General features: G+C 38.7%; 2 protein-coding genes and 1 long non-coding RNA gene across 5 annotated transcripts; 1 reads left to right on the top strand and 2 right to left on the bottom strand.

Annotated features, from left to right (window-relative positions):
* The first annotated feature begins 39,690 nt into the window (after positions 1 to 39,690).
* On the top strand, positions 39,691 to 43,364 carry LOC113079449 (uncharacterized). The gene is made up of 7 exons (XM_026251717.1): positions 39,691 to 39,721; positions 40,170 to 40,834; positions 40,934 to 40,979; positions 41,490 to 41,581; positions 41,707 to 41,817; positions 41,951 to 42,227; positions 42,560 to 43,364. The coding sequence occupies exons 2-7, from the start codon at positions 40,356 to 40,358 to the stop codon at positions 42,782 to 42,784; spliced, it is 1,230 nt and encodes a 409-aa protein (XP_026107502.1). The 5' UTR covers positions 39,691 to 39,721; positions 40,170 to 40,355; the 3' UTR covers positions 42,785 to 43,364.
* A 1,150-nt stretch (positions 43,365 to 44,514) lies between these two features.
* LOC113079450 (G2/M phase-specific E3 ubiquitin-protein ligase-like) lies at positions 44,515 to 46,820 on the bottom strand. 3 transcript variants are annotated; one of them, XM_026251718.1, is made up of 8 exons: positions 46,713 to 46,820; positions 46,537 to 46,599; positions 46,179 to 46,255; positions 45,980 to 46,033; positions 45,415 to 45,620; positions 45,165 to 45,267; positions 44,905 to 45,067; positions 44,515 to 44,762 (listed from the first exon to the last, which is right to left on the bottom strand). In XM_026251718.1, the coding sequence occupies exons 1-8, from the start codon at positions 46,791 to 46,793 to the stop codon at positions 44,601 to 44,603; spliced, it is 909 nt and encodes a 302-aa protein (XP_026107503.1). In that variant the 5' UTR covers positions 46,794 to 46,820; the 3' UTR covers positions 44,515 to 44,600. The 3 variants fall into 3 exon arrangements, with proteins under 3 accessions (XP_026107503.1, XP_026107504.1, XP_026107505.1); XM_026251719.1 differs by having other exon boundaries at positions 44,516 to 44,762; positions 45,165 to 45,228; XM_026251720.1 differs by having other exon boundaries at positions 44,674 to 44,814.
* Positions 46,821 to 51,160: 4,340 nt separating this feature from the next.
* Positions 51,161 to 52,081, bottom strand: LOC113079456 (uncharacterized). The gene is made up of 2 exons (XR_003281709.1): positions 51,733 to 52,081; positions 51,161 to 51,255 (listed from the first exon to the last, which is right to left on the bottom strand). It is a non-coding gene; the product is annotated as an uncharacterized LOC113079456 (long non-coding RNA).
* Between the last annotated feature and the right edge of the window lie 20,008 nt (positions 52,082 to 72,089).

Raw genomic sequence — 72,089 nt, 5'->3', positions numbered from 1 at the left:
AATGTCAGAAATGAGTGAACTACGGGAAATGCTCAGAAAGCAGCAACAACAATTGAATCAGTTAACCCAAAGTATGGCCCAGCTGCAAAATCCCCAGTCACATTCGCGACCATTTAAGGCTAATTTAATTTGCAGAAGGTGTCAGCAACCTGGCCATTTTGCCAGGAATTGTGATGGGGAGCGGATATCCGTTCCACCATCAGCCCGTTTGAATTCTGCTTTAATGAGAGGTGGACAGCCATCATCCCTGCAGCCGTCGGAAAACTAGTTCCCACCGAGTTGCAGGGCCACAACTTGGTTGGGAAAACGATAGGCTCCAAAAATGTATCTGGTTCTGATTTTATGTCACGCTTTATGTCTTCTTGCCCACAGCTAGTTGTATTGATGGGTGGGGTTCAGGTACCTTGCCTGGTGGACACCGGTTCCATGGTGTCCACCATTACTGAAGGTTGGTTTGTGGCTAATTTTGGGTTGTGGGGTCAGGAACAGCTTAAAGCGTGTCATTGGTTACAGCTTTGAGCGGCCAATGGCCTTTCAATTCCTTATGTTGGTTATTTGGAACTAGACGTGGAGCTCTGTGGTCAAGTAGTTTTAGGTTTCGGTGTGCTGGTGGTCCGAGATCCCCCTGGTGGCGTGTGTGTAGATGTCCCTGGGGTGTTGGGCATGAACATCCTGGGCCGCTGCTACCAGGAGCTCTTTGGCCAGCATGGCACAGCTCTCTTCGACCTACCAATCGTGTCTCAGGCCCTTCATTCTGTTTTTCAGGCTTTACAACATTGCCATCAGTTTGGCGGTCAGTCGGTTTCGGACTGTGGGGGGCGAGTCAAAGTGCGGGGACGTCGGGCGTGTCGCATCTCGGGTCGCACCATGAAATTTGTTGCTGCAACCTGTTCAGTGACATATTCGAGCGTTACAGTACTGTTTGAACCACCAGCATCTGGTCTACCCTCAGGTTTGCTGGCATCTCCTTCTCTAAGGGTGGATGGTGGTACAGTCTATGTGCCCATAGTTAATGTTGGTACTGTGGATGTGTTGCTGTACGCTAGCACTGTCATTGGCACAGTGAATAAGGTTGATGTGATTAGTTTGCCCCCAGAGGTCACAGAAGTTAAGATGGTTACCGCCAAGGTGAGGACACAAGGTTGTGCACGTTTCCCCCACTGTACAGGAACAGGTAGCTATGCTGGATCTATCGGTGCTGCCAGAAGAAGAACAGGGTAAGGTCAGGGCATTACTGGAGAAGTATGTGTCTGTGTTCGCTAAGGACGATGGGGATTTGGGATGTACTAATCTGATATCCCATGAGATTCCCTTGTTGGATGACACCCCTGTTAGGCAGCGGTTTCGGCGTATTCCTCCATCCGAGTATGAGGTGGTAAAGGCACATATTAATCAATTGTTGGAAAATCGGGTAATTAGAGAGAGCTGCAGTCCTTCTGCTTCGCCTATTGTCTTGGTCAAAAAGAAGGATGGTAGTTTACGCATGTGCGTGGACTACCGTCGCTTAAATTCAAAGACTAGGAAGGATGCATTCCCTCTACCACGTATTGAGGAGACTTTGGACTCGCTGGCCGGGGCCCGTTGGTTTTCTACCATGGACCTGGCCAGCGGGTACAATCAGGTACCTGTAGCTGAGGGGGACAAATTTAAAACTGCTTTTTGCACCCCGTTCGGCTTATTTGAGTGGAACAGGATGCCTTTTGGGTTGTGCAATGCCCCAAGCACCTTCCAACGATTGATGGAGCGGTTGTTTGGTGATCAGCAATGCCAGTCCCTTCTCTTATATCTTGATGATATTGTTGTCTTTTCCTCCTCAGTGGATCAACATCTTGCTCGGATGGAGGTCGTCCTGAGCCACTTGCAGACTGAAGGGTTGAAGGCCAAACTATCTAAGTATGCCTTTTTCAAAAAGGAAGTACACTATTTGGGGCATGTCATTTCTTCAGAAGGAGTTTCTACTGACCCGGGGAAGGTAGAGGCAGTTGCACAATGGCCTTGTCCCACCAGTGTTGCAGAGTTGCGCTCATTTTTGGGATTCGCTAGCTAGTATCGACGGTTTGTTGGCAGTCCTTTCACAGGAGCAACAAGGCAAGGTATGCCGTATAGCTTATGGCAGTCGCAGTCTTAGGCCCACTGAGCGCAATACATCGAACTACAGCTCAATGAAACTGGAGTTTTTGGCGCTCAAGTGGGCCATGACTGAAAAGTTTAGGGAGTACTTGTTGGGCCAGAAATGCGTGGTGTTTACGGACAACAACCCCCTTAGCTACCTGACTTCTGCAAAGTTGGGTGCCATGGAGCAGCGCTGGGCTGCCCAATTGGCATTGTTGATTTTGAGATCAAATATAGGTCAGGGAGAAGCAATCGCAATGCTGATGCCTTGTCTCGTCAAAATCTTCCGGGTACGGAAGTGCACCAGTTGTGTTCAGGTATGGCCGTTCCAGTGGCGTTGCAGCAAGCTGCCCAAGGTGGATTGGTGACTTTGGTCAACCAGATGACCGCATTTCCCTGTACTTCACATAGCGACCTGGTTGCTCAGCAGGTAGCAGACCCAGTCATAGGAGAGTTGTTGCAGTTTTGGAGGCGTAAGTTGCCCCCGACTCCTGATGAGCGCAAGACACTCTCCAGGTTGGCAATTATTCTGCTTCGGCAATGGGACCGCCTAGTGGAGACTGATGGAGTGCTCTACCGGCGTGTGTTCCGCTCAGACAGGGGAGAGGAAATCTTCCAGGTGTTATTGCCGGCAGTTATGAAACACTATGTCTTGACCCAGCTTCACCAACAGCATGGGCACCAGGGGGTAGAGCGTACATTTCAGCTAGTGCGCCAGCGATGCTACTGGCCTGGTATGTCGGCGGATATTGACCGCTGGTGTCATGGGTGTGAGCGGTGCCAGTGTGCTAAAGGCGTCCCCATTCCCCCGTCTAGTTTTATGGGGCACCTGTTGGCTGCTCGGCCGAACGATATTGTGGCCTTGGATTTTACAGTGTTGGAGCCTTCGAGGTCTGGCCTTGAGAATGTGTTGGTCATGACTGATATTTTCACAAAATACACCTTGGCAGTACCCACTAGAGACCAACGGGCAGAGACTGTAGCTCAGGTTCTTGTAGTGGAGTGGTTTTGTAAATTGGGCGTGCCAGGGCGTATCCACTAACTCTTTGCGTACAACACTACTCCTCATCAGGCAACCGGGGAATCTCCGTTTTTCCTAATGTTTGGACAGGAACCTAGACTTCCTGTTGATTTCTTACTGGGCAGAGTCCAAGAGCCATTGGCAGGCGGGGTTAATAGGTGGATTCTGGAGCAGCAGGATCGTTGCAAGTTGCGTTTGAGGGTGCTCGTGAACGGTTGGGTGCTGCAGCCGATCGGCGAAAGGCCCGGCATGACCGGCAGGTGACGGAAGCACCACTGAAGGAGGGTCAGCTGGTATACCTCCGTGATCATAGTGTGAGGGGTAGATGTAAAATCCAGGATCTGTGGAGCTCAGTGGTGTACCAGGTCATGAGGGCACCTAAGGAAGGTGGGGCGGTATATACCATTGCTCCCATTACAGATCTGGGAAAAACAAAGCAGGTGCACCGATCTTTGCTGAAGGCTCAGATCTGTCGGGATCTGCCGATTGGGTTGCCTGATAGCCCGGTGACTGAACCTGTGCAGCCCTTGTAAGAGGGGTGTGATGAGGATTTGTTTGTCTTGGTGCCAGAGACACCACAAGTTAGAAGTAGGTCGAGGCCACAGGACATTGTTCCTTCTCCCCCTCAGACATCTGGTGACCTGCAAGCTGTGGAGATCTGCAGGGTAACAGAGGGTACTGCGGTTAAGGTGGGCTTACCATCAGTTGTAGTGCCTTCCAATTCACTAAAGGTAGGTGAGGTTATGACGAGAAGGACTGGGAGGACAACTGCAGGCCAGCACTCAAATAGGCACCATCTCCCTCGACCAGTGTATACGGGTTCCGTGTCTAACATTGTGAGTAGTACAGTTGGTACCTTGTTTCGGCCTTGGAACTGAGTTCCTAGGTGGGATTTTGTGTTGTTCACCGTCGGGGCGAAGTTGCAGAAACTGGTGGTGGAATGTAACGGTATCAGGTGATTGACAGCAGTGTCATCCTATCAGCAAGTAGTACCTTGCATTTAAGTCTGATTGGCTGTTACCTGGGATGCGTCACGTCCGATTTCCCCGTTTTGTTTTGCTAGCGTCGACGGTGGTTGTAGTGCAGCTTTAGTGCTTTAGTTCTCACATAATTTTTATTTTTATTTTAAATGCTTTCACTCTATTTTAATGTGAAATATTGCATTTATTTAATAGTAAATAAATAAAGAGATAAAAAATATATATTAATTCTAATGGAGAAAATAGTTTTCCTGAAGAAAATAAAAGGTACATTTCAAGGCTTTGGTCACTTTTGACTGTGAAGAAGGCAAGTGTGACTCCTAAACGAAGAGGGCCAGAGGGTTAAAACACTTTAGTAGTTACTGCAAATTTATTTATTCACTATTGTGAAGACCCTTGGCATTAATTATACTGTTTTATTAATGTCTCTCTCCCTTCATTTTAATGGGAAAAAAAATCACTGAAATTATGACATTAATGAAATATAAAAGGTTTGTGGATATTGGCCCATGTGTTAGAGAATACTGCCATCTGCAGCTTTGAGAAAAAACTTTATGAGATATAGCTGAAGAAATAAAGTGCAATGATCACATATATCCAGCAGAGGTCCACAGGGACGCATTCATTTTCAGATCAGTTTCAGGTTAATTTTTCTTCATGTTTCAACTTCTCATAACTTTGATATATGTTTTTTGAACATGTATTTAATCATTTTAAAAATATAAAAAATCAATATTTTTGTCAAAGGTTAGAGTTTGCTGTTGTCTGATATCTTTTGAATTGTCTGCTTTTATAAATTATGTAACATACATTTGCTTCTCTCTCTCTCTCTGTGTGTGTGTGTGTGTGTCATGTCTACCCCTTCACATTGCTGTGCATTTATGTTTACTGCTTGAATTTGCATTGGACAGAAAAAATACTCATCGGGTCAGCACAGTCCGAAAAAAACAGGTGAAGAAGACTTTGTTTGGATAAAGAATTATATAAAATTACCCGGACTTAAAAACACTGTAGTGTCCCTCATTGCAAAAATAATAAGCAGCGTCAACCATATTTGAGTTTTCAAACGGTTTTCCTGGAGATAAATGTCTGAGGAAGAAGTGGATACATGCTATTAGACGAGTAGAAGGACAAAAGTTTACGATCATTAGAGGCAGCACATTTGTCTGTGGCTGGCACTTTATCAGTGATGATTACACTGCCACTACTGGTCATAAACGCCTCAGAAAAGGGACGGTTAACTCTTTGATTAAAAACATTCTTCAAAATATTTTCCGTTGTGTTCAGTAGAAGAAAGAAATTCATACAGGTTTAATACAACTTGAGACTGAGTATATGATGACAGATTTTGCATTTTAAAGTGAACTATACCATAAAGAGTGACTTATAAAATGTATTATATCTTAATGTTCCACCTCTTGTATTATATTTTTTCACATCGTATAGTTTGATAGACGATTAGTATCAGCTGTGCATTGCTGAAATAAAGTAACAATTGTAGTTTCATAAACATTTATTGAAAATCATATCTCAGTGTTAAAACATACATTTATACAAATATAAAATCATCAGAACAATTACATCATAATAGCCTTTGAGACTGCTGAACTCCTTTTCAAACATGTGTTTCTGAACTTTGGGATCCCATAAGACATTGTGTCTGACCGTGGACCACAGTTCATTTCCCGGGTATGGCGAGCTTTCTTCTCATTACTCAATGTCACTGTCAGTCACTTCTGGTTATCATCCCCAGACAAATGGACAAACTGAGCACAAAATTCAGGATATCAGTCGCTTCTTATGAACTTTCTGCCATCAAAACCAAAACCTGTGGAACCATTACCTCATCTGGGCTGAATACGCCCAAAACTCACTCCGTCACTCATCCACTAACCGTACCCCATTTCAATGTGTCCTAGGTTATCAGCCTCCGCTGTTTCCCTGGTCAGGTGAGCCTTCGGAAGTCCTTGCTGTCAATACCTTGTTCGAAAACAGTGAGAGGGTTTGGGACCAGGCCCATCAGCATCTCCAACAAGTCGTGAATCGTCAACAACTCTTTGCTGATACGCATCGAAGGCCGAACCCCATGTACCAACCTGGTCAACTGGTATGGCTATCTACCAGAGATATCTGTCTAAAACAACCCTGCAAAAAGCTCAGCCCTAAGTACATTGAACCTTTCCTCGTGGAACAACAAATGAACCGTCACATATCGTCCACGCCTCCCTGCACAATATTGGATACACCCCACGTTTCACGTTTCTCTGCTAAAACCCCTTCACGCTCCCGTCTCTGTTCCCCCCACAGACCCAGTCCCTGACGCCACCCATTGACGCCGAACCCATCTATACGGTACGAGAGATACTGGACTCCCGACGTTGTGGTGGGCGACTGGAGTATCTTGTAGACTGGGAGGACTATGGACCAGAGGAAAGATGTTGGGTACCTCGTCAAGATATCCTCCACCCCAACCTGCTCACAGACTTTCATACTCAGAATCCCGAAAAACCCACTCCCCGACCCAGAGGTAGACCCCCGTCGGAGAGTTATCATACTCAGAATCCCGAAAAACCCACTCCACGACCCAGAGGTAGACCCCCGTCGGAGAGTTAGGAAGCTGGAGGAAGGAGTATTGTCAGGGATCTGGTAAGCCCGGTCCCCACCAATCATCAGCGCTCACAGTCACCTGATTACTGACCAGTCACACCTGCCACGCATCACAGAACCAATCAAGGACACTATAAAAGCACTCACCCGCACCTCAGTTCCCCGTCAAGCCTCCAACAGGAACGACCTCCTCAAAGTTGTCTCCAAGCTCCTGCAAGTCAGACGTAACGTATACTCACCTTAGTGTTACACTAACCTTTGCTCTTGTTCTGCTGTTCCCAGGACCGTGGATCACTGTGCAACATCAAGTGATTCGGCGGTCGCTGTAGTCTCCTGTGATTACCCCGAGCTGGTTCTGTCTCTGGCTAATAAGAAGGAAGAGAACTTTACTGAGCAATCTTTGACTGTGGCTTTGACATCTGTGTTCCTGTCAAACTCACCTGTGTGATTCCCCGCTCCATGTGAATTACATACAAGCCTGCACTAGAAGATCGAAGCTTCACCGTGCACTGAGGAACTGAAAACACTGAGCACATGAAACCTTATTCTGATAAACACAGTTCTGAATTCACCTTTACACCTGTGTCCCGAGTCATACCTGACAAATATAGATTTATCTCTATCACACAAACTTTAATTACTAAAAGTCTCCCTCAGTAATTCAAATAAATGCTATAATGTAAAAAAGTGTAAACCTCCATGTTGTACATTAAAATAGTTTTATACGCAGCTTGATTATTGTGGTATGTAAAATATACATTTGCACCTCAAGTTTCTTAATTTGTGATTTGTAGAATAGGATTTGTGCACCTGCAATGAAGAATTTGAGAAGGTGAAACTGTTGTGTTGTGTTTGTGGGAGAGAAAGAAAGTCTACAGGTTTGCAACTCTTAAAACATTTCTCTCTGACTTCAAACTTACTGATACACATGTGTGGCTTTTCTCTACAACTACAAACACACTGTCACAGGTGTTCAGTCATTTTGACTCAAAAATACCTTCAGAAAATCCTCCCCTTCACACACACACACACACACACACACACACACACACAGACTTACTTACACAAAACCTGAAGGTCATGAATACACTGAAACTAATGAGATAATGAGCTAAATAACAGGTGAACAGAATGAGTAACTAAACAGACTGAGGTCAAACGGCAACTAAAACACAATGAATAAAAAATGTACACAAGTGTTACAATAACGTCAATATTTGCAAAGCCCTTTTTCCATTTTCTCTCTGCATTGATCTTCAGCAATGCTTGGTGTGGTAAACAAGGTTCAAATGAATATATTATATCACAATAACTCCTTCCCTTCTCTCAGGTATTCCTCAAAAACACAATGACCATTAATAAACATGTGAAAACACAATCATTAGCACAGTTTGTCTGTTTGTGTGTAAAGACGTCAGGGGCTTGTTCATCTGGTGTTGAAACCCTTCGATGTTTGATGAGCTTCAGGTCGTTTCATCAGAAGTTCAGACGGATGAACAGTTTTTAGCAGCGACTGCATCTGATGCTCTTCCTTCAGTCCATTATTCACTCACTTTAACGAGGCTGGACTTTAAAGGAACTGTCAGTCATTTTGGGGTAAAATCTGGGCTTGCTGTGTAAGCAATTGTTTCTTTCACTAGCATAAAACAAACAGTCATAAAGATGTTATAAATAAATAACATGTAATTGTTTCATATAGTGATATCGAATGACTCTATTTGGTGATGCACCGATCATACTGATGCTAGAAAGTGTTTATAAAGAAGATTATCCACTTAAAGCACTGGTGATGCTAGAAAGTGCTTCAGCAGCATGTGTTTATAAAGAAGATGTACTTGTTATACCATATCCTGATTTCTACAGTCAGACTATTGTTCATATTCTCAGTCAAACATTAGAAGCTGTTTATGCAACTTTCCATTTATATTCATCTTCACGTGGTTCAGGAAATAAACCAGTTTTTGAAAACAAGTAAATCATCCTCAAGTAGGTTTATTGTCATACTGTAATTACAAAAAAGCTGCAAGAGTCACATTTCACATCAAACTTTACTGATGTACTGAGTAATACTCCTAAAATCATGATCATTTTGGTTAACAATATTGGATCAATGCTGTTTTTATGAATATTTCTATTATATCAGTGTATTAATGATATTTTTTCAGTCTGTAGAAACATCGCTGTTGTTTTTCACATTCAGATTTTAGTTCAGATCTAAAAATTCAAAACAAAATGATTTTGAAAAGTTAAATATGAAAATTTTATTATTACAATGTTTTTTTCTATTTATTTAGTATTTGTTTTTACAGAATAACCTAATTAATGTGCCATTCAAAAAAATAAACAGGTAAAATTACCGACATATTTATTTGTTCATGATGCATATACGTACATTTTTTATTATAATGTATCATTTATTTAAGGATACTCTTCTCACAGATCCATTTAACACTACTATCACATTGAACATCAAACCATCCTGATGAACGAGTGTTAGCACAGTCTTCGTTTCCCTGATAGTCGTTTGGTTCTCCAGACGCCCAGAACCTGCATCAACAGATCAGCGTTAGATCAGAGCTGCTTTCTGTGTGATATGATACTGACTGAGACAATCATTTATTTGATAATAATCAGTTCAGTTCAGTGATTTCTCACCCAGAGGTCAGTGTGCTGCCATCAACCCATTTCCATCTGTCCTCCTCTTCAACATCAGTCAAACCAATCCAGAAATGATCAGAACCACAAATATTCTTCACAAAATCCTGAGAAGTCCAGCAGTAAGATGATTATAACATGAGCAGACACATTTCAGCACATCTTTGATTTAAAAACTAAACACCACTCACACACACACACACACACTCTCTCTCTCACACACACACACACACACACACACTCTCTCTCTCTCACACACACACACTCTCTCTCTCTCTCTCTCACACACACACACACACTCACTTGTTCTTCTCTGTTGTTGATGATGATCAGATCTGTTCCTCTCTCTCTACAGTATCTTCTGCTCTCAGTCCAGCTCTTCGTCTCAGAGGAAAAGAAGTAAAGACTGGATTGATGACACTTCCATCCATCTATAAACACAGATAAGACATCCCTAGTGAAATAGAAATACACTAAAATGATAAGTATACTACAAATACATTTACATATTTATGCACTTACTAAAAATACACTGCAATTGCACTTGGTATATTAAACTGGTAAACTTAAAGTCTGCCAAACTGATACAACTAACTTTGTACTGAATGCATTTGAATTGTGCAGAAGTAGTGCTGAAATGTAACTAAAGATACACTGAAGTTTATTTGATTGTGTTAAAGTGGGACTATAGCAATTATACTTCAGCTACACTTGAAATATCGTGCATTTAAAGACATTAAATATTATTCAGAGATCAATCAATCAATCAATCACCTTTATTTATATAGTGCTTTAAACAAAATACATTGCGTCAAAGCACTGAACAACATTCATTTGGAAAACAGTGTCTCAATAATGCAAAATGACAGTTAAAGGCAGTTCATCATTGAATTCAGTTATGTCATCTCTGTTCAGTTGAAATAGTGTCTGTTTTTATTTGCAATCAAGTCAATGATATCGCTGTAGATGAAGTGACCCCAACTAAGCAAGCCAGAGGCGACAGCGGCAAGGAACCGAAACTCCATCGGTGACAGAATGGAGAAAAAAACCTTGGGAGAAACCAGGCTCAGTTGGGGGGTCAGTTCTCCTCTGACCAGACGAAACCAGTAGTTCAATTCCAGGCTGCAGCAAAGTCAGATTGTGCAGAAGAATCATCTGTTTCCTGTGGTCTTGTCCTGGTGCTCCTCTGAGACAAGGTCTTTACAGGGGATCTGTATCTGGGGCTCTAGTTGTCCTGGTCTCCGCTGTCTTTCAGGGCAGTAGCGGTCCTTTCTAGGTGCTGATCCACCCTCTGATCTGGACACAGACTGGATCTGGTGGCCACGGTGACCTCGGAACAAGAGAGAAACAGACAAATATTAGTGTAGATGCCATTCTTCTAATGATGTAGCAAGTACATAGGGTGTTATGTGAAGTGTTTCCGGTTCACCTAATTAATGCAGCCTAAAAATCCTTTAACGGATTTGGATATTAAAAGCATATTAGTATGTTATGTGTATGCCAGGTTAAAGAAGAGTGTGTCTGCCTCCCGAACAATGTTAGGTAGGTTATTCCAGAGTTTAGGCGCCAAATAGGAAAAGGATCTGCCGCCCGCAGTTGATTTTGATATTCTAGGTATTATCAAATTGCCTGAGTTTTGAGAACGTAGCGGACGTAGAGGAGTATAATGTAAAAGGAGCTCAATCAAATACTGAGCTGCTAAACCATTCAGGGCTTTATAAGTAATAAGCAATATTTTAAAATCTATACGATGTTTGATAGGGAGTCAGTGCAGTGTGGACAGGACCGGGCTAATATGGTCATACTTCCTGGTTCTAGTAAGAACTCTTGCTGCTGCATTTTGGACTAGCTGTAGTTTGTTTACTAAGCATGCAGAACAACCACCCAATAAAGCATTACAATAATCTAACTTTGAAGTCATAAATGCATGGATTAACATTTCTGCATTTGACATTGAGAGCATAGGCCGTAATTTAGATATATTTTTGAGATGGAAAAATGCAGTTTTACAAATGCTAGAAACGTGGCTTTCTAAGGAAAGATTGCGATCAAGTAGCACACCTAGGTTCCTAACTGATGACGAAGAATTGACAGAGCAACCATCAAGTCTTAGACAGTGTTCTAGGTTATTACACGCAGAGTTTTTAGGCCCTATGATTAACACCTCTGTTTTTTCTGAATTTAGCAGTAAGAAATTACTCGTCATCCAATTTTTTATATCGACTATGCATTCCATTAGTTTTTCAAATTGGTGTGTTTCACCGGGCTGCGAGGAAATATAGAGCTGCGTATCATCAGCATAACAGTGAAAGCTAACACCATGTTTCCTGATGATATCTCCCAAGGGTAACATATAAAGCGTGAAGAGTAGCGGCCCTAGTACTGAGCCTTGAGGTACTCCATACTGCACTTGTGATCGATATGATTCATCTTCATTCTCTGCTACGAACTGATGGCGGTCATATAAGTACGATTTAAACCATGCTAATGCACTTCCACTGATGCCAACAAAGTGTTCAAGTCTATGCAAAAGAATGTTGTGGTCAATTGTGTCAAACGCAGCACTAAGATCCAATAAAACTAATAGAGAGATACACCCACAATCAGATGATAAGAGCAGGTCATTTGTAACTCTAAGGAGAGCAGTCTCAGTACTATGATACGGTCTAAATCCTGACTGGAAATCCTCACATATACCATTTATCTCTAAGAAGGAATATAACTGTGAGGATACCACCTTTTCTAGTATCTTGGACAGAAAAGGGAGATTTGAGATTGGTCTATAATTAACAAGTTCTCTGGGGTCAAGTTGTGGCTTTTTTATGAGAGGCTTAATAACAGCCAGTTTGAAGGTTTTGGGGACATATCCTAATGACAATGAGGACCTATGACTTCTGGAAGCACCTCTTTTAAGAGCTTAGATGGTATAGGGTCTAACATACATGTTGTTGGTTTAGATGATTTAACAAGTTTATACAATTCTTCCTCTCCTATAGTAGAGAATGAGTGGAACTGTTCCTCAGGGGGTCTATAGTGCACTGTCTGATGCGATACTGTAGCTGACGGCTGAATGGTTGCAATTTTATCTCTAATAGTATCGATTTTAGAAGTAAAGTAGTTCATAAAGTCATTACTGTTGTGGTGTTGGGAAATGTCAACACTTGTTGAGGCTTTATTTTTTGTTAATTTAGCCACTGTATTGAATAAATACCTGGGGTTATGTTTGTTTTCTTCTAAAAGAGAAGAAAAGTAATCAGATCTAGCAGTTTTTAATGCTTTTCTATAGGATATGCTACTTTCCCGCCAAGCAATACGAAATACCTCTAGTTTTGTTTTCCTCCAGCTGCGCTCCATTTTTCGGGCTGCTCTCTTTAGGGTGCGAGTATGCTCATTATACCATGGTGTCAAACTGTTTTCCTTAACCTTCCTTAAGCGTAAAGGAGCAACTGTATTTAAAGTGCTAGAAAAGAGAGAGTCCATAGTTTCTGTTACATCATCAAGTTGTTCTGAGGTTTTGGATATGCTAAGGAATTTGGATACATCAGGAAGATAACTTAAAAAGCAGTCTTTTGTGGTTTAAGTGATGGTTCTTCGATACTTGTAACAAGAAGTAGAATTTACAATTTTGGCTATATGAAGTTTACACAGAACTAAATAATGATCTGAGATATCATCACTTGGCTGAATAATTTCAACACTATCAACATCAATTCCATGTGACAGTATTAAATCTAGAGTATGATTTCGACAATTAGTAGGTCCTGAAACATGTTGTCTAACACCAATAGAGTTCAGAATGTCTATAAATGCTGATCCCAATGCATCTTTTTCATTATCGACATGGATATTAAAATCACCAACTATTAAGACTTTATCTGCAGCCAGAACTAACTCGGATGTAAAATCACCAAACTCTTTAATAAAGTCTGTATGGTGCCCTGGTGGCCTGTATACAGTAGCCAGTACAAACATAACAGGGGATTTATCATTAACATTGGTTTCTCTGGATAATGTTATATGAAGCACCATTACTTCAAACGAGTTATACTTGACTTGGTTTGACTTAGCCTTAACTTGGTTTGGACGTTTTTTGTATTTTCTAGTTCGGGGAACAGACACAGTCTCTATAGTGTGATATCTAGGTGAAAGAGTCTCTATGTGCTGAGAATTAACTGACCTCTGTGACGGGAGGCAGCTAGCAGACGGTCGGTTTAGCCAGTCTGTCTGCTGAGATCATATAATCCTCATCAACAGTGACATTTAAACACACTGTAGGCTTCATATTGAGAGATGTGCATTGTGCACAAGTAGCACTACAAATAAAGCTGAAATATAAATGTTATATCAGTAAGTTTAGAGCGATGTATCAGTAAATATATAAATAGATAACTATTCTTAATATGAAATAAATATACTTTTAATAAATTGTTTTTTTTACTAGGGCTTGGGATACTTGAACTAAATTTTAATCTAAACCCAATTAAAAAGGTTATGTATATTACTTGTACTAGTAGTGTATATTTTATTGTAGTTGTTTATAGTATTATTACTGTACAATAACTGACAGTATACTGTATTGAATATTCAATTTTCAGGTCTTTTCTTTTTGAGTGCAAGATCTCTTTACAGTTTATCTCTTAATTTCACTGTATCTGTACGCTCTGTGTATGTTGTATACTGCAACAGACAATGACTTTCAGAAGGAAACCTGTTTCTCAAAGGAAGGTTTCTGTAACAGTGTTTTAAACTGATCTCATTAGTGCTCTCTAGACACTGAAGTACTCTGTGTATTTGACAGGTTTGTGTCTCATCTGAGGCCAAAGATTGATTATCACAAAAGATAATGTTTTTTCTCTAAATTATCATTAATCATTATAACCATAAAGAGCTAAAGAAAGGTCAATTACAAGCATAAGCTACACAACAGATCCAGGACAGTCCACTTTAAAATCTGAGTCTGCTTTAGATCAAGTCAACAGTTAGACTGAAGAAACTAACCCGCCAACTTCTTCTGAAGATCAGTTCTTTCTGATTTCAGCTGGTCTCTCTCTTCCTTGAGGTTCCTATTGTTTGTTAGCAGCTGTTGTCTCTCTTCTGTGAGGTTCATATTGTTGGTTAGCAGGTTGGTGATCTTAGTCAGCAGCTGTTGTCTCTCTTGAGTGAAGATGACACACAGTATAATGCGTGCAGTCAGCAGAAGAACACACAGCAGCACAAACACTACTGCAGCTGCTCTGGAGCTTCTGATCATCACACCATCACTTCCTGAAGAGGATTGATATGATGTTAGTCTCTTCACTTCCTCATATCATACGACTCACATCTTCTGAAACATGTGAACTGTAGACTAACTTTAACGCTTGTCAGACGTTTATTAGTGTGGTTTTTGTTCTTGTGTTTTGTGAGTAAATGCAGAGGAACAGTTCACTCAAAAATGGTTTCCTGATTATTTACTTATCTGAGTTTCACTGTATATGATTTTCTTTTTTCAGCCGATGATACATTTTTGGTTTTGGAGGAAAACGTGAACAGGTCTCAAAATAAACCTTTTCTAAAGGTCAAAAATCCATATTTAGGAAGCTTTAAATTAATCCACATGACCCTGGTTGATAAATAAGTGTCTTCTCTAGCAAAACGATCAGTCACTTTCAGGAAAAAAATAAAGCATTAACCACCATCAACAAATGGAGCATGTCAGATCATACTGGAGGACCTGGAAGAGAGAGAATAATCAGAAAATGTCCTTTAATCTCAGTTACCTGTGTGTCGAGGTGTTTGGGGTTCTTCTGTGTTGAAGTCTTCTGTGTGTCGAGGTGTTTGGGGATCTTCTGTGTTGAAGTCTTCTGTCTCTTTCTTATGTTTCATGTCTCTTACAGCCTCTGCACTGACGTAGATATCAACAATCCTTTCTGTTCGGTCTTCTGAGTCTCTTATTGAATCTTTATCCGTGCTATATGACTGGATTCTCGTTGCGTTGAATCTTTGATATCTGTTCTGACTTTACCTCGTACGACGTTCACATATTTTTAGACATCAACTATCTTCTTCTCTGAGTTTTACCCTTTTCTATATTTTCATTTCCACATTCAGTAAACTAACACTAGTTTCTCTCTCTGTGGTGGACTGTGTTGTGTTCCTCATCTGTTTGTGTGGCCAGTATTTATGCAGAAAGGAAGTGTTTTTACAGAAATACTTCAAGTATTTATGTCAAAGGGAACTTCAACTCACTGCAGAAGGACATTGAAAATAAGTGTTTCAACCATGTGGATTGTGTTCATGTAAATGAGGTTGAAACACATTCATTAATTTTACAGTAACAGATGATGTTGTAAAGTTTCTGAAATGTTCAGGTTGTTGCTGGTACATCAAAAGTCCAGACAGCTCGAGAGCATCTGAAGATTTTGTTCTGAGATGCTCAGCGTGTTTTTTGGTTGTTGTTCTCTCTCTCTCTCTTTTTTTTTTAAAGGTGTCAGAAAACATGAAACCTCTTGAATCGCTACAAGAGTCACCACAGACAGACCGAATCTCTCTGTTTGCTGTGTTACAAATCAGCTCAAAGGGGAAATATGAATAATCAATCATAACTAGTTATGATAAGTTTTAAATATTTAGATCCGCTGTAAGTTTTTACTTGACCTCTCAGTGTCAACTGTCTGTTAATTCTAAGAACGTTAATTTCCTGGTTAAATAAAAAACATTTCTTACTGTACAATACTACACAGAGCATGTAGCTAAAATCTGCATGATTAGGGAGTTCAGTTATGAGCAAACAATGAACAACCTCAAGTGTGATACAACTAAGATATTATTTACTACATAAACACTTAAACTAGTCTAACACACACATGCATACAGTGGGCATAGGGAAAAAAACTTAAGCAGTAAAAAGAAAAGAAACAAAGACATGAAGCTATTGTACAATTTGATATTCAGCAGATCTACAGTCTGAAGGAAAACATCAGTTTCTTATTTCAAACATATGTTTGTAAAAGATGCATATGATACTTAATGTATCAGTTAATAAGACTAAATTTGATACTAGCAAGTCTCTCCTGTTTGGTAAAGAGTCCTGATGCACTTTGGGGCTCCAGTTGGTCTTTGCTGACGTGAATTGATGAGACCAGTTTGAATCTGAGGATCTTGATGAATGAATAGTCAAGGCCGAAGCCTGGCACAAGCTTAGCGTGGTTTTGAAGGCTCTTAGCTCAGCATCTTCCTGAATTCCTGAATCTAGAAGAACCGCCCTTATCTGGTGATCAGTGATCTATATAGAGGGATGATAAAACACCCTCAGGATTTGAGTGAGCCAATGAGGAATGGTACCTTTATTATTTTTATTTATTTATTTGCGCAGTAACCATTGTGGAACAACACAAGGAAACAAACAAAAAAAAAACAATATAAATAATAATAATAATAATGGATTATATACACTTACAATAACTTATCATGTTAGAAATACCCCTAGTGACAAATCATTTCTTCTTTATACTTTTCAAAAAAAAAAAAAAAAAAAAATTTGTTTATATTTATATTTGAACAGGATGATATTTGGACATAGTTTCATCTCCATCTCCATCTCCAAATTATTCCACAATTGTACCCCATTAACTTTAGGGCTAAAACTTTTCAAAGTTGTACTGTGTTTCTGCTTCCTAAAGTTTAATTCATCACATAATTCATAACAACCAGTAAGTTCATGGAACCTTCTTTGTATTTGACTTGGTAACAATTTGTGTCTTGCTTTATATAGCATTTGTATTTATTGGAACTCAACAATGTCATAAAACTTCATGATCTTAGATTTTAAAAATAATGAGTTTGTGTGATCCAAAAACCCAACTTTATTAATAAATTGGATAATTATTTTTGCAGATTTACTATAGGTTTTATAAGTACTACCCCATACCACAGAACAATAATGTAAATGGGGCAAGATCAAAGAACAGTATAAAATATGGAAGCTTTGATGTTAAAATATGCTTTACTTTTGCAATTACTGAAATATTTATTGATATTAAGTGATTAAATATTTAATATTGAAAGTTCCAAGTAATTCTATCATCTATAATAACTCCAAGGAATTTAATTTCATGCACCCGCTCTATAACAACACCCTCTATCTGAATTGATTCCTGAACATTGAAATTACCATTGCCAAATATCATCATTTTGCTTTTACTCAGATTTAGTGATAATTTATTTTGTTTGATTTTATTGTTGAACTTATTAACACGTTTGAGTTCCAAAGTAACAATTTGACACAGTGCAGAAATATTAATGTCTGCAAACAAAATGAATCTCAATATTTTAGATGTTTTACAAATACATTTTATAAACGTGTTTGGGCACAGAATGGAACCTTGTGGGGAAACCACACACAATTTCTTGATAACTTGACTGATAATCTCCTATGATCCCACATAGTTTTCAATTTTTTTGGTAACTAGTAACCCACTGTAGTGCTACCCCTCTAATCCCATACTGTTCTAGCTTATTAATTAAAATATCATAATTTAAAGGTACGATTTGTAAGATATTTGCAGTAAAATATCCAAAAACCACTAGGCTAGTGTTATATATTTTGTCCAGCTGATTACTAACAATATCTCTAATGTTTTAAACTACTTGTAAATCATGAGAAAATTCCCCTTCTAAACAGTGATGCGGGGCAGTGCAGTCGCCTGTCAATGGTATTAGCTCCCCTTTGTAACCGCCTTTACTGACGTAGAAACCACATGACAACAGTGTCGTGGACAAATGCGGAAGTAGTGTCTAGCGTATAGCAAACCACTAGCTTGCTTCAAGCAGTTCCTTATTTACTTCTTCTTGCACGTTTTATGGTGGATTGTGTTAATTATTTTTGGAACATAATTACTGTTTACCGTCTGCTGCTGGTTCTGTCGACAAGGACAGCTCATGTAAACATAAACATACGGGTCAACCAAACGACCCAAGAAGAGTTTGGGACAAGAGCATTTTCTAGATGGAGAGAGCTTCACGACAAACTACAACATGCTGATGGGGCAGATACACGTCAAATGCAGGGCAACACATCTCTAGACCCGCGCGAGGTCGCGTCGGATCCATTGTCTGATCGCATCTTTGCATTAATTTTGTATGTAATCTACTCGTGCAAATCGATGAACCCAAATTTGAAAATTATGACATCAAACACAACATTTTTAAAACTTTACCTCATCCGTTAAATCCATGATTTATCTTTCCGTCTGATTGATGGCCGTCAGCGGTTGTGTAGAAGACAACAAATCCCATCATTCAACGCACCTTCTTAGCGTCATCAAACCACGCGATTGTTATTGTTTTGGTAGTGCGCCCTCTAGTGGCAGGTCCTACAACCTGTACCTTTAATGTGTAGAATGCTTTACTCAGGTCAATAAATAACCCTATTGCATATTCATTGTTGTGTACAGCATTAGTTACTTCCTCAATTATATCAAAGAGTGCATGCGAAGTTGAACAATTATTCCTAAAACCAAACTGATTATCTGAGAGTAATTTCTTTCTTTCAATAAAACTATCAAGTCTTGAATTGAAAACCTTCTCTAAGAATTTTGAGAATTGCGGTGAAAGTGAAACAGGAATCAGGGTATCTTCCATCCATTCCAAATCCATTCTCATTTAAAAAACAGAAAACGAAAGACTCAAGAGGATTCAAGTGAGAGAACATGAATTCAATAACGAGAAATGGAAAAATGGCTAATTTATTCGTTATTCCATCTAGGTTAACAAACGGAAAATGAGTTTTTGACATGATTTCTCAATTTGTCGTTTGGGGTTTAAAAAACGGTTTATGGCTTCAATATTTCATTCACACTTGTGGGCGGAGCTGAAACGCTCCTTTCATCTGATTGGTCGAATCGCTCCGCCTTCAACTCGATCTTAAATTCTTTCAGAATAACAGTCTTATAAGAGTAATGTCTGAAACTACGCTCACTGTTAATTAACATAATATTTGAGTCAGATGTTGCTGCGCACATAATTCGTGCTGCTGTGATTTGCAAGTCATCCCTTTAAATTATTTCTAGGTTATAGTATTGTATGAATATTGTCCCACTGTAAATACAGTGCAAATAGTTCTATCTCCTGGGATAAAAGTGAAGTGGAAATAAAAATCAATAATAGACTGAACATTTCCATGATAATATGTCTGTAACATTTACCACTCTCGTCTTTTAAGTCTAAAGGCACTAGGTAGGTGTGTGTGACATTAATAATTAATTGTGGAAATTAATATAGTTAAGTGTTTCAGAGTGTGCTGAAGAGGAATTGAGGATTGAATATCTCCCACGGGAGTGTAACGAATGGATTGAGGCCTCTGATCAGCCTTACTGTGTGAGTGAATTTCAGGGCTTTTGCCTTATTGTACACATGGATTCATTGCTGTGGATTTGTGGTGAACACGAGTGTGGTGTTTTTGCTGAGAAGCGGTCCTCAACCCTTGTTTATACGTTTGTGAAAAGTTATGATACCTACTCACCGTCGGAATCCCAGAATGATACAGCTGAGCTGGGAGGAACATATTGCTGTGGAGAAAATCCCTTACCTGTCTACTTACCGTTTGAGTCCTGGAAGCATACAGCATTGCTGTCTGGAAGTACGCAATATCACTGAAGAAGTAAGCTTTTAAATCACTCTTTCTCTAATGTGCCCCGACGAAAGTATTCTGTACTGTGAAGAATTCTTACCAGTCTACTCACCGTCTGGGTCGTGGAAGTATGCAGCATCGCTGGCAAATTAAGCTTTTAAGCCACTGTCTCACTCACGTGTACTGACACCAGTATTATGTACTGAGAAGGCTTCTTACCCCACCACCCCACCCCACCACCTACTTACCGTCTGAGTCTGGAAGTACGCAGCATCGCTGAAGAAGTAAGCTTTTAAATCATTCTTCTCCATTGTGCCCTGATGCAAGTATTCTGTATTGCGAAGGATCCTGAACTGTCTACTCACTGTCGTAGTCCTGGAAGAATGCAGCATTGCTAGTGGAGTAAGCTTTTTAAACCATTGTTTTACTGCGTATCGACGCAAGTATCCCTGACGGAGAGGCATCCTTCCCTGTATACTCTCTGCCTGAGTCCTGAAGTGAGCCGCCCCATTGGTGAGTCACCGTCAAGGCGAAACCGTGACGTGTGATCAGTATCTACCCGTAGCTGAAGACCTAGAGGACACTGAAGTCTATCACACATGTGCTCATTGATATACTGTGTTCAATAAAGATTGTTATTCCTTTGACGTTACCTCTTGTCTGCGTTGTCCATCTGTTGCGGACCTGTGGTGTCGGCTCCTCACGGTAGGGTTGGAGTTAGGGGTGGCCGGTCGCCCGAGGGTCCACCCCGGTGACATTCATCACTAATGCTCAATCAGCACTTCATTAAGTCATTAACTTCTTTAAACTCAAGTACAGACTTCTATAAACAACAAGAATTTTGCAGAGTATGAAGCAACAGTCTGTCTTATCACTTCTTCAGCACACTTCCTCTTATCAGTTACTGAATACATAACACTCTTCGCACATCATGTTTGACCTTAGCTAAATTTGCAGCATCTAGATACAGTTAACTTAGTGCATGAGGAAGAGTGACCGTAGAATAATACTGTTATCTTGAGCTGCATTCCTAATATTAATGTGTAAATTTCATTTTGTAACCTGTAAAGTGTGCATATGTTAATATCTATATGATGATATTTTGTAGTGTATATGGGTTAAAATGTAACAAACTTTTCCTTTTGATAGCGATAGAAACACCAAACGTCAACTTTTTGATTGACTTCCTGTTTGACCTCTTAAAATAACTCCAACTGGATTCGTCTGAAAAGAGGAAGTCATATACGCCTAGGATAGCTTGAGGGTGAGAAAATCAACTTCTGTTGAAAAAAGTCAGATCTTAACTGCAAGTCAGCGGTCATTTTTTCAAAAATATATATCTATTTGAGTCTCTTTTGCTCTATCGTACCCCCGTGCAATGCGATGCAAGGCGCAGCACAAGTGTGTTTGCTAGTTTCAGTTCGGCACCGTTTGCATTTTCCCGTCCAGCACAACATCGTTTAATTAGCAAATTCATTTGTGCCCATTTGTGCGCCCATGGGCATGCTGGTCTAAAAAAAGAGGTGTATTCAGGCACATTGCTGGTACATTGCTAATATTCATGAGCTGTAAATTTAAAGAGCGCTTTGGTAGAAGATGCGCCTCTGGGTGGATCCACAGTGGGTGTTGACTTTAGTCATATAGTTCTATACCATTCCACGAAAAACTGTATGTTTTATTAATTAACTACATAAAGACACTGAATGTGTTGAATAATCCATTTTTCCCTTTGTAAAGTAATTAAATATTTGCAGAAATAAATTAAATCTGTTCAAAATAGAGTTTGTAAGACAATAATAGTTTTTTCTCTTGAATATTAAATGTCCCTGTTTAGTGAAAGATTATTATGCAGCAATAAACTATCCAGTATTTCTTAATGCATGTTTTTGTCCTTTGATAACTGAAAACGTAATCAAAACAAATGTGTTTTAATGCTTAAATTTCAAATAAGTGAGCAAATGAAAAAAATCTGTATCAGGCAAAAATTGGTATTGGTGTTTCCCTAGTGCAGGGGTTCTCAACTTTTGTAAGCTGGCCCCCTCAAAGCTGGTTCATTGAGCATGAATCCAAACAAAGATCACAACATAGCGCATCTCACAGCAACACTCAATCGTGTATTAAATGATTCAGTGTTTTGATCAAATAGTTTGAGTCAAAGATTAAATGACCCATTCACAAACATCTGTCTCATTCTTGATGAATTGGCCGTTTGAACGAATCGTTTGAATGAACGACTCCTTTCTCATGTGCTTATCTTTTTGATATACACACCATTGTGTCTAATTTTGAATGCTTTTAATGTTTTTAAATGTGATGCCTACTTAAAATCCATAAAAACTTCTTTGCTCATACTCCCACTGACAGGCTGCAGAATAAAGGATAATTTTGTACAGAAGAAGCTGAAAGAATGGATCTTGGAAGTCCTGATACCAAGCTTTAAAGGTAAACTTTATTTAGGTCAAATTAAAATGCACCTCTCTATGTTCATTATAACCTAGTGTGTAACCTAGTGTGTTCTGAGTAAGACAGTTTTCTTACCTTCTTCTATTCTTGTCTTTTTTCTTCTCTTTCTCTTTACAGATTAACAAATTGATGAAGAAACCCTCCTGCTGCTAGATGAAAAATCACTAGTTCAAATTAATTTATTTATATATCACATTTAAACAGCCGCTAGACAGACCAAAGTGCTTTACAGAACATGCATATAAAAATAAAAGCAGCAAAACACACATAAGCACATAGAAAACAACTAAGCTTAGATTAATTATAAATCAAAGAAACAAATGTAAAATAATAAGAACAGTCTAAGAAAAGTAATCAATATGCTAACGAGAATAGATAAGTTTTGACCAGAGACTTAAAAACAGAGGTTGGGTGCCGTTCTGATCTCTAGAGGCATGGTATTCCACAGACAAGGCCCTGCCACCGCAAAAGCACGCTCCCCTCTACACTTAAGTCTGACACGAGGGACTACCAGCAGCGCCTGGTCGTGGGATCTGAGACTTCTGGACGGAATGTACGGATGAATAAGTTCAGAGAGATAAACCAGTGCTAGGTTGTGTAAAGATTTGAGGACAAAGAGAAGAATTTTAAAATCTATTCTCTGCCGAACTGGTAACCAATGTAAAGATCTGAGGATGGGAGAGATATGATCATATTTGCGACAATTATGGATGAGTCTGGCCGCAGAATTTTGGACTAACTGTAGTTGGGAGATTTGAGTCTTTGATATACGGCAGTATAGTGATTTGCAATAATCCAGCCCACACGTGATGAAAGCATGAACCGCCATTTCCAGAGTTATTGGAGAGAGAAAGCCTTTGATTTTAGATAGTAAGCAAAGTTGGTAGAAACCAGAACTGACTACAGATGAGATGTGTTTATCAAACTTTAAAGACTGGTCAACAAGAACACCTAAGTTCCGCACTCCTGTAGATTTAAAGGGAGATAGACTCTCCAAATCTGGGCATGTGCACTGGGACCTTTCACTCGGGTTGAAAACAATGACCTCGGTCTTATCATCATAAGAGATAGGAAATTTTGAGCTAGCCATGCCTTCACCTCCTCTAAGCATAGATGAAGAGAGTTTAGTGCTGCAGGATTATTGCGCTTGATTGGAATGTAAATTTTGGTGTCATCTGCATAAAAGTGAAAAGATACACAGTGTTTCCTAAAAATTGTGCCCAGCGGTAGCATGTAAAGAGAAAATAGAGAGGGAGCCAAAATAGAGCCCTGTGGAAGACCACATCTCAGGGGTGCCATGGAGCTGGAAATGTTTCCCATCTTTACTAAAAACTTTCTGTCAGTAAGGTAAGACTGGAACCATGACAGGACAGATCCTTTTATGCCCACCCACGTCTCCAGTCTAGCTAACAGATTAGGGTGGTCAACAGTGTAAAAAGCCACCGACAGTTCTAGGAGAACTAGAACCACAGTGTCTCCACAGTCAGTGGAGAGATAAATGTCGTTTAGCACTCGCAGGAGAGCGGACTCAGTGCTGTGGGCAGTCCTAAACCCAGAATGAAAGACCTCATATATACAGTTATTTGACAAAAAGTGTTGGAACTGATCCAACACAATTTTCTCTAATAACTTGGAAATGAAAGGTAGGACAGAGATGGGCCGGTAATAAAAAAAAAAGAAGGATCCAGTGAAGGCTTCTTGAGCAAAGGAGTGACCGTAGCCACTTTAAGATTGGCCGGAACAGAGCCAGTGCTTAGACACTTGTTAATAAGGGATACCATACCTGGACCCACCGAGTTGGTGATTAATTAAAAAAATCTTGGGTGAATGGTATCATTTGGGCAGAATGAATGTTTGACCTTGGCGCTCACATCCTTCAGTGTCTGGAGGTTAATGGTAACAAAAGCCTCCTAAACACAGGAGGTACGCGGCATAATAGGGGGGAGAGTTAATTTAGGGCAGATACTGATCCTTAATTTAGTGATTTTGTTAATAAAAAATCTCTGGAAGTCTTCACATAGAGCATCTGAGGCAACAGACAATTTAGCAGATGGGTTTAAAACCGAATGAATGACAGAAAACAAGACCTTAGGGTTAGAGTGATTGGATTCAATTAAGTTTGAGAAGTATGCGGCTTTAGCTGATTTAGCAGTGATCTGGTGTGCTGTTAGAGAGTCTTCGAACATGCGGAAGGAGACACTTAGCCTGTCCCATTTCCATTTGCGTTCGGCCTTTCTACATATTTGTCACTAGAAGCTATGATACCAAAAATAGGCCTGCGATTGAAATTTAAAAAGCACCTGAGAGAGCTGCTTGTGATTGAAGAAATGCTGTGTGGTCAAGCCAGGTGTCAAAGGACATTTAATTACAGCAGATCATTTGAGAGGCATCTGCTATAGCACCGTGTAGAGTCTGAGGCAGAAGTATCCAGCCAGTCAACACACTTGCCTTAGACAATGACACTGAGGTCTGACAGTAGACTGACGGCTTCTCAGAGTGAGCCTTTAGAGGAGAAGATAATGCTGCTGAAGATCATGCTGCTGATGATAATGCTGCTGAAGATAATGCTGCTGAAGATAACGCTGCTGAAGATAACGCTGCTGATGATAACGCTGCTGATGATAACGCTGCTGAAGATAACGCTGCTGATGATAACGCTGCTGAAGATAACGCTGCTGAAGATAACGCTGCTGATGATAACGCTGATGAAGATAACGCTGCTGATGATAACGCTGCAGAAGATAACGCTGCTGAAGATAATGCTGCTGATGATAACGCTGGTGATGATAATGCTGCTGAAGATAATGCTGCTGAAGATAACGCTGCTGAAGATAACGCTGATGAAGATCATGCTGCTGATGATAACGCTGATGAAGATCATGCTGCTGATGATAATGCTGCTGAAGATAACGCTGATGAAGATAACGCTGCTGAAGATAACGCTGCTGAAGATAACGCTGCTGATGATAACGCTGCTGATGATAACGCTGGTGATGATAATGCTGCTGATGATAACGCTGATGAAGATAACGCTGCTGAAGATAACGCTGCTGATGATAACGCTGATGAAGATAACGCTGCTGAAGATAACGCTGCTGAAGATAACGCTGCTGATGATAACGCTGCTGAAGATAACGCTGCTGAAGATAACGCTGCTGAAGATAACGCTGCTGAAGACATGGATTTCTACTTTGTAGTTCAGCAAACATCTAGTTTGGTCTTTGATATTGTTGGTGCTTTACAAAGACAGACAATGTCATTGTTACAAAGGATTGGCCAAAGTGAGACTCCTGAAGGTCAACAGCTGAATCTGCAATTCACAAATGCAGCCAAAGCTTTCAGTGCTTGGATACTGAACACAAGCAGATGAAATACTTTGTTCAAGCTGGGTACCTAGTTGAGCCAGTGGAGGAGTCTCTCCCTGGTGTCTTATACACCCAGCAGAGGGACTCACAGACAGACACTGTAAAACAGGTGGCAGTGCAGGATACTCGTCAAAGGATTCCCTTACGTCCACTACTGAAACTCATTCTTGAGAGTCCAGGGACAATCGAGAAGATAATGGAGAGGAAAAGAAGCTAAGTGACAATCTGGATGACACCACTGTGTTCAAAACAAGTTATATTTTCCTCACTGAGCCCTCTGTTCCTCTTCTGTTGTATAATGATGACTGTGAAAGGGTTAATCCACTAGGCTCTAAGACCTCAATCCACAAATTGGGATTCATCTATTTTACTCTACAGTTTTTTACAATCGCTTTGACAGTTTTTTCAATACATTTAACAAGTTTCCTAATCTCTTAACGCACAAACACACCTAAAACACACAATTGGCAAAACAGTTGATTTCATGCTCAAAACCACACATTGTAAACTAAACCCCAAAACTAATTTTCAAAATACAATAATAAACTAACACAATACACTATGTCTAACAAAACACAGCAAACATGTTTCAAAATCAAATAATTATTCAAAACACTAACACACGTTCTCTTTCAACAGGAACATTTAGTCAATCATAACACAATGACAAAAAACACGATCATCAGTTGAAATGACGGAAACTGCATTGTTTTATGTGTCAGGTCTGCCCTTATACAATAGACAGTATTTTGTATTGATCTTAGATTGTGTTTTGCACTGTAGTTTCTTTTGAAGCCTCTCTACATTTTTGTTTTGTTGGGTTTAGTAAATGCATGCACTTTGTCTCTTTTGCTGCAGAAATTCAGTACAAAAAATTAATAACCATCTCAGAGTAGCTTTATAAAATGTAAAGTGTATGTACATTTGACCAAAATCTAGAAAAGATGATGCTGTATTGGCTTTGACTAATCGCAACCAGTTATTGACTAACGTTAGATCTCTATTTTTTCCTTTTCTGTTTGAGTAAAGAAAATACTGTAATTTATTTTTATATTACTGTTATTGTAGAGAGTGAAATGTAAGGTTAAAATTAATGTTCTATAACTTTAAATAAGATCTGAAGGTAATATCCTGAGAACAGAGACCTGCGATTAGAATCGCGGGGGAGAGAAAAGTCTGCGCGCAGTTGTGAGAGGTAGAGAGGGTAATCAGTAGAGGTGGGCAGATCAATACTAATATCGATAATATCGATACCAACGTTGGTATCGGTATTGATCGATACCAACGGGAAAATGTCGATACTTAAGTTTCAGTTTCTCTCGTTTTGCGACCTGGCCGTGTTTGTCAAAATGCTGCTGCTGTCACAGAGCAGAGCAAGCTCTTAAGAGTGCTGCTCGTGCTCGACACTGCTCTCCGCCCCCTCTCCTGTGTTGTACCGTCACGTGACTCACCACTAGCGCTACCACCAGCAGTCAGGCGCGCGCACCGCTCAGCCGCGCATTTCTAACAGCAGTCAGTCAGAGGCGGAGAGAAAGAGGAGCGTTGTATGGCTGTATTTTCAGGCCGATCTACCCTTTTTGTGTTAGCTGTGAAAGGGATACTAGTTTCTATATTTAAACTTCACCTAGATGTGCACCAGACTTAATTATTATTTTATCTCCAAGAGCAGTGGATATTACAAGGCGCCTATCAGAAATGATTGTGAAGGACCTGCAGCCTCTTTCCATAGTGGAAGATGTCGGCTTCAGGAATTTTGTATAAGGAGAATTTGTTTTACATTGTGAAGTAAAACGTTGTGACTTTAAGAAAAAAGTGCACTAAAGAGGAGAAACATTTTTTTTATTAACATGCTACTTGAAAAGAGAATTAGTTTTTACATTTTTTATATTTGTGAAGTAATCATTTTGTAACTTTGTTTATTTAAATAAATCAGAAGTAACCAAAAGTTGTTTCTGAACAAAAGCTTTTGTGGTACTGATTAATAACCCAAAATGCAAATCACAAAAACAAATTAAAAGTCATGAAAATTCATTTAGATTTAGGTAGAAGACGCATCCACCTTAATTATTAAAAAGTATCGGTATTGGTATCGGTATCGGCGATACTGGCCCTGTATTTACTTGGTATCAGATCGATACCAAATCTAGCGGTATCGCACACCTCTAGTAATCAGAGACTTTGGTGTAATCAGATGTGGCTAATTCCTGATGTTCACCTCTTCATGTTTAATAAATCAAGTGTTATGATCCAACAAAGCCAAGAACCCACGAGCTAGCACGGTAAGAACTGTAAAGCCTGCATATAGAAAACAATGTGGATTACATTATTATTAGGCAAATTATAGGCAAAGAATATTGTTTTTAAAAAATAACGTTATTAACCGGCATTTTTTCCACACGAACTGGTTTCAGAAAGGTAATAATATCAGAGGAATGCAGGAACAGAAACGTTCAAATATAGATTCTGCTCGGAGTGAACGGAGTTAATTTTTTTTTAAGATTTTGTAACAAATCATACACAGAAGACTTGATCAAAACTCTCAAAACAGCACAAAGAACCAAAACAACCAAGAAGGCCCTGCACTCATAACCCGGATAAATAGAATCTACTCAAAAAAACTGAGGTAACTCATTGTCTTAAAAAATTTTTTACACTGATCAAATGTCATGATGTCATTTTTTTAGCAACAAAAGAAACAAAGTCATGGCCTAATAAGCTTCTAGTTTGTAGTATCCTCAGTGATGACATGAAAAGAAAAAAAATCTCTTCCTCTTTACCGCCAATCATTACAATATTGTACTGCACCTCTTCAAATTTGGTTGACAAACTGGCAAGATAAAACTCAGCCCTGCTAAACACAGGTATCTTAACATTTATACTTCAACACTTAAAGGGATACTCCACTTTTTTTGGAAATAGGCTCATCTTACTACTTCCCCAGAGCTAAACAGTTGAGTTTTACCGTTTTCAAATCCATTCAGCCGATCTGCAGGTCTGGCGATACCACAAGAACCTTTGCTGCCGTACCATGAGTCCCAACAGGCGTAATGATATGACGCAGCACCTGAAAATAGTCTATCCTACAGTCTACCAAGCTGGGGACTATTTTCAGGTGCTGCGTCATATCATTACGCCTGCTGGACTCATGGTACAGCAGCAAAGTTTCTTGATTATTATTACGCAGGAATGAGAGTATAATTCCTAGCCACATCAGCCTAGAAACTCACAACTTTTCATTTTCTGTCGGTTTTAGTACACGATGTAACTACAGAAGAGTCAAGTTTTAAATAAGAAAAATATCAAAACTCTTTGATCATTTTTTTGAGACAGATGCTAATGGTCTTGTTTGATTCAATGATCTATGCTAAGCTATGCTAACAGTGGTACCGCCGAAACCGGAAATCGGCTGAATGGATTCAAAAACGGTAAAACTCAACTGTTTAACTCTGGGGAGATGTTAAATGAGTTTATTCAAAAAAAAAAAAAAGTGAAATATGACTTAACATTTACTCATTTACATTTGGTTGACAAACTGGCAAGATAAAACTCAGCTCTGCAAAACACTGGCAGCTTAACATTTGCAAATAACAAATGTGTCCATGGAAAAACAAAATAAGCGTGTGAGAATGAAAGAAGAGAGAACGGGAGTAAAAAAAATAACAGAGCAGTATAAGGGAAACAGGTCAATTTAGCTCAAAGGGAAACATTTAAGATTTTAAAGGGAATTTGAACAGAATCACTGTTTCACGGCTGGTCACTGAGATGCCCTGCGATTCACTGAACGAGCCGTTTAACATCAAATCTGCGCTGGATATTAATATCCAAACTATAGTGAAAACAATATCAATTAGCACAGTAACAAGATCGGCAGTTTAAGACATTAACTTGTAAGCACAAAACACAAGATACTTCTCTTTTCAATAAACATAAACTCACAAACTCACACATCCACACAAGTTGCAGGAAGATCGAAAGTTAGGGAAAGATGAGTTTAAGAGAATGGAAATGTGGAATCCCAAGTTTACAGCAATATGTTAAATTGCATAGACATGAACAACCATCAATCACTTATTTAACGCTCGCATTGAGTTCCTCAATGAGGTTAAAATTATATTAGATACACCAGTACAAATGTCTGAAAGTACATTGCCTGTGTAAAAATGTCGTTGAAATGGGGTTCCCCTGATGTCGCTGATTGGCTGGAAGTTCAGTAATCGCTGAAGTGACGTCTTGGGAAGCCCGTGGTTGGGCGTTGGCTGAAGATGCAGAGTTGTGTGGCTGGTTGAAGTTGAACGGACAGTCGAGGTCAGACACAGCGTTACAAAACTTAACTCAGAACACAAAACTCTCAAACGGAAAAGAAAAGAAGTAAGGTTTGACGAGACTAGGTGGTGTTTCTTTTCATTGTGGCTAAGTAGCAGCAGACGTGCAGGCCGAAGCACGCTGGAACCGCGCTCAAAGAACAGTGATGACAAACATCATGGCTAAAAGCTAGAGCTAAGAAGCAAAAGCTAAAAGCAAACTAAAAGCAGGCATGACTAATAGCAGAAGCTAAACGCATAGCTTAAAACAAAAAAGCAAGATTTTATGGTGTCCCAAGCATTTAAACTGGCTTGTTGGCCACACCTCAAATGTTGTCTTGACCAGTTAGATATTGTCTTTCTCCAGTTATCATAAATCATGTTATCTTATCAAGCATGTGGTCCAAATTTTCCCACTCTTGCAGGGTATAATTTTGGACATGATTCCTATAACAAGAATATGATACATTTGACAAATAACTGATGGTCATGACTGTTTCAAGCAAGCAGATTCGATTACATAGATACTAAACATGAATATGTATCCTTAAGCTATCCCATAGTTATTAAAATACATACACAATAAGTGATTATAACATGATAGTCAAATGTGTGGGTTACATATAAATGAATATGGAGTGAAGCGATGGACTGAAATTCATTTATAAGTCTTTTTGAGTTCATTTTGGTCTATATATATGTAGAAAAGACACTTTCTGTGTCATTATCTTCTGATAAAGATTTCTGTGGAGACCAGAGGTTCAAAGCCCCCCTTAGGAATTTCAGTCTGGTTTTGCTAGGTGGAGGGGGGGGTCAAAGGATCTTGTGTAGTACTCTCACACGTGATGTCCGACGTTGCATCTCACTTGCCCCAAATTTGACAATCTCTTCTCTGAATTAAAATTGTCACTAATTGTTCTAGTGGTGTTAATGTTGAAAGCTGTTCTGTGAAAGTTGGTAATCTCGCTTGGGACTTGTGGCACAGAATGTTTAATGACTTCCTGAGGAATTCGGCTCGTGTTTCAACCACAGTCCTAATCGACTCTTTGATTTGTCTGGTTCGAGTCAGATCGGCTACAGCAGATACCTGTATCTGAGAGCCCAACTCTACCTCCCTTCCTCTTCCGCCACGTCCCACCCCCACCCCATCCTCTCTCTACTCCACTCCTCCATCTTGACATTTGTGAACTCGATCATTAACAAAAAAATTTTTTCTGACTAAAATAAAAAAGCATGTGTGAGACCGAATAAGAGTGAAAAATAAAACTTGACAGTAGATAACCATCTAGAGCCCATACTTTCCCCTCCTTCTCCTCCCTCTATCTGCCCTCCTCACAACCCCCAATGCTTTCTCTAGCCCCCATGTAACATTTTTTAGGCTGTCCATCTCTCCTTACCCTCTCCCTCTTCAATTTACTTTACCTTTACGGCCAATTAACAATAAAAAAAAGTCTCACATTTGATGACTTGGGAAGAGGAGATGCTGGATCTTACATTGCAAGCTGATTCTTGAGTGTTTGACATTTAGGTTTCAGATCTGTCTTACCTAAGTTCACAAGTACCTGTCGAAAAAACTCTAAAGTGTTCTTCATGTACTTTGGGTAGTTGAGGTGCAGTGCATAGGTAAGTCCGAAGACAATGTACATGGCCTGGGGCAGGCTCTAAACATCCATCACAATGTTACCCTCCAAAATGATTTCCACTGAGGATGCAGTGTGGTGAAGGTACTGCGTGTGTTGGACAGGCAAAACGTGAAGTTGTTTTAGCTCAAACACATAATTACAATAAGATAGGCCATTAAAAAGTACAGTTTACTTAGAATGCATAATTAATGTAAATAAATGACACGTTTAAGTAATACAAACTCAGTTTGTTTGAGTACACACTTGATTAAACCTAAAAACTCAATTACAATAAGAAAGGACAAGAAAAAGTTCAGCTTAATCAGAATTAACAAGTAGTGTCAGCTGACACCAGAAAGCCTGAGTTAACTAGATACTCCTCTACGAATTACTGTATAAAAATAACTCCTCCAGTGTTGTCAACTTTAGGCAGTGAACCGAGGATAAATGGGTCCGGAGACAAATTCTGAATCTCACAGGGAAAATCAAAAGACAAAAGTGGGGTTTCCGTCACTCAAGATAAAGAGCTAAAGCCTGACTCCCTTTTGACCTCTTCCTTGCATGAATGACTGGAATCCTCTCTAAAACCTACAAAAGACATGCTTTAAATATCAAAATGCTTCAGATCATTCCAAAATAAGGCTAAGAGAACTCGATTTGAATAATTCCACATCATGGATGACTTTCTGGAAAACCAGGCAAGCCAGGACAACACATCACAGTCACTGGAAACACCAGAGACAGAGCCTCGCTCACCAGACACATTATCCCTCTCTCCAGCATCTCCACTTCTGAGCTTCTCACAGAAAACTAGTGTAAGTTGTAACCAAACTCTCCCACTGCAGGCCCCCAGATATCAAGTAAAAATCGTCGGGCCCCTCTGCCCCTGAAGCCTGTGTGTCCAGCTCGTTGTCCTGCAGTGAGAGCTCCCCGGCTGCTGCCACAATGGCAGGGCCCAGATCCTCCTCCATCTACTCTAGATTAACAAAAAACAACTGATAACAGCTCTCAGAGATGTGCTGGGCCCCCGCTATGATAGCAGCAACATTCACAAATCTTTAAAGAACAAGTGGGAACCCAGTGTGCCTGTAGCTTTCTCTATATCTGTTTTATCACTATTATCACTAATTTCCAATTAATTTTGTCCACTTCAAGCATCTGCTTTTCCTGACCTTAGTAATGGGGGAAAATAAATTATATATATTACATTTCTGAAATGGGAATGCACTGCAAGCATCAGTAGGCTACTGCCAAACTTCTTTGCCTCTAGAAGTTCCCATATCTGCTTTGATACAAACATTCTTGAAAATATCTTACTTTGTGTTCAGCAAAAAAAAAAATGTATACAGGTTTGGGATAACTTGAGTTTGGTAACTGAATATGGAGTAGCTTGCTTTTGGAAAATGATTTTATTTTATTTTTTTCCTTGAAACCCTCCCAAACATTTGATATGGGGAAATCATTCTTATTTTATAGACATTTCCATTCATTTTTATTGTGGTCAATTTTGATTTTACATACCAAAAGTATGAAAAACATGTCATGCCACTAAGACGAAGTGTTTTTAAAATAAATTTCACATCCTAATGTGAGTAGTAAACAAGCAAGTGATGCTCAACCTTATGTAACCTTTATTATACATCCATTAAAAGTGTACTAGAGTTTTCTTTCTTTTTTTTTGGTTCGGTGTGTTCTGACTTTTGACATTTACCATTTAATGTTTAAAATATCTAATGTAGTACATCTAGTGATGAATATTAAAATGTTTATGACATGATGATTTATAATATTTAAAGATTTGTTATTTTTATAAGGCAATATATACTCATAGTTTTTAATACTGTTGAATTGCATATTGAAATCCTTTAAATGGATGAGATGTCATGGGGCCTTTTTATCCCCCAGTTGTGTAAAAGTCTCGTCATCTTCATTGTGCAAAGCCTTCTCCAGTACTGATACAAATTATGTTTTGCATAATATCTGAGTTAATATTTGTTCATAACAAACGTTAAAAGCGAAATCTGTACCTTATCTATTATTTTCATTATGATAATTTGATTAAAATTTCTTCAATAAACACAATTTCATTGAAATGCAGGCACAGAGGCAAATTTAGTTTTTCTTTTACAAATTTTATTGTATAAATATATAAATAAATTAACTACTACATTTTTCATCACACAGTCAATTGTTAGTATATTTTCTTTTATTTGGGTGACTAACAACAAATTGAAATACGAACCAAAAGTAATAAAGAGAAATGACAAACGGTTTGATTTTATAATTATAGCCTATTGTTGTTGTTGTTATTTCGTTTTGTTTAAAAAAAATAGAAATATGAAATGAAGCTATGAATTAACTGTATATGCTCTCCCCCTACACTAACCCTGTCCCTAAACCTACGCATCACACAAATCCTTTGGCATTTTTACATTTTACAAAAAATATTTGTTGTGTTTATTGATCCATTTCCCCGGGGGACTGATCCACACAATGTTGGCGATCTCAGGTTTTACTATCCTTGAGAGGGCTATTTTAAACAATGTAGTATAAAAACAACACACACTCATTCCTATAATTATTGGACCATTTCATAAAAGGTGGAATGGTTTTTATACTGTACACACCATATACAGCATGCTGTCTCTCTGTCAACTACCCAACCCCTAAATTTACATTTTCAGAAATCATTTTGTGTGATTTATAAGCTTGTGTTCTCAGGGACCTAAAACCATGTCCCTACAAAGCCAAAGTTTACTGTTATTTCTATACCTGTAGGGACATTTGGTCTGCATAATGTATGGGATACAATTACACACATACATTTACATTCATAGATGTTAAAGAGCCAGTAAGATGAAAATTCTAAGCTTCCTATCACTGTTTATAGGTCCTGTACAATAGGTTTAATCCATCCAAGGTTAAAAAACATTGTCATTTCGTCCAAATATCATTTTAAAATTACCTCAATTCTCAGAGATCCCCAAACGGTTCGCGCAAAGCTGTTCAAAAGATTCAGTTTCCTTAAACCCCACCTTTTGGTAGCATACTGTGTTCTGATTGGTTGTTCCGCACAGACCTCCACGGTAAACTATGCATTAGCATCTGTTTGAGGTGAATTATGTCTTATTCCTCTCACCGCGAAGCAAACAGTAAAATAAAAAACTTGAACAGTCTCGCTGCTTTTTCTTCTGTGTGGGTGTATTCAAGCCGCGCGCTTCAGTTTGAATCTGAATAGTGCGTTCAGCGCGGCGGCGTGGTCACATTACATATAACGAAGGGAGACATGAAAAACGGACATCGCATTGTTTTCATATGGATTACTTTATCACAGAATATCTGTTAGCAGCACTTGTTACACTTCATTTTAATGACATGTTTGTAAATGAAGTTCAGCACAGACAAAGGCTGCAGACAGCACACATACTGATAAGATGCTCGGGAGAATACAGACACATAACTTCATAATCATACTTCGCGTTGTGATTCGGAGATGCTTGTTGGTCTAAATAAAGTTGGTAATGAACCCTCTTTTATGGCCAAACGCTTTGAAAATCCCGCCTTGTACTCACCGAGATTAGAAAAGCAGTCATCCGTGAAATGTTGTGAACACAACAAGGATTTGTTGTACTGCTCTGGTATTGTGGTAAAAATGAATTTTAGCCATTGGTTCTTCTGATCTTCATTCTTTGGCAGTGAAAATAAAACAAACTTGCCTTTACAAATAAAAACACACTGTCTCCTCGACATGATGCTATCACACCAACCCGAGCGTCTGTGTGGGGGGGTGGGGCAGGTCAGAGTTTAGTTTCTCCCAAGACGGTAGGCGGAGATTATTATGCAAAGTGTTCCTAGTGACGTACATAGAGATGGGCAAAAGATTTGAAATCTATAACGACTCGTTTCAGCGATTCAGAGTCGACTCCTTACTTTAGAAGCCAATAACTTTATAAATCGTGTACTTTTTGGTTTAATTATTTGCACATTGTTTACACAGATGGACAGCTGCATCATACACTGTAATACAGGTAATTTTTTATTTCCCATCTGTGTGGCTCTTTAAACTTGATGTTTATAGAGATGTACTTATTGTTAGGTAACTCTGTCTTTAGGAATGTACATGAAGAGGAAGAATTCTAGAAGATATACTTTAATCATCAAACATAAAAGAACAAGGAAGAATTCAGGAGAAAACCAGATAATCAATGAGAACCAACAGAGACTGACAGAAAACAGGGAATTTATACAAGAGCAAACAAAGGGAACTTAACAAAGAGCATCTCAAATAAAAACTAAATCAATCTGTTATTAAGACAACTAAAGAGTATCAAGAGAAACTGAACAAAGGAAGACCAAAGGAAGCAATGAGAATCCAAAACAGACAAGTGACTGTAATGAACATTGTTACATTTCTAACATGAATGAACAGTACTTTAAACAAGTACAAATAAAAGGGAAACAAAGATTCAAATAATTAATTTGCCAGGTCACTCAAACAGGTGAGTCTAAACATTTATTTCCACAGTAGCACATGTACGAGTCTACAGTCTGCCCTGACTAGGGGTGTGCGATGTTGACAAATCTAATAGATTTCTCTAGATTTTCTGGGATTTTATATATATTTATATTTTGCTGAGTGTGTTGTGTGTGTGTGTGTATTAATTATCAATTAATTAAACTTATTTTTACATTTTATGAGCATTTTTACCTTTGTAAAGCATTTTATTTTTTCTAAAAGTGTTCATTATCTTTTGAGTCAAATTCTTAAATTTAATCAGTGAATTATGACATTGGTATAAACAAAATTAATCCTTGCAATGCGGGGGAAAACAAAGAAAATAATGTCCACTACAGCGACTCACAAATCGGGCAACCAACTTGACCTCATCTACACGCGTTGTTGCTCTGTGGACACCTCTTCAGTTGCTCCACTGCACACCTCTGATCACTTCCTCATTACTGCTAACCTAGCACTTACTCCTGAAGTGGCACACACTCCAACGCAGGTCACCTTTCGATGGAACCTACGCTCACTCTCTCCATCTCGCCTATCTGCTGTGGTTTCATCCTCTCTTCCACCATTCTCTCAGTTTTCTGCTCTGGACACGAACAGTGCTACAGACACTCTTTGCTCCACTTTAACATCTTGCTTGGACAACTTTTGCCCACTGTTGTCTAGACCAGCACGCACTGCCCCATCTGCCCCCTGGCTGTCCGAGTTTCTGCGTGAACATCGCTCTAAACTCAGGGCTGCAGAGGGAAATGGCAGAAATCAAAAAACTCTACGGACCTCAGTGTGTATCAATCACTCCTCTCTTCCTTCTCTGCAAAGTTCTTAACAGCTAAAACATCCTACTACCACAATAAAATTAACAGCTGCTGTGACGCTCGGACACTATTCAAGACTTTCTCTTCTCTTCTTAATCCGCCGCCTCCACCTCTTCCATCGACTCTTACAGCGGACGACTTTGCAACTTTCTTCACAAATAAGACGAGATCCATCAGTGAACAATTCTCCACACCACAGACTGAGGAAAACTTCACAATGACCTTCTCCCCACTCTCAGAGATGGACGTCTCCAAAATTCTCCTGTCCAATCATCCTACTACTTGTTCACTTGATCCTATCCCCACTCACCTCCTTCAAGCGATATCTTCTTCAGTCATACCTTCACTTACTCACATTATCAACTCCTCTCTTCAATCTGGAACATTTCCCTTAGCATTCAAGCAGGCTCGGGTAAGCCCACTGCTCAAGAAACCATCTCTAAATCCAGCGCTTCTTGAAAACTACAGACCGGTATCCCTTCTTCCATTCATTGCAAAGACACTTGAGCGGGCTGTGTTCAACCAGCTTTCTATGTTCCTTGGACAGAACAACCTCCTGGACAGCAACCAATCTGGCTTCAAAAGTGGCCACTCAACTGAGACTGCTCTGCTCTCAGTTACTGAAGCCCTGCGACTAGCAAGAGCAGCTTCAAAATCCTTGGTACTCATCTTACTGGACCTGTCTGCTGCTTTTGACACTGTTAATCACCAGATTCTCCTGTCCACCCTCAGAAAGATGGGGATCTCTGGAACTGCTCTCCTGTTGGTTAAGTCCTACCTCTCTGACAGATCCTTCAGTGTGTCTTGGAGGAGTGATGTTTCAAAGTCACACCTTGCTACTGGGGTTCCTCAGGGCTCAGTACTTGGACCACTTCTCTTCTCCATCTACATGACTTCTTTAGGATCTGTCATTCAGAAGCATGGCTTTTCTTATCACTGCTATGCTGATGACACCCAACTCTACTTCTCATTCCAGCCTGATGACCCGACGGTAGCTGCTCGCATTTCAGCCTGTCTGAGTGACATTTCCCGCTGGATGAATGACCATCACCTTCAGCTTAACCTTACAAAGACTGAACTACTGGTGATTCCATTGATTCATCACAACTTCTCTATACAGCTGGGCTCGTCAACCATAACATCTTCGAGGACAGCCAGAAACCTAGGAGTTGTGATGGATCATCAGTTAAGCTTCACTGACCACATTGCTACAACGACCCGGTCCTGCAGGTTTGCCTTATACAACATTAGAAAGATTAGACCCTTCCTGTCAGAGCAAGCAACCCAACTTCTGGTCCAAGCTCTTGTTCTCTCCAGACTGGACTATTGTAATGCTCTCCTGGCGGGCCTTCCTGCATGTACTGTCAAGCCTCTGCAAATAATCCAGAATGCAGCAGCGAGGGTTGTCTTCAATGAGCCAAAAAAAGCTCATGTTACTCCCCTCCTCATCAGGTTACACTGGCTACCAGTAGCTGCTCGCATCAAATTCAAGGTACTGATGCTTGCCTACAAGACAACCACTGGCACGGCACCAACTTACCTAATCTCACTGGTTAAATCCTATGTGCCCTCCAGAAGCTTGCGCTCTGCAAGTGAACAACGTCTTGTGGTGCCATCCCAAAGAAATTCAAAATCACTCTCACGGACCTTTTCCTGGACTGTGCCCAGCTGGTGGAATGACCTCCCAATCTCAATTCGTACAGCGGAGTCTTTACTCACTTTCAAGAAAAATCTAAAGACTCATCTTTTTCGCCTGCACTTAACCTACTAACACCAGTACTTTTCCTTTTCTTGTCTTTTTCATTTAATTAAAAAAAAATAAAAAAATAAAAAATTATATACACCTGGCTATGCGTTCTATACTAGACTGAGACTTGTCATGGCACTTGTATTCTGTTGTTGTTCTCTTGTTGACCTGACTGCTTCTATTGTTCTCATCTGTAAGTCGCTTTGGATAAAAGCGTCTGCTAAATGATTAAATGTAAATGTAAATGTAAAACTGCATCTGAAGTGGCATCTGATGTATTTAAACACTGTTTTGTGCAGGATGTGAATAGTTTAACCTGCAATTACAAATCGATAAACAGTGTTTTGATATATTAAACATAAAACGTTGAATACTGATATATGAACATTTAAATAAAAAGATACTTTAAATGTGAAATAAAAAAACTGCCAGTAGGTGCCAGTAGGTCACTGTTAATTAGTGATTCAATGTGATTGAACCGAATCATTTAAACAGTTCATTCATTCAGGAACAAAACTATGGTGTAAGATCACTTTCAAAAAGATGTATGCACATATTTAAGCATTCATATTCGTATTTTTAAATATTTGTGCGTAAATTAACTTAGTCACGCAAAATTACGTTTTCATACACGTGAGTCAATAAAATTACATTTGTGTTTTTATGTGAGTGTGACTCTAGAAGCTATGACTGTAAACATTCACGAGTACAACTCTGATTTCTACGACTACGAATTCTTCACTATGAACACAAATTCAAGTTTGTGGGTACGAGTAAAGAACAGTTGAAATGACGTCACTGCCGTCCCAGGGCAGGTAATCGAACCTCGATTCCATCTTACGCGCATGCGTCAAAGGTGAAAGATGGCTAACAACAGACCTGAGGCTGCTAGCCTAGGCTCAGCATCACAGGTAAAATATATAACGTGTTTATTCAACATTTTTTATACGATTTTACTATTTTGATAGCACTTTATAATGATATACATTTCTGCAACTCATAGACGTTATTGCTTTTGCTTGCAACCTATTTACTCGCTGTTAACTAGTGCTAGACGACGTTAGCGTTGATGAAGTGCTCTGTGTTAAAGTAACGTTATAGTTAGTGATGTTAGAACTAAACTGCTCTGTTATCATATGTTTAGCAATGTCGACCAAATCAGTAATGAACAGACGAAGTAATTGCTTTAGCTTGCAAAATAATGATAACGTTAACTTAGTTACGCCTATTAGTTTGCAAACATACTTCAGTTGTAATGTTTTGAATGTCTATTTAGCCTAACGTTACATAATGTTGAATTGGTACGGCTAAGGTAACGGTACCATGTATTGCATCTAATATGTATTTTGGCATTTACAGGGACCACTGGCTACTCAGTTACTGCAGCGTCTGGAATCAAGGATCACTGACACGTTAAGTCAACCATACTTTAATTTGGACTACTTCCAGTACGTTGTAAATCAGGAAGCCTTTATTCTGACATCTGCATCTAGCATTTTAAACATCCCAGCTGAAATTGTGGAGTGTCTTTTATCCCTTCAAAGAATGATCCACGCAGCTCTTTCCCAAGAGAGTCCTTGTGTTTTTATTAGAGAAGGAGGACGCGGCCGACCAAAATTTTGTTTTTCTGAGGAGCTGCTGTCCCGGCTAATTGACATGCCCTTACCAGTGTCTTGTATCGCCAACCTGCTGGGTGTCAGCCAAAGTACAATTTTCCGGCGTATGCATGAACTCAGGTTGTCCACAAGACTTACATACAGCAGTTTATCTGACAGTGAACTGGATGATGCTGTCATCTCCATAAAAACCAGGATCCCAAACGCAGGATACAGAATGGTTAAAGGTTGTCTCCAATCAAATGGACATAGAGTTCAGTGGAATCGCATCAAGGAGTCCATGCACAGAGTTGACGCTCCAGGAATTTTGGAAAGAATGACACAGCTGGGTTGCATCGTCAGGAGGACATACTTCGTACAGCGGCCTTTGTCATTAGTGCACGTGGACACTAACCATAAGCTCATAAGGTAAGATATTCATTTATTTATGTACTTTATTATGGGTGTTGAGTTAATGCAGCTCTTTTCATTGACTGCTCATTGTCATCTCATCCTTTTAATTTCAAGGTACAACATCGTCATATTTGGAGCAATAGATGGTTACTCAAGAAAGGTGCATCACTTTTTTTTTTTCTTTTACTGCTTTTATTATAGTGCTTTATTCTTCCTGTATATGTTTGTGTTCATGTAGTCACTGTTGATAGACTGCATATGGGTCCGTCTGTATTATTATTATTATTATTATTTATTTATTTATTTTTTTTCATTTTTGAATCCAAAACGTATAATGACAAAACCAAATTCAAATAACTGTCTGATTTTGGTTTTTGCAAATTCATTTTTTCGTTTCTCCATTGAATTAAGACATTAAGAAAAACAAGACAGTTGGGTCAGATGAAAAGTAAAAATATCAAAATAAAGGACAACAGTAGTTGATTACATGCAGTTTAATATTGTGCATTTATCCATGTGCACAGCAAAAGTCACGTTTAATGAGCAAATTTTTGGTGCATTACATTTGGTAATATACTTTAACCTAAGTCATTATTGTGTATGCAGTAGGCAATGTGAGTATATTTAAACGTTTGCAGATTCACTATATGAAACTCTGTTGTCTGTATAGATACTGTATCTGGAACCAGCAACAAATAACTGCTCAAACACTGCCCTTTCATTTTTCCTCAAGGCAGTGGAAAACTTTGGCTGGCCTTCCAGGTAAATAGTGATATCTTGTGCTACTGTTTCTATGCTCTTGTTGATCATTTCAGTAATGTTCAATGGAATATTCTGTTGTGATAAATGATAATTATAACTGAGCATTTCCCCTATTCATTTTCCAGGGTCAGGGGCGATGAAGGCGTTGAAAATGTCGCAATTGCTGAAACCATGTTCAGTGTTAAAGGCACCGGAAGAGGGAGCTTCATCGCTGGGCGAAGCGTACACAACCAAAGGTTAAAATGATAATTTACATAATCTACAGTATATTCATAGTGAGAATGTTAAATCATTGTTGGAAAGTATTTTAAGTAAGACTATGTGAATGATTACTTTTGAGTTGAATAAGGCCTGTTATTTCTTATTTAGGATTGAACGCCTATGGCGAGATGTCTGGACCTCTGTCACTCATCTGTACTATGAAGTTCTTCACAGTCTAGAAGAAGATGGCCTGTTGGATTTGTCAGATGCTGTCCATCTGTTTTGTGCCCATTATGTGTTCCTTCCGCGTCTGGCAGAGACCCTTCACACATTCACAGAAGGCTGGGACAACCATCCCTTACGATCTGAAGGTGGACTCACCCCTAACCAACTCTGGGTTATGGGTCACATGCAGAACCCTTGTGACGCAGATGAAGATTTGCAGGTTTGTTGAAGCTATCTCTCAAAGTGCAGTTAAAAATGCAGTTCAAATGTTTTCAACCTGAAAGTGTCGATTTAGACTTATATAAAAAGCTGAAATTTAAAGTTTTTGAATGGTGTCAATAACTCTTGAAGAAAGTTATTGAATAACAATATAGAAGTATGTAAGAGTAGTGTGTTGCTTCACTTAAGCACACAATTAGACAGTCAACTGAGCTTAATTTTGATTTTCATTTCCTTTAGTCACTGCACTAGGCCTTTGTACGTCAATGTGTGCTTGGCAGTGTTTTCAAATATTTCTAAATGTTGTTTCATGCAAAATAACATTATTTTCAGAACACGGAGCTGTTTGGAACTGACTGGGAGATGTTTGATGGTGTGCCTGAAGAACCTTATGGAGTTGAAGTCCCAGAAATTGAGTGCCCGCTGACTCCAGCTAGTATGGAAACTGTACAGTCCATGATCGATCCCTCTGCATCGTCAGAATCATTTGGCAGAGACATTTATATATCAATGGTTCAGTGCATTGAAAGTCTATGTGTGACACAAAGAAACACCTAAGATATAAGCAGTCCTTACAAAAGATTTAATGGAATGAAGTTGAACATTTGCAAACAGACTGCCAGTTACAAAAGGCTTGCTGTGATATTACTTCATTTTATCACGGGAGTAACAGTGAGGTAAAAAACTAACTCCTCATTCATTTTGGTTTTAAAGTGAACCATTAATAACAGCAAAACAATGGTTTTGTAACAATGAATAAAGTTATTCACAGAAACAAGAAAATGGCAAATAAAATGGCAATAAAACAAAACAATTCAATGCCTATTTTGACTTATGCAGTTACTTGTTACACCCTGTCAAAAGTTTGCCCATGGCATATGGCTAATGTCATAATGTTTTTGAATTCACTGAATGTTTTCAGGTGTGCTGAGGGAAATGTGACTGTACGACTGCAGGCGCTGACAATAGGAAAACAAACAGTGTGCTGTGTGTCACAGTCATGGTGGAATTTCACATTTATGACAAAGTCCTTCTTTTCACTAGGCAGAAGGGGCTTGTGTCCCTGTCCGGTGAGCCACTGCATGATTCGTCCAACAGTCAAACTTTCTGGAGCAATACTGTTGTTGCTTGGGCCATCTTGTTCTTAAAAAAAAAAGAGATTAAATGTAAGTCTGGATAACTAAAGGAAGGCAGCATCTTTTTAATAGTTTTTCAACTTAATACAATTAGTTAATACAATCCCTCAATTAAATCAGATTAACATGTTAAGCATAGCCCCTTTTTGGGTTGGGAGCAGGGGGTGTTAAAAGCCCTGGCTGTCTGTAAAATTTCATGAAGCAGTGTTATTCTAGAGGTCATAATATTAAATTTCACATTTTACATCAAGATTCTGCAAAAGATATATTAAGGCTTGTGAATTTATTGGAGTATGTAAATTCATAGCTAGCCATTTCCACTGTGCTGTATAAAAATTACTGCAGGACAGCAGAAGAAAAGCTTACTACTTCTATATTATTCAATATTGGCTAAAACACACCAGAATCCTCAATTTCCTGAAGGTAGTCCTGGAAAAAGTTCATGATATTTGTTTCCATGCGGTGTTTGGCAGAACCAATCTCACTGAAGACAGGGCGGCTGTTCTCCAAAATGAAGACGGCATCTACCTTTAAGAAGAAAATACATTTCAGTCTGCATTCAACATAGTAATTCTTGCAGAAAAAATAAATGCTTAATTAAAAGCAACCAGAAACCCATGTCGAGCTACTAGGACGTGTTGTTACAATCCCTATGAAGAATCTGCACTTTTTTTGGAACGAATCCCCACATCCTCGAGGAGCCTGGTTGTTAAAATGACTACAAACTCTCCACATCCAACCTCAGCAGAAAGCACCCGAGTATGCCAGCCGTACAGTTCTGCCTCGGCTGCTAGTTCTGTGTACTTCTGGCTTTTCCATTCATATGCTTCCCCAACGGCAACCTCCCATGGTACTGTAAGCCCCAATATGTACAGGGACTTCTCTAAGTTGACCACAAAATCAGGTCTGGCCTAAGAGTGTCTGAGACAAGAATGTACCTTATCATCTTCCCCTGTAACAAACAGTGGTTGGCAAAGGTCTTGATGGGTATTCATGATCTTTGGTAGTTCATAGAGCTGCAGGCCTTTTCTGAGCTGGTCGAGCATCGGGATGAGTCTCATGGTGGAGTGAAGTATAACAGTTCTTATAGACAATATAAAAGTGTTTCATCAGGAGATTCTACTTTTGTGGTAAAACGGTTTACTGTAGGAAAAAATATATAATTGTTAAATTATAATTTGGTGACATTTAAAAGTGGTTTCACAACATAGCTTTGCAAGAAAAAAATCCAAATCAAGTCACAAATTGTTGTACAATACTCCCTTGCCATAATGAAAACCAAAAATGTTAATATACCTTATTATGCTGTCCCTTTTATCCACAGACACGATTCCAGTGTATCCGCAGGTCACAATGTCACCAATCAGGTCGCTGATGTTGTCATCATTGGCGGTGTTTATCTGAAAGTCGATTGGTGTTAAGTGAAAGTTGTTCTCATTGCATAATTGTGCTCTACGGTCAAACAAACAACTCATTAGATTTGTGCAATCCATGTCATAATGAAGTTAATACTATTATTGACCGTGATAAAATTGGACTTACCTTTACAATTAGCTGTGACAGTTCCAAATCTGTGACATCACTGGCAGACACTTGAATGCTGTCAGAGTCACCAGAGCAGAGATAACTGAAGCACCATTCACGCAGGAAGTTAGGGCAAGGTCCGCCTTGTGCCAGACTAGCTGCCATGACTTCTCCTGCAGTCCTAATAAATGGAATAATTAAACAATTGCATATAAACTAAAGTAGTACTGCAATTAATACGCTTAAAGACAACATGCAAAAAGAACTTAATTACACACCTGAAGTAATTACAGTCCAAACTGTTAAGGCAGTAAACGGGATTCTTCCCTTTCTTATCTGGACCTTCAACAAAGTGTCTTTTTTCTATTTCTACCAGCATTTCTGGAAAACAACAAATACATAAAATACAAAAGGTCTCTTCAAATGTTCATTTTTTCATCCAATCAGCATTTGAGCCCATTGCACCACCAAAGGCCCCCTGTTGACATATATGTGTCTGATTTAACAAATATGGACATACACCTGTACCTGTGAGGAATTCTTTGGTAAGGGCACCAGTATCAATGCCTGCCTCGGCAAAGAATGTGACCTTAAGTCTACATTTGGGTGAGGTCTTCTTCTGCCGTTGCCACTGTTGCATGCCTCTGTTGTAGAGATCAGTTCGCGACACACAGATGGAAAATGTGTTTGTCTCATCAACTTGAGAACCGATCCAATTCAAGATATCCTCAGAACTGAAAAAAATAAATAAAAACAGACATTGAACATTTGAATCACAACTAAATCTATGAGTGTTTTATGATTTCATAGGTGGTTGCTACTGTCTCTCAGGGTGGCCGTTAGGCCTGGTACAATACTCGCACATCCTCCTATACTGGTGACGTTCTCAGGAGTGAGGTGAGGCTTCAATGCAAGTCCAAACGGGTAAAATATCACAAACATACCATGTTTCTGGATTACTAGATTTCTCTATGACCACACATAACATCACTTTTCAACAGGAAAAAGCTAATTGATACTGCAGTATCTCTTTAAAGGTTTATTGTTCAGATAACATCATTCACCACCATAATTCCCTAATATACAATTTTACCTTTGAAAGGTACTGATTGGATCACTTGACTCATGGCCATCATCATCTGAAGTTCTGCACACGAAGTAAACAGATTGTCCTGAATTAACAATAAACAATTACATTTAAAATGTAAAAATTTGGCAGGAACTCTCCTTACATCTAATTTATTGTCAAATCAACATTCAACATAAAAAAGTAGCACTGAAACCAACATTACCGTAATCCGCAACTGGCTGCATGGAACTCAATGATTTCAGGATGAAATGCATTTCCGCACACAGGACACTCAGCTGTCTAACAAATGAATTTACAATGCATGTGAATAAAGCATCACACTACTCCTGAAATATAAGAAAACATATCGAAGCTAAAGAAACTTAAACAACACTTGTAGAGCCTAAATTTATAGCACCAGCAAAGTGACATGTATAACACCATGACCTGCAATTGGTGCAAAGAAAATACCTTGGAAAAGACCAATTACAAGTTACAATGCTGTTTTTACATATATTTGTGAGTGCTGATAAATGGCATTTGTAAATTAAACTTAAAAATAACAGCAAAAAGTATCTTACCTTGCTTTTCTCATAGCAAAGGGCAGCTGAGCATTCATCTTCATCTTCTTCCTTGCAGCTTTCCTGGGGATGAAACACAATAACAACACTTTTCAGCGCAGTACACAATAAAAACATGTAATTTTTCAATCCAATAAATCCTGAAATAATGCCTGAAAGACCAAGCTTTAACATACTTCTTCAGCAGAATCGCACAAATCTACAAGTTGTTTTTTGCATTCCTTTATGTGTCCTGGAAGAATCTGAAGCGGAACCATTTTCTTCCAGGTTGTACACTGAGCTTTGGGCATCTTCTCAAATTCCTTTGCTCCTTTACAAGAAGAACTGGATACAATTCCTTTACCACCAGAAGCAATGTACATTGTGTATTTTCCATTCCCGCTCACTGCTTTTAGCTGCTGGACGGTATATCCATTTAAATCTGGAGGAATAACAGCCAATCTCCGCTGCCCACCCCCACCTAAAATTGAACAGTTGTAGATACTAAATATAGCCAATCTGGATATACAGCAATTACTCATCTAGGGAGTACATTGTATTAATGTCCATGGTTTCAAATTGTGTTTCAGTGTATATGCCTACATACCTGTGGACTTGTGCAGCAGCCAGCCTCCACAGATATTTGCCAGTCTTGGATATGTGCTCAAAAGCAAATCTGAAAACTAAAATGACAGAAGCAGGATTAAAACTGTATTAAAATGATTTTTATTTGGTCATACTAATATTTATTACATCAAGCATTAAGATGAATTGTAAGATGGGTGTTTTTAATCTTTAGATATTACTTTAGGCAAGGAAGTTAATTAAAGATTACATACCTCTGAATGTGTGATGTTTTCATTAAGGGTTAATGAACGTTTTCCAAGGCCAGCCAGTACAAGCTGCAGTTCCTCTTCTCCATTTGGTAAAAAAGTCCAAAAAGTTCACCAAAAAGCTCTTCCCAGGTTGTGTTGGTGTATATGGTGCAAAACGCTTTTTGCCTCTTGCTTCCTTTCGGAAAAATCCAGGAAAAGACCTAAACATATAAGATGGCAAACTATTATTCTCATATGTTATCATCCATCAACACAGAACAACCTAACTTAAAATATATCTACATTCTCAATGACTGATTATGTTATGTATATTTTGCTTACATTAGAATCGGGGCCTAGTTTGTCTAAAAGTACCTACACTGGGTGTGCAATTACAAAATGAATGCAGACAAACGACCCATGTATCCTACCGAGCCATTTCTTGTTTCACAGACTGTCCAGAGTCATTGCGCTGAGGCCTCACTGTCGGCACTGACTGTGCTCCCTGTCCAACAGCAGCTTCTCCTGTACTGCCCTGACTGACTGGCATGACATTTGCCAGTGCACTGTTTCTCAACAGCAACACCCGGTTTTGAGCTGTGCTTAAGATGTCTGTTAATTGGCCCTGAGTAATAAGAAAGACAATAACTAAATGCCAAATGTTATAGCCATAGGTATTTTTTAGTATTACACAGAACACCTGCAAAACACATTAATCATAGTAGGGCTTGTCAACACCCGGGTCTTGGTCCATATTCAGACCAAAAAGCAAGCTCGTCCGAACCCGTGCAGTCCATACCTCCTGCGGCTGGTCTCAAGCAACTGACTGTCTGGCTAATAGAATGCATGAATGTACTGATGACCTTGAATGACTGGTTTTGAACAAATGTTGCATTGCTTATCAATAAGTTAATTAAACGTTATTTTATTACCCTCAATCGTTCAGGTCCTCTGGTCGTGAATAAAAAGCAGATACTGAATCACTGAGTCAAAAGTTTGTATTAGCACATTATGCTCATTGACATTACAATGACTTGCTGGTTGACGTTAACTCATATATCTGGCTCAGTTGTCATTACTGATTTGGTCGACATTGCTAAACATATGATAACAGAGCAGTTTAGTTCTAACATCACTAACTATAACGTTACATTCACACAGAGCACTTCATCAACGCCAACGTCGTCTAGCACTAGTTAACAGCGAGTAAATAGGTTGCAAGCAAAAGCAATAACGTCTATGAGTTGCAGAAATGTATATCATTATAAAGTGCTATCAAAATAGTAAAATCGTATAAAAAATGTTGAATAAACACATTATTTATTTTACCTGTGATGCTGAGCCTAGGCTAGCAGCCTCAGGTCTGTTGTTAGCCATCTTTCACCTTTGACGCATGCGTGTTAGATGGAATCGAGGTTCGATTACCTGCCCTGTGACGGCAGTGACGTCATTTCAACTGTTCTTTACTCGTACCCACAAACTTGAATTTGTGTTCATAGTGAAGAATTCGTAGTCGTAGAAATCAGAGTTGTACTCGTGAATGTTTACAGTCATAGCTTCTAGAGTCACACTCACATAAAAACACAAATGTAATTTTATTGACTCACGTGTATGAAAACGTAATTTTGCGTGACTAAGTTAATTTACGCACAAATGTTTAAAAATACGAATATGAATGCTTAAAGTTGTGCATACATGTTTTTGAAAGTGATCTTACACCATACGATTTCAGCTGATTGTTTCCTTCACCAGTAACTATTTGAAACTCGTCTGACTTCAGCCGATTGTTTCCTTCACCAGTAACTATTTTAAACTCGTCTGATTTCAGCTGATTGTTTCCTTCACCAGTAACTATTTTAAACTCGTCTGATGTCAGCCGATTGTTTCCTTCACCAGTAACTATTTTAAACTCGTCTGATTTCAGCTGATTGTTTCCTTCACCAGTAACTATTTTAAACTCGTCTGATGTCAGCTGATTGTTTCCTTCACCAGTAACTATTTTAAACTCGTCTGACTTCAGCCGATTGTTTCCTTCACTAGTAACTATTTTAAACTCGTCTGATTTCAGCCGATTGTTTCCTTCACCAGTAACTATTTTAAACTCGTCTGATGTCAGCCGATTGTTTCCTTCACCAGTAACTATTTGAAACTCGTCTGATTTCAGCCGATTGTTTCCTTCACCAGTAACTATTTGAAACTCGTCTGATTTCAGCCGATTGTTTCCTTCACCAGTAACTATTTTAAACTCGTCTGATTTCAGCTGATTGTTTCCTTCACCAGTAACTATTTTAAACTCGTCTGATTTCAGCTGATTGTTTCCTTCACCAGTAACTATTTTAAACTCGTCTGACTTCAGCTGATTGTTTCCTTCACCAGTAACTATTTTAAACTCGTCTGATTTCAGCTGATTGTTTCCTTCACCAGTAACTATTTTAAACTCGTCTGATGTCAGCTGATTGTTTCTTCTTCTTCTTCTTAGTTTCGTTTAATGGCGGGTGGCAACCAGCATTATGGTGCATTACCGCCACCTACTAAGTTGGAGTGTGGGCCAGAGTTTTCCTTCCCTTGAGTAAAAAATTAAATACATCTAATAATAGTACTAATAAAAATAATAAAATATTTCTTGCCCCTAAATTCTATTTATCAATCCAGTTTCTCTCAAATAACAGAATAACTTCCCTACTTCAATATCAAACACATTTTTTAACCTTAATTCTTCCTGATCAAACTTTCTACCTTCCTCCCTTAATACTTCCCGCTCTCGATAGAATTTTTGACAGTGAAGAATTACATGCTCGACTGACTCCTCTATTTGGCAGTGTTCACACAATCCTGACGGGTCCTTATTTATTAAGTGCAAAGTTTTATTAAGCCTAGTATGTCCTACCCTTAGCCTTGTCAAAATGTTCTCCTCTTTATTGTTTCTTCTGGCTATCCTTCCTGTACCCACATTTTGCTGTAATATATAGAGATGTCGCCCTGTGTTTCCTGTATCCCAACTGTTCTGCCACTCCTTAATGATGTTTCGTTTAATTATTCCTTTTGCTTCAGACTTACTGAGTGGAACGTACAAGACCTCCTCCTGCATCAGCGCCTGTTTTGCTAATGTATCCACATCTTCATTTCCTTTAATCCCTCTGTGTGCCGGAATCCACATAAATGTTACCTGAATGTTCATATTTTTAATTCTGTACAATATTTCATAGATCTCATTTACTATATCTTGTCTGCTGTTAGATGTAAATGACTGCAGTGACATTAATGCAGAGCATGAAGCTGATTGTTTCCTTCACCAGTAACTATTTTAAACTCGTCTGACTTCAGCTGATTGTTTCCTTCACCAGTAACTATTTTAAACTCGTCTGATGTCAGCTGATTGTTTCCTTCACCAGTAACTATTTTAAACTCGTCTGATGTCAGCCGATTGTTTCCTTCACCAGTAACTATTTTAAACTCGTCTGACTTCAGCTGATTGTTTCCTTCACCAGTAACTATTTTAAACTCGTCTGATGTCAGCTGATTGTTTCCTTCACCAGTAACTATTTTAAACTCGTCTGATTTCAGCTGATTGTTTCCTTCACCAGTAACTATTTTAAACTCGTCTGATGTCAGCTGATTGTTTCCTTCACCAGTAACTATTTTAAACTCGTCTGACTTCAGCTGATTGTTTCCTTCACCAGTAACTATTTTAAACTCGTCTGATGTCAGCTGATTGTTTCCTTCACCAGTAACTATTTTAAACTCGTCTGACTTCAGCTGATTGTTTCCTTCACCAGTAACTATTTTAAACTCGTCTGATTTCAGCCGATCGTTTCTTCTTCTTCTTCTTCTTTTTTAAATTGGCGGTTGGCAAACAACTTTTAAGTGTGCATTACCGCCACCTTCTGAAATGGAGTGTGGATCCTAATAGCCTTCACTCACTACTCTTTAAATAAAGAGATACATAAATACATAAAAATATAAATCCAAAAAAATAAAATTCATAAATATATAATATCTAATAAAAATATTAATTTTAATACCTTACCCTTCACATATTATTAACTCCAATATTTTAAGACAACTAAATTCATATCTTCCTAATGAGCCCTGTTTTATTCAAATAATCAAATATTGCACTATACCCCACATGCCCTGAATTCAGTTGTAAAATTTCATTCATTTCAAATCTAATTTTTTCTTTACTTAACCTTTCTTTCAGCCTCAACCTTTCCTCCTTATACCTATCACAATTAATAATTACATGTTCTATGGTTTCACTAATATTACAGACCTCACACATCCCACTTTCATGTTTCCCTATTATTTTAAGCGTACTATTTAAACCAGTATGTCCAAATCTCATTCTCGATATAATGTCCTCTTCTTTTTTATTCCTGTTATTTTCTCTCATTCCTCCTACCTTCTTCTGGATATTGTAGTACATTCTCGCTTTTGTTTCCATATTCCACTTTTCCTGCCACTTCTTCCTCATTTCTTCTTTGATTATACTTTTAACCTCCGCCTTACTATAATTTATTACCATATCTATCTCTGTTTTTTTGGTTGCATTTTTTGCATATTTGTCTGCCAACTCATTTCCGTCTACCCCTATATGAGCTGGAATCCATATGAATTTTACTATTACTCCTACTCTTTTAATTCTGTAAACAGTTTGGGCTATTTCCAACATAATGTCCTGCCTCACGTCCGACTGCATGTTCTTAAAACTATTTAATGCACTGCTTGAATCTGATCCAATCAACACTTTCCTTGCTTTACTATTTTCTACCCACTCAAGTGCTAAGAGAAGGCCAACATTTCTCCTGTAAACACTGACAATTTATCATTTATTCTCTTGTTTAACATAACATTTAATTCTGGTATAATAAACGCAGCTCCTACTCGATTATCATGTTTTTGATGCATCTGTATATATCTTAATAAACATCGAATACTTCTCCCCTAGGTATCTACTAACTTGACTCCTGTCAATACTACTCTCTAAAAGGTGCATATCTACCTCTAATTCCCCTAATAGCCAAGGAGGAACATTGGATAAAGGCACAATGGGGCTTATCGTCATATCTCCTATCCCTATCTCATTGACTGCATCACCTATTACCCACCCAAAGCTCTCACTCAGTCGTCTTTCTTTTTCTTGACAAGGTTGTAACACCTTCTGAGTCGGATGACTTTCTTTATGCCCTTTTAGATTTGCCCAATACGTTAATGCTATCTGATTTCTTCTAATATCCAAAGGCATCTCATTCATCTCTACTTGTAATGCTGCTACTGGAGTTGTTTTAAAAGCACCACAACAGAGTCTCAACGCCTGACTTTGAATCACATCCAACCTTTTTAATAATGTTCTTGATGCAGACTGGTAAATTGTACATCCATAATCAATAACTGACCTAATTAAACCAATATATACTGCTTTCAATGAAGTCCTACTTGCTCCCCACTCTCTACCTCTCAGACATCTTACTACATTTAGTATTCTTTTACATTTTTTAACAACATTCTCAATATGTATTTTCCATTTTAGCTTTTTGTCAAACCATATCCCGAGATATTTAAAACATTCCACTTTCTCTAGATTTGTCATAAAGTTTAAGTTGAATCTGTTCTTGATTTTTCCTTTGTGAAAAACATACTACTTTGGTCTTTGCTACAGACAACCTAAAACCCCATTCCCTTCCCCAACACTCTACTCTTCCAATTGCCTCTTGCATCTTCCTCACTATATATTCTACATTTCTTCCCTTTTTCCACATAACTCCGTCATCTGCAAATAAAGAAACACTTATAGATCTATCCACTCTACTAAACACTTCATTTATCATAATTGAGAACAAAACTGGACTAACTATACTCCCTTGAGGAGTTCCATTTTCCACTAAATACTTTGTACTCAATTCTTTCCCTATTCTTACTGCGATCCACCTATCCGTTAAAAAGTTTTTGATCCAACTATACATTCTCCCTCTTATCCCCAACTGAAAAATCTTAATCATTAATCCTTGTTTCCACAACATATCGTATGCCTTTTCTACATCAAAAAATACAGATACTATACTTTCTTTATTAATTTGGGCTTTTCTAATTTCACTCTCTAAACATATAGCTGGATCTATTGTGCTTTGTCCCTTTCTAAATCCACTCTGGTAATCCTTTATTAGTTCCTTTGTCTCCAAATAATACTTTAATCTTTCATTTATCATTTTTTCCATAATTTTCCCCACCTGTGATGTCAGAGCAATCGGTCTATAACTATCTGCCAAACTCGGATCCTTACCTGGTTTACATATGGGGACAATAACTGATTCTTTCCACTGTTTTGGCAAACAACCCACTTCCCAAACCTTATTATACAACTTTAGTAACATTTCTTTACTTTCATAACTTAACTTTTTAATCATACAATAACTTATTTGGTCATTCCCTGGCGTTGTATTTCCCAACTTTTTTAAGACATTATTCAATTCACCCATTGTAAACATCACATTTATGGTACTTTCATTGTCCCCATCATCCTGTCTTACTTTGACACTATCTCTTATTGTATTCTCCCTCTGTATCTTTTCCTCATTACTCAAATTACCATTACTATGTATTTTAACAAATGTCCTCGCAAGTAACTCTGCTTTACCTTTGCTCTCTACTATTATTTCCTCTCCTTCTTTCATTATAGGATAACCATACTCTCTTTTATTTCCTGACATTCTCTTAATCATACCCCATACCCTATCTAATGGTGTGCTTCTTCCTAGAGATTCACTCTTAACTCTCTTTATTGTCTTCCTTACTACAGCCTGTTTCCTCTTATATTCAATTAAATTCTGAAAGTTATGTGTTCTTTTCAGGATTTTAAATGTCTTATTTCTTTCTTTAATTACCTTTGTGCATTCTTCCGTCGGAACTATTTTCTTTCTTTTACTTCCTCCTCTTTTTGGTATCAACTCTTTTGCTGCAACTAAAATACTACTACTTATTTCTTCATTCAAATCTTCAATTCCTTGATTAATACTAACCTCCTTTAATTTTCCTTCGGACAATATTCTAAACTTGTTCCAATCCGCTTCTTCAAATTTCCACCTGCTTACTCTCTTCCATTTGCATTCCAATTTCTGTAAATATAGGGTAATGATCACTTCCTATAGTGCTTTCCTTATTTACTTCCCAACTACTTAACCCTACCAAAGTCTGGGACACCAACATAAGATCTATTGCAGTTTCTGTACCCTTATTTAAATGTATCCTTGTACCAGATCCATCATTTAGACATACTAATTCCTTTTCATCCATTATCTCTTCTAAAATTTCTCCATTCAAATCTTCTTTTTCACCCCATACCTTACTATGTGAGTTAAAATCCCCACACCAAATAATTTTCCCTCTCCACTCCTCCAGTATTAATTCTAGTTGAAATCTCTCTAGTTTTTTACATGGGTTATAGAAGTTAATCACTTAAATTTTTTCTTTCTTGTTCCATTACCTTGTTCCATAACTATTACCTCTAATTCTTGTATTGTTTTTAACCTCCTATATACTATACCCTCTTTAATGAATATTGCACACCCTCCCCCAATTCCATTTCTTCTATCTTCACGTATGGTATTATAACCTTTAATAATGAAAACCAGATTAGGTTTAAGCCATGTTTCCTGAATGCATATGATTTCCGGTTTCTTCCTTAATTTATCAATATATCCCTTAAACTCATATCCATTTGCTAACAAACTTCTTGCATTCCATTGGACTACCAACTTTAAGTTATGCTTTGAGAAGCTGTATCTGCGTTCCCTTCTCCCTGGTTAAGGTCAGCGTATATCTTTTCCCATGACAAATCTTTCATGTTAAGGAACTTAGCTGCTGCCTTGACTATGATTTTAATTTTCTCTGTTTTTGTTTTTACTTGTTCTGAGCAATTTATGACATATGCTAAGAACAGCACTATCCTATCCATTACTATTCCTGTGTTTTCCTGCCCTGACCTCGTTCCTTCTTTAGTCATATCAATTTCTTCTATTCCTCTTTCCTTATTACATATTTTCACAGCTTCTGCATATGTTATTTTCTGATTTGATTTTACTTTTTGAACCTCTACTGCCTTTTTCCGGACTTCACATCCCCCGTACGCTGCAGTATGGTTTCCTCCACAGTTACAACACTTTATAGTAACATTACTCCCACATTCTCCATATGCGTGATCTCCTCCACATCTTCCACATCTCTGCTTCCCTTTACATACATGTGCAGTATGTCCATACCGCTGACATTTGTAACATCTTAAAGGAGGAGGTATATATTCTCTAACGTTAAAGCTCATATATCCTACCATCACTTTCATTCGAAGCACCACATCTTTAAACTGTAGCAGTACAGATTCACTATCAGTTTTTTCTCCATTTCTGAAAGCCTGCATTCGAGTGATTTCTGTGATCATTCCTCCTTTAATAACTTTTCTTAGTTCTTCCAGATTCTCTTCTATGGGGATTCCTGTTATCACTCCCTTAGTTCCTCTTTTCTCACCAATTATTCTTTTCTCCACTATTTCTTTTTTACATAGTGTTTGCAATTTCATAGTTTTATTTTTCTGCTCAGCATTTTTGCATTTCACCAATAGACTCCCATCACGTAACACCTTCGCCATTTCTATTTCCCCAATCGCTTTCTTCAATCCAGTTGTCAGAGTGATTGGGCTAACTGATGAAATTTCATTCCCCACTTTAAATTTAAGAATGATCTTAAATTCATCCATCATAATCTTTTTCCTCCCCTCTCGATTCTCTTCCTCCTCTTCTAACGCTCTTTTATTTGTCATCTGACTACTCCTATACTCTTTTCTCCCTCCTCCTTTCCTACTCGTACTCTTTTCCCAACCCATCTGCATATCTTCATCTTCAGAAAATCCACTATAATTTGCCATTTTGATCCAGTCACAAATCAGATTATGCCATGAACCCGCTACAAAAACAAACTATAGAAACATATTGAAACAGAAAATACTTTGAAACAAAAACTTTCCTCTTCAACACTGTTCACCGCCGCCCGCAAACTGCCACCGTGGCCGGAAGTCGGTACCTCAATCTCGCGAGATCTTGGTCTTCGTCAGCCGATCGTTTCCTTCACCAGTAACTATTTTAAACTCGTCTGATTTCAGCTGATTGTTTCCTTCACCAGTAACTATTTTAAACTCGTCTGATTTCAGCTGATTGTTTCCTTCACCAGTAACTATTTTAAACTCATCTGATTGTTTATGTGATCATTACCTCAACATAGACGTGTGTGATTTGTTGTAAAGCTCAACCTTGAGAATAAATGAATAAAGTAATCTTATACGCCACGTGAGCAACTGCTTCAACACGTTTAATTTATTTTCACATATTCGTATTAGTCGTATTAGATTTATTTAGATTGTGTAGGGGGCTTTTTCTTACCCCCTTGTCTTGAATGTGCATTTCTGTCGATTTAGAGGGAGCAGGGTAATTGTGTCTCATAATGTAGCAATTAATTTCCTCATTACCTTCACCTGATTATTGTGTCTCTCGCAAAACTAGCTTTTCTAAAATACTTTCTTCTTATTGATGCTATAATGATTTTAAAATATGATCACTAATCAAATTTAATAATTGAGTTTAACATAAAATGCATTGCTACAAATTAGTAAATTTGTAGCTCACCATAGTTTGAGTAGCTTGCTTAATTGGGATTTGTTAACAGATGAATCCTAAAGTTTGTCTTGACAAACCTTTTTGTCTAGTTTTTGTTAATATTTTGTCAGATTGGTGAAGTCACTTGGTGATTTTAGGGCTGGGACAATGTGGAGTTCCAGAGCAGACAGCTGGAGACACAGAGTGTGATATTCGAGGACGCTAGTGGAACAATTAGGCTGCAATTGTGGGAATCTCAAGTTAGCGTGGTTTTATTTGGAAAGACCCAGGAGTTTCATGGTGGGGCTTTTGTAGCCACCACACGTCAAACGAGTATTGAGGAGGTTAGACCTTTGTCAGGTCTTGGTGCAATTGTTCCCTGTGACATCAGAGAGGATCCAGTTATTTCTGTGTGTGCTGAAATAACCAGACTGGAGGTGACGGTGTCCCATACGTGCGGGAACTGCAGGTGTCAAATGGAGTTTGATCCGAGGAAGAAGTTTCATAGATGCATGAAGTACAACATGTTACAGAAGAAGGGAATGTATACAGTCAGTACTCTGTACTCTGTGATTCTGGAGAACTTAATGTGTGTATTAACAATTCTGTGCTGCACAGGTATTTACTGAACTGTGACCTCACTCATCTGCTGCAGGATGCTCAAGACATGGAAGAGCATTTGATAGAATGTGGTTTTCTGAAACTCCACATTCAGAATAACGATGTGGTCACTGTGGTCAAGGAACTGGAGCAAACTTGGTCTACGTCTGAGGCATGCTTGTCTAAATCTTCTGTGTCTGGATCAGCAGTAGGGGTTCAATCTTCAACTGGCTGGCAGGAGCCGCCACTGACAGGTCATGTGACCCGCCAGTGGCTGATCATGTGACCTGTCAGTAGGGATGCAACGATACTATTTTTACAAAACCATTGCCAATTCAGTTTTATTTTTAAATTAATGTAGAATTTCTAAACTATTTTGTGTTCACCTCATTATCAGTTTTGTGTGATAAACACAAGCTACTAAATATAGACAACTGAATTTTAATGAAAAATAACAAATGAAAAGATAATCATAATCTATGACAAAAAAAGGACATATTATAAACTGGGTTAGTGGATAATTCAGCAGCAAAAGTAAACATGAGTGCAAAAGAATTAAATACAAATATTAAACTATACAAAACATTTAGTGAAGCAACTATTACTTTGTGGACAACAAATAAAAGTTTCACAAAGTGTAGGAATAAATCTGGTAAAACATTACACACTGCTCAGTGTATTGTTGAAAAATACATTCATGTAAAACAAGTACTGACAGTTTTAACAGCCATAAATTATTGGCAGATTTGGTGTTTTGTGCTTAAACTTATTGTGAAACACGATCAATATTTTGGGGTGGGTTTATACCAAATAAAGTGCTCTTCCACTCTCTCTACAAGGAAATATATTATTTTGTGATAATTTAATATACTGTCATGGGTCTTGTTTTTTAATCTGTAAGCTTTTTACACAGGCTTATCAAGAATAAAGTGCCCAAATGGCCGTGATCCCAACTGGTGGCTGATTGTTGCTTCCACTGGCCACTCAGTCAGACAGCTGCGAGAGCGCTCCGAGTTTAACGCGATCTCTTACACTGTCTCTACATGGAAATATACTATTTTATGATCATTTATATATAATCATGGGTCATGAGCATTTTACACAGGCTTATCACGGAAAAAGCGCACAAATGGCCATGATCCCAACTGGCGGCTGATTGTCTCTCCCAGCCAGCCACTGGCAGGTCACAAGGTCACATGCTGCCTCCAATTCCAAGGAACTCATTAGCCGCGTTTCCACTGGCGAGCTTAAACCGGGCATGCTAGTGCGTGCCAGGGCCAGTCGAGTTTCCACCGTCACTTCCGGGGCTTCCTCTGGGCCAACAGCCAGGTTTTTTTGGCCAGACGAAAACCTTGGGCCAAAGCGGGCCAGCTGGGGCTAAAGGAGGAGTTATGAACAAAGGCGCAGTTTCTCAGCATCTAAAGAGCTCAGCGCTGCAGATCATTCCAGAGAGATAACAGCTTCACCAGTATTAAAGACTTTTTAAAATAAGTTGAGTTCAAAACTCACTCTTAGTTAGCAGCAAGTGTTTGAAATAACTTGATCCGATGTGGATTAATCACTAAAGAAGGTAGAAATATTTATAAGCGATGTAAAAGACTATGCACGCTAAACATTAACGTTTCCTAGGTGTGCTATTTGATTGCAATCTTTCCTTAGAAAGTCACGTTTCTAGCATTTGTAAAACTGCATTTTTCCATCTCAAAAATATATCTAAATTACGGCTTATGCTCTTAATGTCAAATGCAGAAATGTTAATCCATGCATTTATGACTTCAAGGTTAGACTATTGTAATGCTTTATTGGGTGGTTGTTCTGCACGCTTGGTAAACAAACTACAGCTAGTCCAAAATGCAGCAGCAAGAGTTCTTACTAGAACCAGGAAGTATGACCATATTAGCCCGGTCCTGTCCACACTGCACTGGCTCCCTATCAAACATCCTATAGATTTTAAAATATTGCTTATTACTTATAAAGCCCTGAATGGTTTAGCACCTCAGTATTTGAATGAGCTCCTTTTCAAAACTCAGGCAATCTGATAATACCTAGAATATCAAAATCAACTGCGGGCGGCAGATCCTTTTCCTATTTGGTGCCTAAACTCTGGAATAACCTACCTAACATTGTTCGGGAGGCAGACACACTCTTGCAGTTTAAATCTAGATTAAAGACCAATCTGTTAAAGGATTTTTAGGCTGCATTAATTAGGTAAACCGGAACCGGAAAAACTTCACATAACACCCTGTGTACTTGCTATCATTAGAAGAATGGCATCTACGCTAATATTAGTCTGTTTCTCTCTTTTCCGAGGTCACCGTAGCCACCAAATCCGGTCTGTGTCCAGATCAGAGGGTCACTGCAGTCACCCAGATCCAGTACGTCTCCAGACCAGGTGGAACAGCACCTAGAAAGGACCTCTACTGCCCTGAAAGACAGCAGAGACCAGGACAACTAGAGCCCCCAGATACAGATCCCCTGTAAAGACCTTGTCTCAGAGGACCACCAGGACAAGACCACAGGAAACAGATGATTCTTCTGCACAATCTGACTTTGCTGCAGCCTGGAATTGAACTACTGGTTTCGTCTGGTCAGAGGAGAACTGGCCCTCCAACTGAGCCTGGTTTCTTCCAAGGTTTTTTTCTCCATTCTGTCACCGATGGAGTTTCGGTTCCTTGCCGCTGTCACCTCTGGCTTGCTTATTTGGGGTCACTTCATCTACAGCGATATCATTGACTTGATTGCAAATAAATGCAGACACTATTTAACTGAACAGAGATGACATCACTGAATTAAATGATGAACTGCCTTTAACTATCATTTTGCATCATTGACGCACTGTTTTCCTAATGAATGTTGTTCAGTTGCTTTGACGCAATGTATTTTGTTTAAAGCGCTATATAAATCAAGGTGACTTTGACTTTTGACTATTAATCCTGGCCAGATAGGCATACCCAAACCACACATAGCAAACAAATGTAAAGATAAAGACGCTCAATTAATTAATATCCAGACAGTTATGTTGCCATTGCTGCGACATGTCATAGGCCTACTTCCTCATGCAGGCTACATCCCAGAATTGCACCCTTTTCCTATTATTGCGGTCAACGTTCACAGTCAGCAGATCGGTAAGTATTTCAGGCTTGTGTTATGTGAATTGTTCATTCCTTCGAAGCAACAAACTAAGACTAAGTTGCTATCAAAAACCTACTAGGGCTGAAACGATTCCTCGAGTAACTCGATTACAATTTAATTCGATTACTTTATTTTAAATCTCATGTCAGGTTCTTTCGCAATTATTTTTTTAATGTGACACAACGTGTTTACGTCACCCACAAAGGGGAGCGTTGCATCTGAAATCGCATACTGCAAGGAGTCAGCAGTGTTTTCATTTGAGGGCGCGGTCAAACATAAAGAGAACATCGTGGCATGTGTCCATTGCAAGATACAGCTGGCATACCACAACTAGGGCCCTATGATTTCCGCAATGCAGAAAACGCAGAGGGAATCGCGGAATCCAGTCATAAAAACAGAATTTACAGTTTAATGCAGAATAGCACGGAATTTGCCAAATTTTAAAGACTATTGTTCAGCAGAATGTACATAGCCTACTACTAAAAATACAAAAATTCAAACATTAATTTTTTAAGGTTTAATCACACAACATTTCTTCCATATTTTATTTTTAATAGTAAATCCAATTGTTTACCAAAAAGTTGAATTAAATTTCATTTTTATGTGTTTATTGTTTAATGTGCATCTCAGAAAATGCCTTAAAACCCCAACTGAATGGCACTTAAATGCACTTAACTCATTTGTCAACTTTATTGTCATTGTTCACAGTACAAGTACAGACAGAAAAACAATGGGTAATAATTAAATGTTTATTTTTGATGTATGCATTGCATTTTATGCATTTAAAAATATATATATATATATATATTTTTTTCTAAATAAGGAAACTTAGTTGTTAATTTTAAACGTACAGTATGGGATCTTTGGCCACCAGGGGTCACTCAATCAAAGTAATAACATAAGACGTACTTTGATGACGTCGGTAAAGACCGTAGGCTCATGGGAGTTGTTGTTCAATGGAACACGCGCTCTGTCGCTCCCTATCATTCCTCACTCATTCTAACTTAGTATTTTGACAATCACGTCTTTTCGAACGGAGAGATATATGAATTATGAAACCTCTATCAAATAAATGTTCCATCTAGCTAGTAGTAATATATTTTTAAAAAACTCAGTCGCATTTCGTTAATAATTATAATTACGTTTATACTATGATATCTAACAAGATAGTGAACTACATTTGAAGCTACTTTATCCAGCTAGATATAGAACAAATGTAGATTTACATTATACTATACATGAGAGCATAGTCCGTCTGCGTTTTACACAAGACATCATCGTTTCACAAAATATACGGATAGATACAGATAGCTGAATAGATGTTTATCAGAATGCAAGCGAGTTCGGCATCTCTCTGTAGTTTCAGCTTGTCACGAAGCTCTCTCTATCTTGGAAATGCAACTGCAATATTTACCCGTGTCTTGTTGCTTCTCTTGTCCCAAAAACTTCTCGGGTCATTTATTTCACCCGTACGTTTGCGCTTCACAGAACGTGCAGGCAAAGCAAAATTATGATCCATAACTAAGTTATTGATTGAGGTTTAAATACGAATATAATCAATATAAATATAAAATATAATAGTCTCGATCAAGGCTAGCTACTACTTTTTCTTCTTCGTCTCGTCTTTGCTTCTGTTCACCTTTGTATTTGGCGGTTCCGCAGGAAGTTAGATAAACTAGAGGGGTCAAAGTTTATATGACGCCATAGACGGGCGACAAAATGGAAATAAAGAAACGTGCCGTGTCTTCTAATTAAACTATAATTTTATCTGGATTTGAAAGTTTGTGGAAACTGTTTGGATAATGTAAGTACACAACTAAAACAAATATATAACAGATATAGTGATTCCTGCTATTTTTAAAGCAGAAAAATTACATATTGCGCCTTTAAGAGACCCAGGAGTCTTATTTTCTCTTGCATAATTAATATTGCACTTTAATTAAGCAAAAACACATTTTATCCGATTACTCGATTAATCGATGGAATTTTTGGTAGAATACTCAATTACTAAAATATTCGACTACAGCCCTAAAACCTACCTATCTTTTTTTTTATATCAGTGTCGGTTGCATCGTGAAAATTAGTTATGGTGTTGTAAGCAGGGTCTGAAATGAGGGTGGTCTGGGGGGTCCCATAAGTAATTAGTGACCCCCCATAAGAAATAATTTTGGGGGGTCCCCGACAAATATATTTTAACATTTTAAATATTGGGGAAATTATAGGTCTTTAGTGACGTTTTATATTTATAACAATCATTTATTTATTTCCTAGCATGAGGCAGCAATCAGGGCAGCTGTTAGCCAAGTGATTTCCTGTACAGCATCGCAGATTGTTGTTGTGGTGCTCCCGTACTGTACACGCACTGTAGCTGAACGCAGCAAAACGAAACCTCACAAAGAGGTGCAATCCTGAATGAAAATCCTGTAAGTGCTTCGTTTATGTTTATATCTCCATAATTGCTTATAGTAAAATATTAGGAGTTCAAGTTCAAGTTGCATTAACTAGATACCCAGTTTAATGATAAAAAGAGTACGTTTGTCATCGTTTCTTGCTAGGTGTAGTCATATTAGAATATCTTTTTCTTTTTTTTTAAACGTGTCCCTATAGATTTTAGTTCAGGTTATGGACTACTTTGAAGGTACAGTCTTTTCAGACATCATTATTATTCAATCCAGCGGCCAGTCGTTTTATAAATTTCATTTTATGTAACATAAGGGATGAGAAATGTCATTTGTATTTGAAGGTGCATAGTGCTGCCATAATGGTGGATTTAGAGTTAACTTCCTTACTTAAGGACAGAATGGCCTGTTATTCACTTTGTCATGTGAGGGATTAGATTTAAATAAGGTGCTGTAACTTTGTTGCTCCAGAGTTAGAGGGTTACATGTTAGATAACCACTTCTCCAGACACCACTACAATACTGGGCCTACCCCAAACAATTTTTATTCAATTTAAGAATTAAATTTTAGGGGACCCCCCAAGAGTCCTAAGTCATTTTGAACCATGTAAACTCTGTCTTCATTGTCTCTTGTTAGCTAGAGCTAGCTCTGTTTGTGCAGTTCTAGCTAATTTAGCAGGTTTAGGTTATGAAAACAGTTGCCAATTTTTGTTTACATATGCCATAATTCATGTTGAAATATGTGTGTCGAAATGCAGTCCATCACGTTCCTCTTTGTGTTACAGTAGGTCGAAAACTGGTACTGGTAGCTTCCCACATAGCAAACAGTCTTGGCCAACAACATAAGGGCCGATTGCTGATGGGAGGAGTGTGGCCCAGATCCGACTAAGATCTGTCAGCATATTATGTGACCCATGATAAACAAGATAAATACAATATTGTGAAGTTATACCTCTACTGAAGTTCATGGGCACTCCAGCTACTGATTGTGACAGATTGCACCAGACTTAGACATGTTGATGTGGCCAGACGACCACAGTATTGCCACTCAGTTTTACTGCCCTTCCTCTTTTGGGAAGTTCACCCATGTGCTTCACTCACTCTGATGTAGTAAAGAACAAGACTGTTTATGAAGCAATTTGTCGGTTCACAAGATTATAAATTATATTCATGTCGTCAAGTGGATGTGATATCTTATATTCTATTCTCTGCAATGTTTTGATTAGGATGTAATTTTTACAATATCTAATATGTCCTAATGATTTTAGAAATGTTTGTTCTAATGGTCATTCTAATGTTTTTTGTCTGTTACAGATACAAGACAGCTTTACAAAAATAAATAAATAAATAAATAAAAACAAAGGCACTTTTAAGAGTCAATCTGTTACATTATTCTATTTCTCTGTTTCTCACTGTGTCTTTCTTGTTTCTCTCTCTCTCTTTCTCACCCACACTATCACACACATTCACTCACTCACACTCTCTTTCTTTCAGTATTGAAACATTTCGTACAATAAGTATTCTTAAGATTTTTATTTTCTACAAAGCACAAGTTTAGGTATTTTATTTTGATAGTCTTGTATTTTGTTTCATTATAATGATATATGATTGGCATATTTGATGTAGGAACAGCAGGTCACAGTGTTATACTATATACCCTGGATTGGTCACACATATCCGTCATGACATAGCTGTAATTTTGTCTATTACATGATAGTTGTAAGATAATTGAAGTGGGAAGACAAAAAGTGTTTTATGGAAACCTTCAAAACTCTTGACAGTTAAGGAATTTGTATTTTTATACAGTGGTTATTCTAATCATCCTTTTCTTGTTTATGGTTTACAGAATAACAAAAGCATGGCTGAAAAAGGCATGCCCTGCATGCCAAGAAAAAACATTGAATGGATGTAAGGTCTGCCCCATGTGCAAGACAGCACAGCCGCAAGATCGAAGGCAAGATTCAAGATGGAGAAGGAGTCTTAGAAAAATAAAAATCAAATAACATCTCATTTAATGGATGATGCCGTGATTTTGGGAAGTAACTTGTGCTACATTACCATAGTACTAATGTGGCTTCAAAATTACCTTGGTCCAGGGGGTGACACAGGGTGTGTTGATGATTTTGGGTTTAGTGAGAGAGTTACAATATACATGACTATTCTGAAACTTTACACTTCTGCTATAGATGTACTCGCATAGTACCTGAAGAAGTTGATTAGCACGTCAGGTTAGCACATATTTTCAACTGCACATTGTATTGAACTTTTAATGGATGTGACTGATTTATCAGTTTCAGCATCTTAACTTTAAACTAGTATCATTGGAAAAGTTTAAAGAAACAGGCCAGAAACAGCCAGGATCACCTACAGTTTACTCTTCCCTACTGAGTGATTCATGCAACAAGTGTCATTAAGTAAGTACATATCGTTCAGCTGCGTCTTCTTCTTCTTGAGTCTGTTGCAATCTCAGATGTCGTTCTGTGACCATCTGGTGCAGGTCACAGCTGATGGGGTCGGTTCAGCCAGGTCCTGGGGGGAGCGTTATCACTCCAGTAGGTGTGTCATTGTCTGTACTGCTCCACAGCTGCATGTGTCTTCTGTCTGGTGGGAGCAATGCCAGCTAGGGAGTAGAGGCACGGGACTGGCGTTGTCTTTAGGCATCCTGTGATATTGCGGCAGGTGTCATTGAGGGCTGTGTCAATCAGTTTGGTGTGGTGGGAGCGGCTCCAGTTTGAGCAGGCGTATTCAGCTTTGGGGAAGCACTGACTGGGCCCTTAACCAAGAAATGCTGCTACCATCCGACCATGTTACTGAGTGAGATTCTCTCATTGCACAGAATATGATGTGTATGAGTCAGTGAATGTGATAGACCAAAAACTTGTAACCAATCTCTTTGTAGGGCTCTTTACATGAAGTTGATCTTGGAGGATTATAGTTTCAATTCAGTCATGCTCTGTAGAACAGTCTAAGCCAGACGAGAGTAATTCCCCTACTATGCTACTCATGTTCATGCATGTATCATGCACATTGAGTAGACAAGCACATCAAACCTTTCCCACATCCCCAATGTATCATCTGTTATATACATCAGCTTATGTACAGTATTCACCAGCTCTTCCATAAGTTAAAGTGTGCATCTGAGTTGAAGCTGAAACATACTGTTGTGGAGCTGGTGTCTGTTAGACATAACACTGGCACAGTTTAACGTAGACATAAAGCCCTTATTATTGTTTTTAGAGTATGTTGTTGTCTTTCAGATCGAGAAGCTGAATGCAGTGGGCTGCAGGCACATACTTTTTCTTGAGTACCCTAACAAGGAGGTCAAGATGCTGCTGACGGAGGGGCTCAAATTACGTTCAGGGGAGAAGATATGTGTTAATAACATGAACATGATCTACAGCATGATAGTTGAAGGTGATTCCACATTTACTGTGCATTATAACATCTTTAAACAATCCAAATTATGAAAGGTTTTGGGACAATGTTAAAACTAAATGACATCAAATAACATAATTCAAGTTTTATGAGAGATATTGGTTTACTTTGCATCACTCCTACCTTTCACATTTTGACCTAATTACATATTGTATATTCTTTGTGTTGCTTGTATTCTTTCAGGAAAGGCAGTGCCGGCGGACCCTTCTAGCAACCAGGCCTCAATCGGTAATCTGCAACTGGGTCCAGAAGAGGAGACCATTGTTGTGGTTTTAAATTTCGAAACCATTCAAGACCCACCACCACAAGTAGGTGTGCTTAGTATAGCTTTATTGTTATCTTTCATATTTTTATGAGAGTTTTCTTTACCAGCATATTATTATCATTGTTGTAGTATATTATTATCATCGTATATTCTGTGTGTACACCTTTTGCAGAGACTCTCCTTTAAGCCAGCCCTGCCACCACCACCAACGAGAGGGCAGAGATTGGCACTGAGCCTGACTCGTACACGGTGCGAATTCGAATGGTCTGAAGATCATATGTCCACACACACGGCATGAATGAGTTTATCTGAAAATCGTACGTACGAAAATCAACACGATTTTATAACCTGCGAATTCCAGAAACAATCTCACGAAGTTCATAGACGCGTTCGACTTGAAGCACCGCTGCACACAAGGATCACTGTATGACATTAAAGTACTGCGAGAGCGATAAGAGAGCACACATATCCAATGCATTCGAATCGCTCTTGCCGTAGTTTGATGTCATACATGTGATCACTCTGTGCAGCGCTGCTTCAAGTCGAACGCACCTAATATAACTCTCCCTCTCTCATAACCAGGGGCGGCGTTAGGGGTGGGCTAAGGGGGCTGGAGCCCTGAATGTTTTTATTACTACCATGACATCAATGCATTTTCATGCCCAATAAAGTAATTCATATTAGAATTTAATTAAATAAATAAATATCTCTCGACTCTCACGTCTATAGTGTCTGTCAATTTACGTGGTGTCATTCACACCTGACGAAAACCGCCCACTGAGTCTAGTGCTTCTGACTGACATGTAAACTGGCCAACCATCGATGAACAGCTTCAGGTATCGGTAAATTTTAATCATAGTATTATATTTCTTTTTCATTTTTAAGGTGTGTCTGATTTAACGTTACATTTTGAACAGCTAACAGTTAACGGTTGCGCAGCAACTGTCTCTAGGACACACACACACATAGAGAGAGAGCGGTTATAATGTTTGGTTTGCACGGTCGGTGGCAGACTTTTCGTGTCAGGGCAACAATGCAATAAACAAGATAATAATAAAAAGACATATTTCGCAAAGGAAATGGTTCCAAACAAAGCATGTTGTTGTGCTCTGCAGCAACACACAGTGTGTTAACTGAATAAATTTGCTTGAGTAAATGATTCACTGACCCATTCATAAAAAGCAGTTGCTTACTTTATTTCTGAATTAATCATCCGTTTCAAACGATTCCATTGATTAAATGACTGACCGACTCACTCATTAAGGCAGTGGCATGCCGCCATCTAGTGGCAAAGTACCATTCATTTTTTTTTTTTTATATTTCTGTATTCCAATTTTTATATTTGATGGATTTTTCTGGGCTATGCCCCGGATCTCAACTCACTCTAGAACCGTCCCTGCTCATAACTGCATATAAAATATTGATACAAGTTGTGACTGTTTCCTGACACGTACAGGTTATTTTTCAGCAATAGGAAACAGGGACGTTTGTTCACCCTGTGTGTGTGTGTGTGTGTGTTCTTGTATATGGTTTATAAATATCTGAAATAGGTATTACAACGTAAACATGGTTTGTGAGGACAATCCTGTGCCCTCGTAAACCAAATGGCTTTAAAAAATACTATACGATGTTTAATAGAAATTTTAAACATGCATTTTCCGTGATGGATAGAGGTATAGTGTATGAGGATATACATTATAGAATACAGTTACGTCTATGGAGAGTCCCTGTAAACTACATGTGCGTGTGAGAGAGAGAGACAGAGAGAGAGAGAGAGAGAGAGAGAGAGAGAGAGAGAAAACTAAAAAGACATTGGAGCACGTTGCTAGAAACCTCATACAGTGCTCGTTGTTCCTGTTAGACTTCAGCGAGTTTATCCTCCTTGGTCAATAGTCCACATTCGCCGTGGCGCTGCCATCTTCGTCTTTCTTCTTCTGTGGTTTTCCTAGTTCGTGATTGGTCAACTTCAGATAAATCAACAAATCAACTCGTTCAACCGCACGTCACAAATTCAAACCGATAGCTCACAAACTTTTTAGACATGTTTAAAAATGATCGGGAGGTCGGGAAGTGCTCGCCTTTAGTCTTAGAAGCATTTAAGTGGAAATTAAGGGAACTTGACAGGTTGGATCAGAGGCTCAGATAGCTGGTTTATTGCAGTGTAATACAGCAGGATACAGACTTAAGTGGAATATTCTATAGTAGGGGTGGCACAGTTCAACTTTTTCACGGTTCGGTTTGTTTCACGGTTTTAGAGTCACGGTTTTCAGTACAGTTTGGTATGTGTTATGTTTATGGAAAACTATACTTTCTAATAAAAAAAAAGAAAAAGAATATTCTATTAAACTACAAGCAACAGCACAAATAAATACAACAGAGTAAAGATACAAACAATAAACAGTGAATTTCAGTTTTTTTATTTTATTTTTATTTTTAGGCAGGTCTAGCATATGTTTTTAGGTACAGAAATTGAATGAAGTTATCAAATGTAAAACAGCATTACATATTGGACTGTATAAATTTTACTTGCTTTTTAATCAAGAGCAGTGAGTGATTTCTTTGTTGTTGCTGTTCGATTAATATAAAGACTGTTACTTTAAGAGAATGCACTGATCCAACAGGCCTACGTTAAGCCGGCTATGTCTGCTGTAGGATACTTACCAAAACTGGCATTTTGACATAATTTTTGTGTGAATTTGTCCATTTAAACACAATACTTCAGAGAGAGCTTATATTTGCGCACGTTCTGAGGCGCGGGTTTGCGCGCATGCACAAATCTTCTTACTGTGTGCGCGAGCTCGCGTCTTCGGGCTCTTAAATGTTTAAACTGACAAAGCTTAAATGAGTTTAGTTTAAACAGATATCAACGTGTGCTGTTAAGATCTCATCTGTGCACGCGTGCTGTCAACACTGGGGTGATGACGAAATAAATGTCTGCTCATATTCCAGCATGAGTCATTCACATTGAACAAGAGTGCATTGAACAAGTTTGTCCAGGGTTTTTGTTGTTTTCTCATTACTCATCGCTATTGTTGTAATGTCTGGGAATCAAGAATGTGTATTCATCAGCAGAAACATATTAGCTGAACCCTGTTTGTTTTACATGCTATTTATAGTAAACCATATTACAGATGCTTTGTCAGATTTAAGTTGAACCGTGGTCCCAGCGCCTGCTGGGTGTATGAGACTCCTCCACTGGCTCAACTAGGTACCCAGCTTGAACAAAGTATTTCATCTGCTTGTGTTCAGTATCCAAGCACTGAAAAGCTTTGGCTACATTTGTGAATTGCAGATTCAGCTGTTGACCTTCAGGAGTCTCACTTTGGCCAATCCTTTGTAAGAATGACAATGTCTGTCTTTGTAAAGCACCAAAAATATCAAAGACCAAACTAGATGTTTGCTGAACTACAAAGTTGACAGTAGACAGGGTCATAGATGATTTTGTCCTCAATTTTGATAAAAACAAGTCCACTCGATCTGTGAAAGTGTTCTGCTCTAACTCATCCCGTTCCATGTCATCAGCAGCATTATCTTCAGCAGCGTTATCTTCAGCATTATCTTGAGCAGCATTATCTTCAGCAGCATTATCATCAGCAGCGTTATCTTCAGCAGCGTTATCTTCAGCAGCATTATCATCAGCAGCATTATCTTCAACAGCATTATCATCAACAGGATTATCATCAGCAGAATTATCTTCAGCAGCATTATCTTCAGCAGCATTATCTTGAGCAGCATTATCTTCAGCAGCGTTATCATCAGCAGCATTATCTTCAACAGCATTTTCATCAGCAGCATTATCATCAGCAGCATTATCTTCAGCAGCGTTATCTTCAACAGCGTTATCTTCAGCAGCGTTATCTTCAGCAGCGTTATCTTCAGCATTATCATCAGCAGCATTATCTTCAACAGCATTATCATCAGCAGCATTATCATCAGCAGCATTATCTTCAGTAGCATTATCTTCAGCAGCGTCATCTTCAGCAGCGTCGTCATCAGCAGCGTCGTCATCAGCAGCATTATCTTCAGCAGCATTATCATCAGCAGCATTATCAGCAGCGTTATCTTCAGCAGCGTTATCTTCAACAGCGTTATCATCAGCAGCATCATCATCAGCATTATCTTCAGCAGCATTATCTTCAGCATTATCTTCAGTAGCATTATCTTGAGCAGCATTATCTTCAGCAGCGTTATCATCAGCAGCATTATCTTCAACAGCATTTTCATCAGCAGCATTATCATCAGCAGCATTATCATCAGCAGCATTATCATCAGCAGCGTTATCTTCAGCAGCGTTATCTTCAGCAGCGTTATCTTCAACAGCGTTATCTTCAGCAGCGTTATCTTCAGCAGCGTTATCTTCAGCATTATCATCAGCAGCATTATCTTCAACAGCATTATCATCAGCAGCATTATCATCAGCAGCATTATCTTCAGTAGCGTTATCTTCAGCAGCGTCATCTTCAGCAGCGTCATCTTCAGCAGCGTCGTCATCAGCAGCGTCGTCATCAGCAGCATTATCTTCAGCAGCATTATCATCAGCAGCATTATCAGCAGCGTTATCTTCAACAGCGTTATCTTCAGCAGCGTTATCTTCAGCAGCGTTATCTTCAGCAGCGTTATCATCAGCAGCATTATCTTCAGCAGCATTATCTTCAGCAGCATTATCTTCAGCAGCATTATCATCAGCAGCATTATCTTCAGCAGCATTATCTTCAGCAGCGTTATCATCAGCAGCATGATCTTCAGCAGCGTTATCTTCCTCCTCTAAAGGCTCACTCTGAGAAGCCGTCAGTCTACTGTCAGACCTCAATGTCAAGTTTGTTGTCTGGCTGGATACTTCTGCCTCAGACTCTACACGGCGCTGAAGCAGATGCCTCTTAAATGATCTGCTGTAATTAAATGTCCTTTGACACCTGGCTTGACCACACTCAAAATAACTTGATGAACTATATACATTATGCATTCTTCTTAGATGCGAAAACAAAAAAACGAACATTGGCCCCAACAGTCTTTTTGCACTTAAAGCAGATATATCCCATCTTAAATGTGCATTTCTTCAATCACAAGCAGCTCTCTCAGGTGCTTTTTAAATTTCAATCGCAGGCCTATTTTTGGTATCATAGCTTCTAGTGATTTTTCATCTAGCAGCAGGAGGGTTTCTTCATCAGTTTGTTCATCTGTAAAGAGAAAGAGAAGAAAAAAGACGAGAATAGAAGAAGGTAAGAAAACTGTCTTACTCAGAACACACTAGGTTATAATGAACATACAGAGAGGTGCATTTTAATTTTAC

The sequence above is a fragment of the Carassius auratus genome, unplaced genomic scaffold (genome assembly GCF_003368295.1).
Source record: "Carassius auratus strain Wakin unplaced genomic scaffold, ASM336829v1 scaf_tig00028060, whole genome shotgun sequence".
Classification (NCBI taxonomy): domain Eukaryota; kingdom Metazoa; phylum Chordata; class Actinopteri; order Cypriniformes; family Cyprinidae; genus Carassius; species Carassius auratus.
This window is presented reverse-complemented; position numbering and strand designations above follow the sequence as displayed.

Bases quoted from the DNA above. Each gene is read 5' to 3' on its own strand.
- LOC113079449 (XM_026251717.1), top strand. From the start codon at position 40,356: ATGATCCACGCAGCTCTTTCCCAAGAGAGTCCTTGTGTTTTTATTAGA. The intron at 40,835-40,933 runs GTAAGATATTCA...TTTAATTTCAAG, and splicing joins ACTAACCATAAGCTCATAAG to GTACAACATCGTCATATTTG. The intron at 41,582-41,706 runs GTAAATAGTGAT...TTCATTTTCCAG, and splicing joins AACTTTGGCTGGCCTTCCAG to GGTCAGGGGCGATGAAGGCG.
- LOC113079450 (XM_026251718.1), bottom strand. From the start codon at position 46,793: ATGGTTCCGCTTCAGATTCTTCCAGGACACATAAAGGAATGCAAAAAA. The intron at 46,256-46,536 runs GTAAGATACTTT...TTCATTTGTTAG, and splicing joins TTTGCTATGAGAAAAGCAAG to ACAGCTGAGTGTCCTGTGTG. The intron at 45,068-45,164 runs GTGTGTAATTAA...TCCATTTATTAG, and splicing joins TTGGACTGTAATTACTTCAG to GACTGCAGGAGAAGTCATGG.